This window comes from Sorex fumeus, unplaced genomic scaffold (genome assembly GCF_029834395.1).
Source record: "Sorex fumeus unplaced genomic scaffold, SorFum_2.1 ptg000043l, whole genome shotgun sequence".
Classification (NCBI taxonomy): Eukaryota; Metazoa; Chordata; class Mammalia; order Eulipotyphla; family Soricidae; genus Sorex; species Sorex fumeus.
The window spans coordinates 6,542,385-6,612,706 of NW_026606100.1; the positions used below are offsets into that span (position 1 = coordinate 6,542,385).

Below are 70,322 nucleotides of genomic sequence, written 5' to 3' on the forward strand. Positions count from 1 at the left end.
AACACCTTAGTCCTTTATCCTCTCTCCAACCCCTTGGCTACATTTTAAACAGTAACTAGAAAGAAATGCGCCACAAAACAAGATAAGTCAATATCTCCAAGAAAATCTACTTTTTAAAAAATAACTATTACTTCTCCAAACAGCTATCATGATAAATTTCCTTTGATATTTTAATTCTTGTACCAAAATGTCCAAATCAGAAACCTGATGTGTCCAACTAAAAAGTTCAAAAAGAGAAAAGGAGTTTACACATTTTATGATTAATAATTTTATTTACATCACTGGAATTATTTTCTTAGTCACCTTGATTACAAAAGCAACTGAACATGGGACATTTAATAACCTCTCATAAATTGATTTTACAAAATTAATAACGGACAGATTATTACTTAATACTCAGTAATACTTAATACTTAGTCACTTCTGCATATATGCATAGGAAAATTCTGTCTGATAGGACTAGTAAGTATGAGAATGTTCTTTACTTGGGACCAGACAATGAGATTATTAGTCAAGGGTTAATTCCCCCATCACTGGGTCAGTCAGCTAGCGCCAATAATTCATTCACTGCCAAGAACAAACCAGCTGTAGCAACTCATACTTAGGGAGTTGGCATTTTCAATGTTTTGAGAGTCACATCCTTCTTTCTGCCTTTAATAAGGCCATCACTAAGCACATCTGGAAACCAAAAGCTTAGATATTTATAACAGAACGTATCACAGTATATCAGAAAATAGCTCAAACAAAAGTCACGTTTCTCTCTCCAGTAAGTGTTTTTCTAGTACTCTCTCTCTCTCTCTCTCTCTCTCTCTCTCTCTCTCTCTCTCTCTCTCTCTCTCAAGGTTTATGTCAATATGTACACATACCCCACTTTCCCCCAAAGGGTTCTGACAAAAACCCAGCCTGGCTGTCTTGCCCCCACAAAATGCTGTCATTAGACTGCTTCTTTTGTGACCTTGCTGGCAGAACGAGACCACTGTTAAGTGCTTTCACAGTGCTTGAAGTCTGAACACCAGGCCGTGTTTGGGTAACCAACCTTCTTCTACAGAGACAGAAAAGCTGCCAGACCTTCCCCAGTGCCACCCCCTCGGGACAGGAGGTGGGCCCAGAGTGGGTGACCACAAACAAGCAGCGGAGAATGACAAGCAGCTTATGAGTCACTCAGAATCGCAGGAAAGCTCTTGCTTTAGCAGCTTTAAGTTACAAACACAAGAGTTGATACACGTACCTTCTTCACGGAAGCTCTATAAGAGCCAAAACATGGTCTTTGCCACATTAGAACTGTCATCAGAGGTACGGCTGTGCTGGGTCACTGTCAATCCGAATGCCAACGGAACTAGCTGGACTGTCTGTCCCCCACCAAACCTCGAAGGCCCCACCCAGTCCTGACGTGTGAGATGAGTCACTGACTCCTTGGCCCTAGATGTGGGGTGCAGGAGCACAGCATTGTCAGGAGCCAATTCCATGCTGTGAGCACTCTTGGGAGGGGCGATCACACACTAGGACACCCCTCATTTTCCCACTGTTCTCGTCAGGGGGCAGTGATGAGGACAAAGGTGTCTTGTGAATCAACTCCACTCCACTGCCCATGTACACAGCAAGTAAGATATCAGATCTCTTCATTGTGCTAGATCTAAGAAACAATCATGATAAAAATCAAATATTGCCCTAGGAAAAGGCCTCATTACTTAGTTAAAAAAGAAAAACAAAACAAAAAAATCAAATATTTCTAAGGATTTCAAGGCTGAGCTGAAACCCATTTCCTCGGCCCTTCTATCCCTCCAGGCCGGGCAGGGCTAGGGCACCCCTTCAGGCCTTTCCCACCTCTGCTGCACAGACCGGGGGATGGAATCCATCTGGTTCCTGCTGCCTTTGTGTGTATGTGCTTCATGTTGAAATCGTGTTGCCTTGTTGGGTGGCAACCAGAGAAATCAAACAGTTCAGGTAGGGACTTGGGTCCCCAGGCTTGTGGGCAGAGTGCACGGCAGTTACAACAAACACAGACCCACACTGGGCACGGCTGAGCGTGAAGGCAAGGGCACACTTCCACACTGGACTCAGGATGCTCATCCGGTGCACTAGGTCTGCTAGGAGGGAAAATCACCAGCCAGTGTAAAAAGCCCGCGTCTTCCCCTGGTGAGTCCATTACCTTTCACCAAGAAATGTTAACTATCAAACGAGTCCATTAACTGTGCCGCTGAGGGTGAAACCATCCAGTTAGCATAAACACTATCATTTGCATAGCGTGGACACCCACTGTTAGTGCCATCGGCTCTCGTGTGTGGTACAGGACTCTCTTCAGGCCAGTTCGGGTCTGACATGCCTAAAAATGAAAACAGATCATTTGTTCTGCACTGAAGAACCACAACTTCATGTGCAGACAGTAAGGCCTTGGCAAAACTCCCTTTGAGGTTCAAACCAAACTTGTGTTTTCTGTGCCAATTACACAAATGGTTTCAGGCTCCAGGTTTCCAAATCAACTGTTCGATTTAGGGAATTAGTATGTGCAACTGTCACTTAGAGGAAACGACTGTGTTTGACTTATCTGATGAGTTTCAAACTCTCAAATCTGATTGTTATTCGTTGACCCATTTTAACTTTTGGTTAAGGCAGCAGAGTGCTCAGCACAGATGCTGTACAAAGAGGTTTACTGCAGCAGAGAGCATCTACAAAAAGTTCTCTAACAGAAAGAAGCCTATTCTACTCATCTTCTGTCTGAGTCTAACTGGGCGGAGAGGATCTTCCCAAACGAGGGCGCACGCAGGCAAGCCCTACAGCGCAGACAGGACAAATGGCGTGCAGTACTTAGACCCAAAGCCAGCCAGGAATAGCGACTCAGGAGGCATGCAAAAGGAACCAGGTCGGCTGAAAATTGCTTGCAATTCCAAGATTTCCAAATCACCAAGGAAGTTAGGAAACAGGAATAAATTTTCTTTTTCATGTATTTAATTGAAGACGAAGGAGTTTTGGCAAGAACCGTATTTACTGTCCATTGTGAACTGACAGCACCATGAACTATGTTTTTTCAAAAGCACTTGTTCCAGCTTATAGCACTGACTTCGTAAGTGACAACCATCCTGAAACACCATAATGAAAAGGATGCGAAAACAGCAGTTTGCTAGGACCAGGGGTGGGGTGGGGGGGTGGGGGGGACCATGGTGGGGAGGCACTCCTTGACAATGAACACATGACTGAGGCCAAGGCCGGGCTCTCTGGCAGCGGGGGGCCTCCAGGGGTCACTGCCTCTCTGGACAGCATCTGGTGGGCGATCCACTGGCTATGCCCTCTGTGTAGGCAGGATGTAGCTGGTTTCTCCTTTTATATTAAATGCCTCCTCAGACTGTGTAGATTTGTCCCCAGAATTAAGCTGAAAGGCCCATGACTGGAAACCCACCCCAGCAATGGCTTCTTCATCATTTTCTCACTATCCCCTGAGAGTTCTGCCCTGCTCTCTTTCTTCTGTTTACATCTTAAACAGCTGGGCAGTGAAGTGATTACACTTATTTTCACATCCTTTAAAAAACAAACACAAACACATACTTGTAAAAATGCCTGCATGTAAATGGATGCAAAGTCAGACATTTACAAATAGAAAGGTTCAGAGCAGACTTTGGTTTCATTCGGACCAGAAACATTCTTAGGAAGCTTTACAGAGAGTAAGGAGAGTGCAGAGAGAGGAACAACATGGCTAGAATCTAGTAAATGCATGTGAAATTCTACCATAGAGTTTGTTTTCAATCCACGTGGAAGGGAGGGCTCGAGGGAGGGGAGCATTATTACAGTCCACCAGGGGTGTCTCCTCCTCCGAGAGACCATCGTCATAAAGCAGGGAATCAGAAGGTGTGGATGCAGCCAGGTCCAAATAGTCCTGAAAGAGAAAGAAAGCTGGTCACCCCCTGACTGGGCCGCCCATGGACATGCCCTTGACCATCCATCTCAAAGCCGCCCTGGTTCCAGACCCCACTAAGCTGACCCCCTCTATACAAGCCCTTAGTGTCCCTTGTCCAAACCCAGCACTGAACCTCTACTTTGCATGGACCTACTCCAAGACCTTTCTTATTGCCTCCAGTAAATCGCTATCTTGGGAGCAGCAATTACATTACATTCTAGAGCTTTATGTTCTAGAGATTTCTCTGCAGCTCTGGGGACCAGCCTTTTTACTCACCCTTGGGGAAGCCTGACTCATGGGAGAATCAGGAGCCATCCCCACCTGCTGACACCTCTGCTCTTTTCTAAGGAGCTGTGCGCACAGACCCACCACTGCAGACCAACCACTGCGCTGGAACTTAGCATCTGGAACTGGGCTGTGTAACCAAATGTGCGGTTGCCAAGAAATGGGCACCCAACAAACCAACCGGACAAGGTTTCTGAGGGCCCGGTGGCCAAAAATAAACCTTAAACCAATCATGTCAAGAATCCCAGGTGTGAGGCCAGAAGGATAATACAGTGGGTAGGGCGTCTGCTTACATGAGGCTGACCCGGGTTCAATCCCTGGCATCCCATTTTGTCCCTTAAGCCTTCAAGGAGAGATCCCTGAGTGCAGAGTAAGGAGTCAGCCCTGAGTACCCCTTGCCCCTAGAAAAAGAAGTGTCCCAGGTAACCCCAGGTATTCACCTGTGGGGTGTGCTTTTTTGGGTTAAATGGGGTTATGTGTGGAAAAAAAATTAAGCAGTTCTCCTCTAGAACAGGAAATGAACAATTAGATGAACAATTAGAGCTTGTGGGTGTGGGTTTTTCACAGGATGCTTCTGCTTGTTCAGCTCCCAAACACAGTGAGTCCCGAGTGACTGCTACTTCTTACTGCCTGAGAGAATCATGTGAAGAGCAGTTACAGCGTTTTATGGCCAAGTCTCAGTACTGTTCTAGAAGGTTCTCTGGATTACTTTTGTTCAGGGCCATCAGCATTTACAGGACTCAGAAGCTTTTCCCAAATGCTACAGTGATGCTGGGTTTTATTACAAGTATCCTAGACCATGCATCTTGGTGTATGTGTGTGTGTGTGTGTGTGTGTGTGTGTGTGTGTGTGTGTAAGAAAGACTGTTCAGGAAAGGAAAGGCGCCCAATGTTAGGAGAAGCCAAAAGGAGTTGGACTGTGGTTCTGTGGTTGTCTTGTTGACTCACCTCCCCAGCATGAGACAGAATACGGAAAGGACCGCTGATGATAAATGTCAGTGGAAACTTGGTTGGCGTTCTCATTTACCTACAGAAGTGTAAGCAGGAGACTCCAGGCTGAAACTAACCTCCCCGACATGTTCTGTCTGGCCCACACTGGGCAATTTTTTAAGGGGAAGCCACCCCTGGCTGTACTCAAGGCTTACTCTTGGTTCTGTGCTCAGAGATCACTCCTGGTGGGGTTTGGGGAACCATATGAAGTGCTGGGGATCCCAGGTCAGCTGCATGTAAGGCAAGCTCCCTAGCTGCTGTACTATCGCTCTGGCCCCACACACTGCACTGGTGTTTTGAAATTTAAATAGAGTTGTAGCATAAAATTTGGGAAACTTGGCATCAGTGTCTTTTAAAATTCCCAAGGTCTGGCAAGCTGGTGCTTCTATCCCAGCTGCTTTTGGGCTGCAGCGAGGGGTCTTATTGTGGTGACAGCTCCCATAGGCCACACAGTCCACCACTTCCTGGTCCTTTCCTTTGCCCCACTGGGCTCCTCATAGATGTGAATTCAGGACACCCCCTCTACCCTGCTTTCTCCTGTTCCATGACTGACAGTGCAGTTGTGGTGGTCTTTGGACTATCTCCCTCCTGCACCTGTCTGTGATGAGTGCTTTCTAATGTCAAGCTGAGAATCCTCATGATTTGGAAAATACCAGGGGATTGGGATCAATAAGGGTGGGTTGCTGCTGGCCCGGAAAAATGCGGGCCCGTCTTTCCCTACACAGTCTCACTCTACCCCTGTGGGACTGGGGACTTCTCAGACCTGAGCTGAGATGGGAATCCCCCTGCCACCAGGTTCAGTGGTCGTGGGTGAGCAGCCCTGCCAGAGCTCAGGGTACTCACTCGGCTCTTCACCATCATCTTCTCTAGGTCTTTGCTAATGTCAGCAAACACAGGTCTCTTGTCTGGTTCCTGCTTCCAACACTGCAACATGAGACCGTACCTGGGGACGAAGCAGAGATGGGAGTGATAATGCCCCAGGGACCAACATGCCACCTCCATGCCAGTGCTGTGTCCAGAGTAACAGAGGGGCATCTGTTCCCAAATTCTAACACTATTTCTGGGGCTGACATCCTGCTCTGAGCTGAGTCACAGTCTGAGGGTTCACTTGGGGCCCAGGGCACCAGGGGCTGTGTTCCAGCAGGCTGTACACCTCCCTTCTTTGGAGACATTTATTCTCACTTCTCTTTCAGAGACAGTGGGAAACAGCCCACAGGATGCTGTGCCCACAACAACAGCAGCTGAACAGGAAATGCAGGTGCTTTAAGGCTTGATGGAAGATGAATGGGGCATGGAGACCAATGCACTTGTGCCGATTATGCCTGTCTGCCACTAGTAAATCATATACATGAGGACCAGTAGAAATTACTTGGTGGGGGGTGGAGGTGGGGGAGGTTAGAGAACCAAATACCTTTTGTGTGTGTGTGTGGGGGGGAGGATTTGTGTCACACCCAGCAGTACCTGGGGCTTACTCCTGGTTCTGTGCTCAGGGGTAACTTCTGGCAGTATGTGCAGTGCCGGGGATCCAAATAGGATGGCCACATTCCAGATAGGTGCCTTACCCGCTAATAAAAGCCCAGGCTCCCCTAGCCCCTGTCTTGGCACTCCCTGATCTACATAAACTGTGATTCAATCCGAATGACCTGCCTTTCCCCTCAGGATCCTTCCGGGGACAGATCACTGTGCACACCAGCTGCTTCCTCAATATGAAGCGGCTCTTGTTTTTTGTTGTTGTTATTGCTTTTTGGCCCCACACGGTGGGGCTTGGGGCTTGCTCTGACTGTGCTCAGGGATCACTCCTGCTGGGTTCAGGGGGCAGCGTGTGTTGTCAGAGATCAAACCCAGTTAGCCATGTGTGAGGTGAGTGGCCTCCCTGCTGTATTGTCTCTCTGGCCCCCTTTTCACATTGTTACCCCCTATCCCTGAACCCTGGATCCCACTGCCCTTTGACCCTGTAAGTGCCCTAGGGAGCAGAGTCCTCCCCACCCCAGATGGGATTCCCAGTATCCTCTGACTTCTGCCTTACTCCTGACCCACCTCCCAGCTCCCCTTGCACCGACCCTCAGGTTGTGCAGGGCCAGAAGGGCTGAGCAGGGCCACCACCCCCTTCGCACCCAGCCTTCCTAGGTCCCCGGGCTTGCTCACATCTCCTCGCTGCAGTTGTCAGGTCGCTCCATCCGGTAGCCCGTCTTCAGAAGGTTGAAGAGCCTCTCCGGAGGGATCCCAGGGTATGGGTTGCCCCCCAGGGTCACAATCTCCCACAGCAGAACCCCGAAGGACCACCTGCGGGAGAAAGAACACCTGTGAGGTGCTGTGCCCGGTCTGCGGTGCCCACCCTACAGCAGCCACTGACCCGGCAGGCCCCAGCGCCAAAGGAGGGCCCAGGGTCTCACTGACAGCCAAGAGGTGTGGAATGGAGGAGGTGTCAGCATCCGGCCAGCCTGTCCCCACCTAATTGAGCCCAGAGTTGGGGCCTGAGCTCACCCTCCACAGTTACAAGAGTCTGGCCCTGAGGTGAGGTGTGGAAGCCTCACAGCTAAGCGCAGCGACATGGCCAGGGGACCCTAGACGAGGGCATGGGGCTCCTTGCACAACTCCCTCACTCCTCCTGTGCACTTGGGACATTTCATAAAATCTCCAGAGAGATAGCAGGTAAGGTGCTTGCCTTGCATATGGCTGATCTGCGTTCAAAGCCTGAGCACAGTAAAGCCAGGAGTAAGCTCTGACTAGCACTGGGTGTGGCTCCAAACCAAACCAAACCAAACCAAACCAAACCAAATCAAAATAAAATAAAATCTCCTAAGAAAATAAACACTGCCTTGGTAAAAATACCTGGCTGTAAGGGGAAAATTTATAGAGAAGTGGAAATAACTATTACAAACTAGCATGATTGTAGGAATCCACTTAATAAAAAGAATGATACCTTCAAACCACTAAAAACACTAGTAAATCATATACATGAGGACCAGTAATAATTACTTGATGGAGGGTGGGGGAGGTTAGAGAATCAAGTACCTTTTTTTTTGGGGGGGGGGGGAAGGATTTGTGTCACACCCAGAAGTACCCGGGGCTTACTCCTGGCTTTGTGCTCAGGGATAACTTCTGGCAGTACGTGCAGTGCTGGGGATCCAACTAGGAAGGCCACGTTCCAGATAGGTGCCTTACCTGCTAATAAAAGTCACTAAAAAGACTAATAAGTGAGATCCAGCCCCATAGTGACTTTTATTAGTTTCTTCATTACACTTTTCTCTGCATTTTCCAATCGTCCTACCGTGAACTTTGGTAACCAGAAAATAGGTGATGAAAACAGTTTCAGAATTAACTTTTCACGGCCCACTTGATTCAAGAGACGCATGTCTGCAGGCACTTAAAAACAAGTCGGCAGCAGTCCTGGGAGTGATCGCGTCTTACTCATGTTGTCTCCCATCTCTGAGAAGTTTGGGGCTCAATCAAGGTCACCCCTGCCAGGTACGGAGGGACCAGTGCAGGGGAACCTGCTCACAGATGGGACTGTCTGAGGGAGCCTGTGTGCCACAAGAGCCCAGAGAGGAGAGGGCAATGGAGAGCATGAGAAGGAGAGAGAGGAGGTAAGGTGGGCAGGGAGGGGGCGTTGCAGTTACCCCTCACAGTGCCATAAACTCCATGCCTGACTCGAGCCATTCTCGAATGAAGAACTTATACCCTCTCAGCTTGGGTGCCTTGAGGATGGCTGGCATGCTCCAGAAGGCATGTGGAGCGCCAATGTTCTCTAGTCAAGATGCCCTGTCAGCCCCACCACACACCCTCCAGCCTAGAAACCAGCAGTGCCCACACTTACACATCACTCTGGGTGGTGTAGATATGATCGAAGAGGGACTCGATCGCCATCCATTTAACTGGAATCCGGCCCTAGAGAGGGAATGCAAGGAGGCTGTGTAGGTCACCCTGACACTCTGGGAACAGGGGTGGGGGTGGTTGCAGGGTGTGGAGGGTGTGGAGGAAGGCAGGGTCTGGGGGGATGCTGGGTGATGTCACCCAGGGTGCTCTGGATCACAGAACCGCAGCCTGCTCAGAGAAGCTGCTTCACTCTCCAACCTGGCGCTGGCCTGGCCTCCTCTGCCCAAGATGCCCTGTCGAGGAGGATAGCAGGCCGAGCCCCGACAGGACACCTACAGGAAGCCCACAGGATGACAGAGAAGAAACTCCGGGACTGATACACGTTCTAGGTCATAGGAGCACCCTGAAATGCGCTACCCAACAGTGGGGCCACACACGCACCATCGAGCAAGATGGGCCCTGGTTTCTGAGGATGAACGGATTCAGGGGAAGGGATTCGAGGGACACAATGTCCAGCCTTTTCATATTGGGGATTTCTGTCAAACTAACACATTATAGGCTCTTCGGAGCAACCTGTGTCACTGTTCGGTGGGCTGCGCATGGTTTACTCCTTTCTTTTCATGCCCAGGCCTGTGGTTCAGCTTCCATGAGCCAGACCCCATCAGCAAGGCTGGGGTCAGACCTCACACCTGCTTTCCCAGGCGCCAGGAGAAACCCCTAGGTCAATAACTAAGTTTTCCAGCACAAGTCAATTTTGAAAGACTGGGCATACTGGTTTCCAATGCAAGCTGCATGCCAATTCCTTTTTCTTAAAAATCCTCCCTTAGCATTTGTGTCCTGAGCAGCATGACTTGGGCACGGCCGACCCTGCAGACTGCACTCACGGGGCAGGACCTAGGCTCGGGTGTCTGTGCTTCGCCTGTCCATGGACCCTGAACACAGGGTGATTTTGGAGGAATGGTGCATGCAGGGAAAGGCTCTGCCCATCCCCCCTTTCGGGCAGGGAATGGCCCCCTCCATGTTCTTTCAGCAATTCTCAGATGTGCCACGAGCACAGAAGCGGGGAAAAAATGAAAGATCCCCTCCACACAATGGGCATCCTCTGCCTCTCTGAGCAAAACTGAAGTGGATATAACTGCACTCTCTCTCCTCTTTTGAGCTGGTCTGCTCTGAATGCCAGGCAGAGAACACCCCAGGGGCTGGCCCTGCCTGCTCTGTGTGGGTCCTCTGCAGGACAGGGCTGAGAACAACCAAACCCAGAGGGTCAAACCCCACGGCAGGGAGCCAGGGCTTTCCAGATCTGGGGTCTCACCCCCCACTTGCTTCAGAGACCTGGAGAAAGTTTTCAAGACCCCTATCTGCACCCCATCTAAAGGGTCTCCCCCTGTGCTTTCTATACACTCCCAGAAAACCCTCAGGGGCAAAGTGGTTCATTCCTTTTTATAAAGAACGCCCGCCAAGCTCAGGTTATTTCTCTACTCTTCTTTAAATAGAGAGCTTACATCACACAGAGAGGGAGCAGTGACCTTTCCTGCAGTAGAAGCAAGAGGAACTAAGTGCAGAGAAGAGAAATGGCATTTCCAAGGGACTGGGTGACCTTCAGCAGGGATGTGGATTCAAAGCCAGAGAAGCTCCAGGGCCCCAGGGACCCAGTGGGAGTCTTTCTGAAAGGGGTGGATGTGGCATTTAGGGACAAGGGCTGAGTCTTAAACCAGGACGGGGTATCTCTGCGGGTCGAGAATGAGGAAGAGTTTGGAGGTGAGGGTTAAAAGTAGGTTAGAGCCTAACACTCTGCTTTACCTTCTCCAGATGTTCTAAGGGCCCTGTAGGATCCCTGACTCCTGTCAACCCCGCTCCCTACCACCCCAGTTGAGAATCTCTGGACCAGCACCCCAAAACCTGGTACCTTGCTCCTCTTGACATAGGAGTCCTCTTCATAGACGTCTCGGGACAGGCCAAAATCTGAAATCTTCATCTTCCGGCCCTCAGCGACCAGGACGTTCCTGGCCGCCAGGTCCCGATGAACGAGCTGTGAGGAAGACAGCGTCGGGAGCTCACAAACCTGGGACCCCATGGCAGGTGGCAGAGGGAGGAGGGGTGACCCGGGAATGGGGTGGGGGCTAGGCTGGGCCACTGCTCACCTTCATCTCGGCCAGGTACTGCATGCCCCGAGAGATCTGCCAGGCAAAAGAGATGAGGTCGCCCATGGTCAGCGCCCGCTCATCCGGGTTGTCCAGGTAGCTGGAGTTGCGGCTGCCCCGGCTGCCCCCGCTGCTGCTGCCGCCCACGTAGCCTGGCCCCGCTTTGCGGCTCTCCCGGAGGAAGCCCCGCAGGGAGCCGTACTTAGCGTACTCCACGATGAGGAGGAGCGGCCCTGCGGGTGGACATGGGCCCAGAGATCAGGCCAGCTCTGAGCCATAGACAGACACTGGCTGGCTTCCATGCCCCCTACTGGCAGCCGCGCAGACAGACAGAGCCTGCTTCTCCGCCCGCCCCGGCTGCAGAAGTAGCTGCTTTGTGGGGCAGCTGTGCATGACTGTTTCCCGGAGGGGGAGGAAGGCGAGGGGGTGGTCCAAGGCAAGAGACCTCAGCACTCTGCTGCTCTGGGAGGCACCCCTGGCCGCTAGGACATAGCGCCTTATTTGGGCGCAGTGCTGGGGATGGTTGGGGGTCACTGGCAGCAACACTCGGCCAATGGGCTTGAGGCTCAATGCTAGAGCCCAAGGCTGCAGTGCCACTTGTGGAGCTGGAGCTGGAGCTGGAGACCATCTGGGTTGCTGAGGGCTTCTAGGTCTACACCCAGAAATGCTCAGGAGACCAAGTGGTACCAGGCATCAGGTGCACGCAAGGCACGATGCTGCACTTTCCCATCATGCCTTGCTACTCCTCAGTCTGGCTGCAGGCAGAGGTTCTGGGTCTGCACTCAGCTGCCTGCCTGCTGCTGTCTGCCTTAGGTATAGTCCCGAGTCCTGCAGGGGCTGACCGTCATCTCTGCTGTCCTCTCTGTGGCCTCCTAGTATCTCAGCCACACACAGACACACACGCAGAGGAGCAGTGGATTTGGAAGTCACCAGCCCAGGCTGAGTCCTCACAGAAGGAATGATGGCAATGCCTTGGCCTTGCAGGGCTGAGACCAGGGTCACCTGGGTGCCTTGGCATACCTAATTCATTTCTGGGGTTTCTTGTCTTGGGGACTCTCTGCCTGGAGTGCGTGCTGACAACTGGGTGCTACAGAGCAGCCCCAGCAGGCTCAGGGACACTACTCACTGTGAAGGGAGGGCCCTACAGCCCCTCACTATCCCCCCACCCCTGGCCCCCCACACAGCAGGATGCATTCTCTAGGCCAGAGAGCCCACACGTCCAGAAGGATGGAATACAGACTGGGAGAGAGGACAGGCCAAGAGACCACCAGGGCCAAAGCCAGGATTGCTAGGGGACTTCTAGGTTTACACCCAGAAAAGCTCAGGAGGCCAAGTGGTACCAGATATCAGGTGCATGCAAGGCATGACCCCGCACACTGCCATCATGCCTTGCTATTCCCTCGGACCGGCTGCAGGCAGAGGGCCTGGCTCTGCACACACCAGCCACCTGTCCACTGCTGTTGTCTGCCCAAGGTATAGTCCTGAATCTGTATTCTGTCTGGGAAGTAGGAGAAATGGCAGCCTGGAGTCCCCTGTGCCCTGTGGCTTCTTGTTCCAACGGGCCTCACCGTCCTGGCTGCAGGCCCCGTAGAGCTTGATGACCTGGGGGTGGTTGACCTGCTTCAGGAGGTTGAATTCGGACAGCAGATCCCGCAGCTCGCTTGGGGAGGCGTTTTCTGAAATGCAGAGAGACAGCAGGATGTAGATGGGGCCTCCTCCCCCGAAACACCTTCAGGAGCCCTGTGGGGTCACAGGAGCCAGAACAGGGGCATGCACTGACCCTGTTACCTCTTTTCACAGATGCCCAAACCCAGCTTCATAAAAGGACCAATGGACACCCCCCCTCCCCGCCCCCTGCAATGCTCAGGCCTTCCCTTCTGTGGGGGTTTGATGGTGGTCTCTGCTGCCCCTGGGGAGAAAAAGCTCCAGGAGCAAACATTCACATGGGCGGGATTTTCCCGAGAGTGGCCTCCGTGGTATTCATTTCCTGCTACTACCCTCCTTCAAGACTGTGCTGAAATGGCCCCATGAATCCTCCTGGGAAGGTGAGGGGCTTCCCCAAGGACCATGCACCCCACAGTACAGGGGTGAAGGGAAGGAGAAGGGAGGCCCAGTGGACTTCACGGGAGGTAAGTGTCCAGTGTCCCGGGCAGGTAGCACCATGGCTCTGGCCAGTGGCTGGGTATGGAGCTGCTGCCTCTTCTGGGTCAGCTGTTCCACACTTGTCCCTGGCTGTGCCACATCATCTTCCCTGGCCACACACATGCCCCAGAGTACAAGAACATCTGGGAGCCGGGTGGGCTAGGACCTCAAAGCCCACACACAGATGACAGGGGCCAGGGTCATATGGTGTCATGGTCCTGGAGAGACCCATTTTGGGCCTGGGGAAGCACCCAGAGCACCCCTTTCCCCAATCGCTACACTGGGGCCTGTGAATCCTGGCTCTCTGGTCACCAGCACTGTAACTGGGCTTGGTCCCTTGGGTCCCAAACACAGGGTCCCTGGGAGAGGGTCACCTGCCAAGACTGCAGAGAACTGCGCTGTGTGTGCGGTCCCCTCAGGACCAAACTCGGGTACGACCACTCCACAGCATGTGGCAGGCTCTCTGCAGGCTGCTGGGGAGTGGGCAGGATGGGGGCCACCCTGATGGGGGTGGGGGTGGGTGGGGGCTGGGTAGGGACTTTCTCCTACCAGGCCCCTGGCAGAAGCTGCTCAAGAGGAAAGTATGGCCAGACTGGGGTGGGGAAAGCTGTCAGCTGAAATTCAAAGACCTTCACATTTTAAAAAACCCTCAGATCTTTACCCATCCTTGGTGCAGGAGCAGCACCATTCTAGAACCTTCCAATGGAAGAAAGTCTTTACCCTTTTTCTCTAGGGACCACCCAGTCCAGGACATCCATGCTGGGGACAATGGTTCCCAAGAAGGACAATGGTCCCCAAGATTCACAAGGGGAGAGGGGCCACTTAGGAGGCCACAGGCCGACCAGTACCTTGGGGAGGGGGGCCAAGAGGGCTTACTCCACCCCTCCCCCGGGGAACCTGCAGGCATGTCAGTACCCCTGGGGCACATCCCTGAAGGTACCTTTCAGCATCTTCACGGCCACTGTGGTGTAGCCCGCTTTGCCTTTCAGCCGGAAGGCCGTTGCCTGGACCACTTTCCCAAATTCGCCTTCTCCCAGTGTTTTCCCAAGAATTAAGTTCTTCCGGGGGAATTCCCACTTTGGATCCTCCTACATTGGGGAGTGAGAAGTGAGGGGGAAAAAATTCTAAGGGTGAGAGGGAAGGCAGACAGGAAGAGTCTCCCTGGAGAGGCTCTGGTAGACAGACCTGAGCTTACTAGGGGTATGGGGAGTCTGGAGCGATGGCAGACAAGCAATGGCACTGGACTACCTTTTCACGCCTGCAACCCAATGATAAGAGGGAGGAAATGTAGATGGGGAAAGGGGGTTAGAGAGGAAGGAACAACGTCTTCATGGATGAGACACCAGGAACCCACAGAGAGGGGAAGAAGAGCTACATAAGGTGACAGAAGGTGACCCTGGGGCCCTGGGGACGGTGTGATGCAGGCTGTGATTCGGAGCTGTGTGTCAATGGGGAGCTGTGCTGGTCCAGGGAGCAGCTCAGCTGGGCCAGGCCAGGGCGGCTTCCTGCTGGAGAGCTGTGGCATGTGGACACGTCTGTGGGCACGGCTGCAGAGCTGTGTGGCTGCGTGTCTCGGCCCAGCACCAGCTTCCCACCTGACAGCCAGCAGACAGCCAAGGGACGGGGTAAAAGGGCAGAGAGTCCCAATGCTGGGGGACTTGAGGCCAGCAAATGAGGCCTGTGGCTACTGGTCTGGCCCTCTCTCTCGGGAGGAGACGGACAGCATGGGCCCAAGCGAGACACCTGCTCGGGAGTCACAGTTCAGCCTTGGGGAGTCTCGCAACTGTGGTGCTTACTGGAACTGGACCGAGGAGCCAGGTGCCTCGCCACAGCTAGCCTGCTGCTTCCCTGGGTCCTAGCCACAGGGTGGAAGAGACAATACAATGGGCAGAAAGTGCCTGCCTTGCATGTGACCAACCCTAGTTTGATCCCTGGCACCACTTCTGGTCCCCTGAGTCCTGCCAGGTGTGGCCCAAAGTGAAGAAAAAAAGAGTTCAATTATTAGGGCCAGAGAGAATACAATGGGCAGGTGTTTGCCTTGCACACGGCCATCCAGGTTCAATCCCTGGCACCCCAGGTGGCTCCCTGAGTGATTTCTGAGTGTAGAGCTCTGAGCACCGTTGAGTGTGGCCATCCCCTCTCCCCTCCCACACACAAAAAACAACCAAAAAACTGTGTTCTAGCCATGCTCAGGGACTATATTCAATTATGATGCTTCCTGCCTCCAGTGAGAGCTGACAACCCCCAGTGCAAAAGCATGTAGGGGACATAATTTTTACTGACAGCACCTGTAGGATGAACTTCTTCTACCTCCCGGCATCCACCTGTGACTATGGTGGAAACTGGCCCTGACCGAAGTCCAAAACAGAGTTTCCCTTTGCTCTCCTCTGCTCTATACTCCTGGGAAATATCTGGGGAGGGATCAGAGGGATAATTGATGGAGCAGCAAAACATGGAGCAGCTGGGAAAGTGGGGACTGTGGAATCGCCCTCCAGAAGAGAAAGAGCAGATCCTGCCCGCCTCCACTCAGATCCCAGCAGCCCCTTGGTACTGACCTTCCAACAGGAACCCCACTGCTCCCCACTGCCCTGGCTTCTACCTGTGTTGGCACCACACCTCCAACCAATTTTAGCAGGCACAAAAGCGTCAGAGAGTATATAAAGCAGCAGGCACCATAGTAACCGGGCTCCACATCCAAACATTTTCATAAGAAAAATGTAAGAAACTAGTGAAGGAACTCAAGCACAAAAAGGGATGATTTTTAAAATATGAGAGGAATCATAAAAAAAGAATGACAAATCAAGAGAACACCATAAAAAAACCAATTAAGATGGCAACAAATATTTAACTTTCAAAAATTACAATGTCAATGGTCTTCATTTTCTAATTAAGAGGGTAGTTGAGATGAGCAGATTTTAAAAAATCCAACTTTTTGCTATGCAGAAAAAAATATGTCTTGGAGTCTAAGAGAAACAGAGGCTCAAATTTAAAGGTTGGATAACAATCCCACTAGGGAATGACAGTTTTAAAAAGACAGGTTCAGCTGTTCTGACAAAACATAGGAATTCCAGGTTAAAAAAGTACTAAGAGATAAGGGTTGACAGTATATAATGTCAGTTTTATCATAAATTAAAAGTTTATAAAATAAAAAGGATAAACAGCTATAAATATAAGCAGCTATTGCACTTATTGACATACATGTACCAAAAGAGCATCCAAATATATTAAGCAATTATTAACACAATGAAAGAATGATATTGACAGTAATACAAATAGCAGGAAGCTAAGAGAGTAACTAAACGGAGAAAAAATAAAGAAAGAATAGCCTTAAATGATGAACTAGAACAGATGGGCTTAATAGACATTTATATAGAGCATTTCACCCCCAAACAGCTGAATTTACTTTTTTCAAGGAAAGGCCATATGCTGGTACAAAACAAGTATCAATCAATTTATGAAGACTGAAATTCTACAAAGCACTTGTCCTGATCTCAAGGCCAAAACATCTAAAAAAACAGAAAAACTTCAAATATATAGAGAATAAGCAATATGTTTCTCAACAATCATAGAGTTAATCAGGAAACTGAAGCCAAAATTTAAAAGATACCGGAGGAAAGTGAAAATACAAGTAATCAAACCTATAGGAACAGCAAAAGTGATACAAGGTAAGCTAATAATACAGACCATTATAAAGAATAAAAAAAACATAAGTATACACTTTAACCTGATAGCCAAGTCACTGTAAAAAGCACAATAAAGCCAAACATTAGTAGAAGTAAAGAAGCAGCAAAAATAAGGGTGAAAATTAATGAAGCAGGAACTGAAAACCAAGGGCTGGACAGCATGTAAAGTAAAAGGAACTCTCATGCACTATGGTGGGAATATAAATTGATTCAACCATTTTGGAAAACTTAGCGGTAGGGCGTTTGCCTTGCACGCAGCCAACATGGCCGACCCGAGTTTGATTCCTCCGCCCCTCTCAGAGAGCCCGGCAAGCTACCGAGAGTATCTCGCCCACACGGCAGAGCCTGGCAAGCCCCTCGTGACGTATTCGATATGCCAAACACAGTAACAACAAAGTCTCCAATGGAGACGTTACTGGGCCCGCTCGAGCAAATCGATGAACAACGGGAGGACAGTGTTCACAGTGTTCATGGAACCTTCTCAAGAAAAGATAGGGTCTGGAGTGGTAGTTCAGTGGGTAGAGTGTTTGCCTTGCATGTGGCTGTCCAGGTTTTGATTCCCGGCACCCTATATGGTCTCTGAACCCATCAGAATGATCCCTGGGCACAGAGTCAAGAGTAAGATCTGATCACTGCTGAAATGTGACCTCTTTGCCGCCCCCCCCTCAAAAAAAAGATGCTAAATATAGAACTGCCCTACGATCCAGCAATTCCATTTCTGGGTATCTATTCAAAGAAAGTGAAAACAGACATCTCCTGATCCTTTGCTCGCTCCCCCCACTCTATCAGGTGAGATTAATATCCCAGCTGACATCTTCAAGGCTTTTTTAGAACCGGAGGTAGACTCCTCTGCCTTCCGGCCAGTTTCCTGCATACCCCCTGTCTGGCCTCCGCCATATCAACAGGCCCAGTTCCACCTCTACAGAACTGCACATGAAGCTGGGCATCAGCTTCCCCGATGGCAAAGACTCACAGAAGCCCACCATGTTCAACGGGTGAAAACAGTAACACGGAAGTCTCAACTAGCTCAGTAAATCCTCAGAGAATGACTTCAGTGACACCTTGGTGAAGACGCTTAATGAGCTCTCAGAAAAGACTGCAGTCAGCCATCAGCAGAGTGCAACAAAGTATAAGAGCCAATATGACAAAATTACAATTTTAGAAATGAAGACTGTGGTATAAAAACCTCAATAAAAGGTCTGAGCTGAAGAAGTAGTTAAGAAAAAGATCAAGAAGTTCCAAGATAAGATGGAGGAAACTTATAGAAAATAACAGAAGATGGAGAGAAGTCTGAAGATGAATGAACAGCACACCAGACGAGTATGGGATGAATCCATGAAAATCATCAGAGCCCCTGAAGAACAGAGAGGTGCAATTGATGAAGATCCAAAACTTAAAGCAACCACAGATAAGAATTTCCCCAAGTTGAGGAATATAGGCAAACCAGATCCAAGATGCCCAAAGGCTCCCAGCAAAAACAGACTCAAACAGAAAAATAGCAAGACACTTTGTAGTCAGAAAGAAAAGAGCGAAAGACAGAGATGAATATTGAAAGCACAGATATTTTTTAAAAAAAAAGGAAATTACATTCAGAGGGCTTCTTTAAGATTCACAGTAGATATAGCAAATGAGACTCAAGGAATCAGAAAAGAATGGAGGAATGTAGTATAAAAATTGAATGACACGAATGCTTCACCAAGAATACGCTATCCAGTTGAAACCATTCAGATTTGAAGGAAGGATACCGAGCTTCAGAGACAGATAACAGTTTATGGAATTCATAGCCAAGAAACTAGTTTTGCAAGAAACGTTCAAGAAGCTTCTCTGAAGACAAGACAAACTTCTCAGCACTTGGTATGGAGTATGGTATTCATTCATGGAGTTTACCGTTGCCCTCTACTAGATTAAGAAAGTTTATTTATGCCTAGCTTGATGAGTAATTTTATACATTTTCAATAATGAATTGGATTTCATTTATATTGGGTGTTCTATGTCTGATCAGGTGTTTACTTTTTATGTCCATTGATATTTTTACTACAATCTTTTGCTTACTAATACAAATGATTAAGCAGCATGAGTATTATATTTTTCTAACATAAAACCAATATTCCCTTCCTGAGGATAAAACACACTTATATACTCACACTTATACACTTTCATAGGCCTATTTAGATTTCCTCTTACATTTTTCTTAATTCTTCTCAATCTTACTAAATTTTACATTTGTAGGACTTAGCTATCTCATGTAAATTTTAAAATGTATTATCATAAGAATTATTCATAATATTAAATTAAAAATTTATATACCTACACAAACATGCAGTTTTGAGAAATATTTTATCAGCTGATTTATTTTATCACTGATTTACAATGGTGTGGAATTTTAGTAGTTCAGTTCTATTCATCTGTATGTGTGTACAACACGTCACCACCTCATACACACATACATTTAAATTTTTTTAAAAATTAATTTAAAAACTCCCATACATGGGATAAAAAAAGACATAATAAGGGAATGACACATGGCTAAAGACATTGGAACTGAAGATTTTGTCTACAGAACTGAGCTTATAAGGGAAGGGAATGGGAGGGTCCCAGGGACCCTGATGGAGGAAGGAGACTCTGGTGATAGATGTGGTTGGAGTGATGTAGACATGAAAAGAATAATAACAGTATTGTAAATCCTCAAGAAAATGATATGTATTTTTGGGGTGGGTTGGGGTAGGAGGACTCTTGGCAGTGCTTAGGGTTTATTCCTGACTCTGAGTTCAGGGATCACTCCTGGAGGACTGAGGGACCATATGGGTACTGTAGATTGAACTCAGTTGCAAGGCAAGTTTATCTAGTCTATTTCTCCAGCCCCCAAATGTTTTCTTTATAAAAGAAATAATGTGAAAAGGTTAACACTACAAGTTCGATCCACACTGATGTTCATTGCAGCATTATTTATAATAGCTCAAATATGAGAGCAACCAAAGTTTCTGTTGGCGGATGACTGGATAAAGCTGCAGCACATTTATACAATGAAATACTACTCAGCTCTCTAAAAAATGTAAGCTGAAATGTTGTCCTTTGCAGCAAAATAAAGGGCGTTCAAGGAATATTGTGAGAAGTGAAGTAGGTGAAGAGGATAAAAGGCAAGTTCTGGATGACCTCGCCCAACGGTATGATGTAAGGCAGAAAACAAGAAATAAAATAATAAATCATAAACCTTAACAACAGAGCTAAGGTTACCTGGGGGAGGAGGGAGACGAAAGTAAAGGTATAAAGAAGGTGTCAGGTTTTACTTGTGAAAAAAGAAAACAAAACCAGCAGGAAGAAATTCTAAGAAAAAAAAAAACAACAGCAACATTAAAAATCAATCCCTCCCAGGGGCCAACAGAGAGTAAAGCAGGTGAGGTGTTCGCTTTGCATGTGGCTGACTCAGATTGGATGCCCGGCACCCCACAGGGTCTCCTGAGTTCTGTCAGGAGTACACAGTCAGGAGTAAACCCTGAGCACAGCTAGCCCAAACAACCAACCAACAAATAATCGCCCCCTGCCCCCATTTTATATAAGAGAAAACTGAAGTCGTGGCCCCCAGCTGGTCAGCACTGGGTAGATGGTGGGGACGGGGGTGGAGGGGCTGGGTGCTTGGGCTCACTTCTCCTGGGCACTTCCCAGCCAGCTCAGAGATGGGGGATGGCGCAGGGCTCAATCTCTGGCAACTGATTGATGAGAGTAGGAAATTGTCAAGTGAGGCTGCAGAGGCACCCACCTCCGAGAAGTGCTCTCGGGACCAGACCCTCAGCAAGGGAAGTGCCCGGTGGAAATGCTGATCCAGGCCCAGGACCACCATGGAGAGGAGGTTTGGGCTGGTTCCTTCACCAGCCTGAGATTCCACAGTCTCCAGCTTCGCTCCACTACGGCTGCCCCCATGGGCCCCGTGTTCCCCCTCAGCACTCCCTCACCACTGGACTCTCTCCTGCCACCACCTCTCAGCCTGTGTCTTGTCCAGTGCCTTGTTCTGGTGCTTCCACTTTCTACCCAGATCCCTCGACTAGAAAGTGGCCGCTGATGGAATTTGTGTTCCTCTGCACAAGCCCTGTCCACAGGGAACACAATCTCCATCTTCCTCAGGGGGTCCGCAAAGCACCAGTTCCTGGCCCGGGAAGCTCAGAGTGTGCTCCCCGCCGTCTCTCTCGGAGCACCCACTCTTTCCACCCCGTGCTGAGTGCTCACAGCCTGTGGCCTGGCCACCAGCACAGGTGGATGGAATGTTCTGGGCCTCCTCAAGGACATGAGGTGTCACAGGCCCCTGAGGGTGTGGGATTCCTGGAAGACAAGACTCCTGCCCTCCTGCTCCCTAAGACAGAGCTGAGAAGCCTTTGCCGGGGCCTCCCTAGGGGCCCCCGCGTGGAACCTCACCGGGATCTTGAAGGCATCCACAGAGACCTGGTTCTCCATGGAGTCGAGCGAGGGCCGGCGGGCGCCGGACGAGGAGTAGCTGACAGGGAAGGCCTGGGTGGGCCGGCGGAAGGTCATCTCGGCCGAGGCGATGGGCGGCTTGGGGGCGTTCTTGTGGAAGCGATGGATGCAGAAGATGGCCAGCAGCACCGACGCGATCAGGGAGCAGAGCACGGCCGCCACGACCACCATGCGGCAAAGCTCGTCACACAGCAGCTCTGTGGGCAGGGGTGGCCGTGAGGGGAGGGACATTCCTCCACCTGGTGCGGTGGCCCACAGGGCAGCCCGGTGTGAAGGTGCGAGGATCAGTCCCACCCCAACAGTGCCCCACACTGCAGGCCTGGAGACCCTCAGCACCTTCTCGTGATGCCACACGAGGCACCGCAAGGTCAAGTAGCCACCTGAGGTCCCACGGCAGAGGCTGTGCACCTGTGGCACCAGCCAGAGAAATGTCCCGGTTAAGGAGAGGAAGGTCTCCCTGCTTCAAATGTCTTTCGTACCTTTTTTATGGAAAAAGGGGACAGAAGTGCTACAGGGAGTGTGGCCCCTGGAGGCCCCCAGCATCACACCCTCAGGGTCTTGCACTGAACTTTTTGGCCAAGAATTGTAGGAGGGACTGTACTCCATCCCTTCTACCCCCAATCCCATTCCCTGAGGACTCTGGTTTCTTTTTTTTGGCTTTTTGGGTCACACCAATGCACAGGGGTTACTCCTAGCTGTGCACTCAGGAATTACTGCTAGCGGTGCTCAGGGGACCATGAGATGCTGGGAATTGAATCGGGTAGGCCGCATGCAAGGCAAACTCCCTACCCGCTCTGCTATCGTTCCAGCCCCTTCCTGAGGACTCTGGAGCAGTGCCCCAGATCTAGGGCTGTGTGGGAAGAACTCAGCTCTCTGGAGTATCCGCTCAAACTTGGGAAGGAAAGCTCCCAGGCGCCACCCCCAACTGCCCCAAGAAGAGGACTGGGGGGCTCTGGCTGGGATGGAAGGATCTAGCCAGATGGCCAGTGCTGTGGGATCACCACAGTCCCTCATGGGAGCAGTGTGTGTGTGTGTGTGTGTGTGTGTGTGTGTGTGTGTGTGTGTGCAGGAGTTGCTGGCTGGAAGATCTCAAATTCCAACCCAGAAGGAACCCCATCCCTGCTTGCTCAGATGGGGAAACTGAGGACCACAGGGAAGGAGGACGTGGGTGTCCCGGGTTTGCCAAGCTGTCCTGCCACTGCCTCCCTTGCTGGCTGGGGGTGGGGGCTGGGGAGTGGCCCCGGCAGACAGCGCCGGCCTCCACTCACCCTGGCTGTCCTCCGGCTCGCAGAAGCACTTCTTGTCGTCTGGGAAGCAGTTGCAGATGCCAAAGCCGGCTTTGATGCCACGACGCTCCCCTGGCTCATGCCCACCAACGATGTTGCCGCCCCCTGGAGACAAAAGCAGAAGCAGCCACTGGAACAGTCTGCTGAGCCTCGGGGTCTCCTGCCAGTCTGGCCCTCCCCACGCATGACAGAGTGTGAATGCCCTGAGTTCTCGAGTCCTGGGGCCATGACCACCCCTGCTTCAGGCCAGCTCCCTGGCCACGGGCCGAAGAGGGTAAGGGGAGAGCAGGGACTGGTGGGGGAGGGGTGGGCAGAAGAACCCAACTTCCAGGGTGGAGAAATAGTACAGCGGGTAGGGCCTTGCTTTGCATGTAGCTGACCTCGGTTTGGTCACCTGAGCCCACCAGAAGTGATTTCTGAGCAGAGTCAGGAGTAACCCTTGAATATAATTCGGGGTGCCTTCCCCCCCAAAAAAACTTCAGCTTTCCAGGATGTTTGGGGTGGTTCACACAAGATTACTCTAAAGAGATGCATCAGAGGCAGCAAAAGTGGGCGTGTATCAAACTGCACCCATCCGAGGTGGCCAGAGAGACCCTGTGGATGTTAGGCCACCAGGTGGCACAGTCGGGGTGTGTGTGTGTGTGTGTGTGTGTGCAGAGTTCTTCACTGCCATGAAATGTTCAAATGCTCTCAGCGCATAAACCCAGGCACGCAGCCACTCGGGGGCGTGGGGGAGGCTCACCCACTCCCACACTGGGCCTGTGCCAGCTCATGAGGACGGCGCAGGCGCCCCCTAGCTGCTTACGGAGGCAGTCCTGGGGGCAGATGTTGAGGTCTCTGTTCTCCACGGCATCGCAGCGGCCATCGGGACACGTCTTGATGCTGGGGGAGCAGGTAGAGAAGTTCCGGGTGATCCCTACGACACAGAGGGCGGTCACTTCCAGGTGGAGATGACTGGAGCCAGGAGTGGGGGCACCCCGGGGCTCCTGAGGCCACAGTGCCCCTTCCAGGACTCATGCAGTGTCCGGAAAGATAGTACAGTGGGTAGGGCATGCAACCAGCCCTGGTTCCACCCCCAGCAACATATATGGGCCCCTGAGCAGTGCCAGGGGTCATCCCTGAGCACAGAGCCAGGAATAGATCCTGAGCACAGGTGGGTACGACCCAAACCTCCCATTCTGCTCCCCCCAAAAAAAACAATTTGTTAAAAACCCCAAAGAGATTCAAGCAACGACAAAGAGCCTCCAGCCGAGCAAGCAGGGCTATTCTGGGGAGCATGCGGGTCCAGGGAAGTCCCGAGGGGAGGAAGGGGACTGGGTCATCCCAGAACCATCAACGAAGGGGCTAGAGGGGCCAGGACCCTTTGCCTGCCGCCCTAGGGAGTGTTTTTCTTGGGGCTATGTGAGGGGCTGGTGCTGGCCATGTGGGCTCAGGACACTGACCAAGGACTCCCCGGAACGGCCTGTCTCCAGCACATCCTAGCTTTGATGGACCCTCCCCAGCCTGGTCCTGCCGTAGGAGGTCAGTGGCCTCTGTACCTGCAGCTGCACTCCTGTGCCCCGTTTCCAGGCTTCACACTGGAGGACAGGGTCACCCCCACAGCGGCCTGTCCAGGGGCCTACCTCTGCCGTCTCCCTGCCTCCACTCGCACCGGCCACTCGGAGCACCCAGCCCGCCGCACTCCTCACACTCCAGCCGCCGCTTGCTCACTGCACACGACCTGGGGCAGTCCAGCTCCTCAGGCACATCTGGAGGCGGCAGGAGAGAGGTCAGGGGGCGGGCATCCTCGGTACTGGTAAGGGAATGGGCCCCCTGGGAATGGGGAGGGGGCAAGAGAGTCATAACACGGGGGCAGCTACTGGACTGGGACAAGTGTGAAGAGAGATGTCATGGCCAGGCTGGGTCAAGGACACACAGTGACACCCGAATGTCAAACAAGGGGCACATGGGTGTGCTCCTTCCGGAAGCTGCTCACATTCTGAAGAACCTCTCAGCGATTCTGCACGGGGGCACAGTCGTGCCCCTAGAATTCTTCCCCATGGACTGAATCACAAGGTCACCGTGTCCTGTATTCCTGTGGGCAGTGCTAAGGCAGGGCCCACGGTAGGGGGCTCGGGGAGCTGGACAGCTACTGGTCCAGTCAGCCTGCATTGTCCACCCAGCCTGGCTGAGCCCCATGTAAATCACTCTCATCACGGAGAAGGAGTCTGGGGTCCTGGGGTGGGGTATGGGTGAGAGGGAACAGGACCAGGCCTTTCCAGGGCTTTGCTCTGCCACCACCCCATCCGGGGAGCCGTCACTCACACGTCCCCTCCACGGTGGCCGTGAGCGTGGCCTGGGTCTGCCTGCGGGTGGCGCGGTCGGCGGCCACCACCGTGTACTGTAGCTGGGCACACTCGGGTCGCCGCAGAGCCTCAGTGTCGTTCACGAACAGGAGCCCTGAGGAGTCCTCGGCGGAGGTGAGCACGCCCAGGGCACTGCAGTTGGCGCTGGCCGCCTGGAGCTTGTACAGCACGTGGATGCCGCTGAACTCCCCGCAGTTTTCCACACATACTTTTCCAACCTGGGTGTGGGCACAGGGTGGGGGCTTGGCTGGAGGGTTGCCCACTGGGCACCACAGGTCCCACGCCACCACCCACCGGGCTCTGGGCTTTCACTCCCCGCGGTCCCTGCACGGGACCCTTCACTGTCTGTGCTGTGGGAATCACATGTCTGTACCTTCCCTGTCCAGCCCATCAACCTCCCACCCTAGCACGCGCTGCTCCTGGAGAGCACAAGAACCCCGTGTCTGGGCTGGGGGACTCCTCTGGAAAGAGGCGGACTCGCCCAGTTCATCCCCACTCACTGGACCATTCTGCACAAATTCTGACCCTCACTCTTGACCCCTGGATGCTTTCGGCCAGGCCAGTTGCCATCCTTAGTACAAGGGTTGGGGAGGTCACCCGGGTCCAGCGCATCACCAGCCATACCATGTCTGCAGCAGGGTCCTTGGTCCTATAGGGCTTTGGGGGCATTCCTGGGACACTGACCGGAACCCCTTGGAAACAGGGTGCTAGATATCTGCAGGCACGGAGAACTGGCCTTGGGAAGCTGGACTGACTCTCTTTTATCCCTTGGCTACTCAAGCTAAGAATGAGGGTTGCTGGGCCAGAGGAACAGTCAGGGGGATAAAACATTTGCCGTGTATGTAACAGACCCCAGTATGACCCCTGGACCCCATACGGCTTCCCACCCCAGCACTGCCAGAGTGATCCTTGAGCACAGAGCCAGGAGTAAGTCCTCCTAAGCAGTGCCCGGTGTGGCCCCCAAAGCCAAAAATGACAAAACCACAAAAACACAGTATGAGTTTTACAGCTCCTGCTGGAGCACTAGCTAGTCAAGATGGGTTCAAAGGTGTGGGGAAGCATGGGGTGGGGCCCTATCCACCTCCACACAGGTCCTTGGAGGCTCTGCTGGGGACAGGGAAGGACCAGGCTAAGCCCTCGTCTCACCCTGCAACCAAACCAGCCTTCTAGGTCTCTGGTTGCATCCTGTACAAGGCGATTCCCATCCTCTCCGGGGGGAGCTTCCATGGGGCCATGGTCACTCTCCTCTGATGACAAGAATGGAAACTGGGCAGAATAAGTCAAAGCTGGGCTGTGGGACTCTGGGCACCGGAGGTCTCGTGAGTCCTCTAGAAAACAGGTGACCTGACTTCAGCCACCCAGCTTAGCTTAACTCCCCTGGGAAGTCCCTCAGGGCCCCCAGTCTACTTTTTTCTTTTTAGGTCACACCCGGCAATGTTCAGGGGTTACTCCAGGCTCCTGCACTCAGGAATTACTCCTGTCGGTGCTTGGGGGACCATATGGGATGCTGGGAATCAAACCCAGGTGGGCCACGTGCAAGGCAAACGCTCTACCCGCGGTTCTATCGCTCCAGCCCCAGGGCCCCCAGTCTTGTTCTCCAAACTGTCCCTGACTTCCACATCCATGAAAGGCTGGGAGTTAGGGGTGCTGCTAGGTCAGGCAGCTTGGATATGTTCAAAGGAGAGTCCCATATCCATTGGAGTAGGAGGAAGTAACGTGGCAAAGCTGGGGTACAGTGGGCAGGGCCCTTGCCTTGAGTGCAGCTGACCCAGGTTCGATGCTATATTGTCCCCTCAATCCTCCAGGAGACTGATTCCTGAGTGTAGAGTCATGAGTAACCCCTGGGCACAGCCGGTGTGGCCTCCACAATGAGAAAAACAAATAAAAAAGGACAATGCCAATGCCACAGGAATCAGAGAAGATAGCTCTCTGTAAATTCTGGAGAACATGTATTTGCAGCTGCTCCACTTGGGAAAAATCACGTGCTCAATAAAAGCACCATGACCGCAAGTAAACTTTCCCGAGTGCTCCCAAGTGCCCCAGAGCAACATTCTGATGGCTGGGGAGATAGCCTTCAAAGGGCCGGAGCACAGGCTTCACTCGCTGGAGTCCGGTATTCCAGCTCTGCCCCTGCCCAGTCCCTGAGCACTGTCAGCAGCGACCCCCAAGAGCTAGGAGTAGCCCCTGAACACCAGCAGGGTGTGGTAAAAAAACAAAAAAGAGAAACTTTCTAAACAGTGGGCTTCAAGAACTGTCCGCAGACCACAGCTGTCCTGTGATTCAGTGCTGCCCCGTGGTTGTGCAAGGTTAAAGATCGTTGTTCTGGAGAAAGCACAACAACTGCTAAACACTGGCAAGAGGTAAGGGGTCACACCCCTTTCTCCACATCTTTGATACCGCATACTATTTTCATTTTTCTCACTTCCTGTCTTATTTTCCAAAGACAAACACAAGAAACATTCTCGAGGGACTTGCAGAAGTGCTTCCTAGTTTCCTGCAGAGGGCGCAGTTAATACAACTCTCAAATTCCCATCCGCAGACTTCGTTTCAGAGCAAAAGGAGTCAACTCGAAACCAGAATTTCTGCAAACATTTCTTTTGTTTTATTTTGCCTTGTTTGGGGCCATACCCGGTGTTACTCATGGATCACTCCTGAGTGACTTTATATGGTGCCGGGGATGAAGCCAGGGTTGGTCATTTGTAAGGAAACTGCTATTAACTCCTGTACTAATCTCCAGTCCCTGCAAACCATTTTTTTGACCGAATAATCCTCCAGAAATTCCTTTCCAAGTCGTTGTATGTAGATTTACCGGAAGCTGCTCTTTAAAACGTGTACAGAACATGCTTTTAAAGATACCAAGATGGTAGGCTCAAAACACAGCCCACTGAACTCTCCTGGGGCTCCCCTGGGGCCCACAGACTTACCTGCAATCCCCGAGGGGCTGGCAGGGAGCTCACCTGGGCAAAGCGGCTGGCCCTCCTGCTGACAGTGAAGGCGTAGGGGCTGGGAAGGCGCAGGCTGATGGGCAGCACGGACACGTTGAAGTGGAGCAGGAGGATGCCCTCCCCTGGGCCCTGGAAGTCCGAGTCATTGACCAGCACAGTGAGCTGTAGGGTGTGGCTCTCCGAGATGGGGACACTGCGGTTGAGAACCAGCCCTGTGGGAGGGACGCCCCTGTGACTGCAGGTCCAGGAACCCCAAGTGGCCATCTACCCAGTACCTTGCCAGCAGATGCAGACCCTGAACACACACACACACACACACACACACACACACACACACACACACACACGCACACACGCATGCACATGCACACACAAGTACGCACACACACAAGTACCACGCATGCACACACACAAGTACACACACGCACACACACCCTACACGTGTGCATGCAGACCAGCACGTCCCACACAGGACAGCTCACACCCCAGAGCCCACGCAGAGCTAGACCTGCTTTGGCCTAAATGGAGCCGGAAGTCTGGAGGACTCTCAGCTGCAGGCAACCTGGGTGTGTGAGGGGCGAGGGGGGAAGCAGTGCATGTTGGGAGAGCATGAGGGGTGGGGTTTGTGAGGTGGAGCATGTGGGGGCTGGGGCATGGGGGTGAGCATGCCTATGGGGGGTCTGAAGGACTTATGCTGCCGTGTGGGGTGGGCACATGTATGTACGTGCGCTGAGCGTGTGGGTGTCTGTGGGTGCCCGTGTGAGGGGAGACTATACCATACCAAGGCTACTCCATATGGTTCCCTTAGGGAACGCTCCACAGCAGCAAGTCCCAGAGGACCTGACTCCCCCAAACCCCACCCCCCGGGACCTGACACACCTGCCTGCACCTGCTATAAGCTGCGGTAAGGATTCTGGTTTTGGGGACAGAGGCTGCCAAAGTCAAGGTCACCCACACATACAGTGACAGGCGAGGGTGCCGCCCTCCCACAGGGAGGGATCTTCCAAAGTTTTGGGGTCAGGACCAGTGAGACAGGGTCAGGCTAGCAGAAAGCGGTTCTAAGGACAGCAGGGATTCCGGGATCTTCCACCGGTAAGGACCAAAACAAGGGTTGAGCGTGAGTGGGGTATTTGGAAGGCGAGTCGGAGAACAGACCAGGGGAGCCAGCAGGAGGCTGGGAGGTAGAGGCTTTCTCCCTTCCCGCAGGGGGCCCGCGGGTGCCTGGCAGAGTGTAAGCAAGAGCAGAGCAGAAGGAGCACCTCTGCTGCCCACGCCCATCCCTGGCCGCAGAGCAGAGTGGCCACTGCACACAGACTCTGACAGGCAGAGGGGACCGGGGAACGGGCTGGGTCTGGGCACCTGGAGGGTGGGACAGCAGGTGCCTGTCAAGAATCCTGAAGTGGGGAGTGTGGGGTTATGTGAGAGCTGAGGAAAGCCACCAAGGACCCCCAGAGGGCCATGAGGGTCCCCAGAGGCAAGGAAGGGCTGGCAGGGGACACAGGCCTGGGGCTCAGCAGACCAGGCCAGGCATCCCTATAAGCATGGTCCTACCCAGCCCGAGTGGGCTGAGGTTCTCTTGGACACAGAGAGGCCACACCTGGTCCCTCCAAATGCATTTTTTGGGGGGACCACATTTGGTAGTGCTCAGGGCTTATTCCTGGCTCTGAGGTTACAGATTACTTCTGGCAGGGACAGGATGCTAGGGATTAGAAGCGGGTTGGCTGTGTGCAAGGCAAGTGCCCTGCCCGCTGTACTGTGTCTCGGCCCCGCTTACTCTATTTTCACAGGGAGCCAGGGGCCTGCTCCTAGGGATTTCCAGCCAAGTGGCCCAGACTGGCTGCACTCAGGCCTGAAGATGAGAGCCTGCAGGCCCGCTGTGGTGATGCTCAGGGCTCCCCCGGTGGCGCTGGGGCCCCTCTTACTGTAATCGTGCAGGGTCTCCCGCACCGAGCTGCCGTTGACCTGCACTGAGGTCTCGTTGGGCAGGTGCTCCACGCGGAAGGTCTGTAGGACCCAGGGGTCGCTGGACAGCAGCGTGGCCGTGTAGCGCCTCAGCAGCTCCCCAGATGCCGGCACCACATCAGCATCGGAAACGCGGAGTGTAGTCAGCACGGTGCCCTGCAGAGAGCACGGGTCCTGGTCAGGGCCAGTGAGCGGGACACCCCTGTGCTTCCGGCAGCTGAGACCAGAGGCACACACCCCGCCAGGGGGAAGGGCCAGGGGTGCCTCATCACTGGTTCTTGACACAGCCTGACTTCAGGAGACTGCGCAGATCAACCGCCCCTTGCCAGTCTGGTCCGGTCCCCTCCCTGGGCCACTGCACTCACTTCTGCAAGGTGCGTGATATGCCTGCACACCTGCAAGGATGGATGAGGGCAGACATCCTGGGTGCTGCTGGGCATCCTCCTCAGGGGTCCAAAGAGCAGTGAGAATACCCCCCTACCCACAAATCGAGGAACATGGGCCCCACCGTGTGGAGAGGGCTCTGTGTCACAGTGACAGATGGCAGAGCCTAGGTCCATGCCCAGGGCAACCCTAGAATGTTATTCTTTGTATTTTTTTTCTCTTTGGGTCACACCCAGCAATGCACAGGGGTTACTCCTGGCTCTGCACTCAGGGATTACTCCTGGCAGTGCTCAGGGGACCATATGGGATGCTGGGAATCAAACCAGGGTCAGCTGGTGCAAAGCAAACACCCTACTCGCTGTGCTATCACTCCAGCCCCTAGAATGTTATTCTTCAAGCATCTTCCATACTCCCAGCTGCAAGAGGTCGTGATGAGTCCTTGGTGTAGAAACCTATGCTTTCCTGGTTACCTAGACTCCCTGTGGTCACCTGCAAGCGACCAACCAGTCTCCCGGAACTGTTTCCCGACCCCCGCTCTGCACCGCGCGATAGCACAGTGGTAGGGTGTTCCGGCCCAGGTGTTCTGGCCCTCCTGAGCCGGGTTCTCTCCGAGAGCCCGGCAAGCTATCCGAGTCGTATTCAGTATGCCAAACACAGTAACAAGTCTCACGATGGAGACGTTACTGGGCCTGCTTCAGCAAATCGATGAACAACAGGAGGACAGTGCTACAGTGCTCTGCACCGCCCCCCCCCTTTTCCCTTCGCCCCCGCCCCCTCCCCCCCCCCCCCCCCCGCACCCGGGCTTTGCTGCGGGTCCCCTGCAGGATCCTGAGAAGCCCAGTAGGTGGCAGTCACGCTCCACCCGCGGGGACCAGCGAGGGGCGGGTCCGCCCGCTGGACTTGGGCTCCTCGCAGACGAGCGTCCCAGAGCGGCGGCGGCTCTCCCGGCAGCGGCACCCGGCCTCTCCCCTGCCTCCCTCCGGGCAGCACCTGCACCTCACCTCCTTCCGCTTGAACTCCACCACGGCACTGGCGGTGTCCACGCCCCCGAGGAAGGCCGGCGCCGAGTCGTCCTCGTCGTACACGACCACGGGGCAGGGCACCATTAACTTCTTCTCCAGCGAGCCCAGGCGCACGGTGCACTCGGCCACCAGCTGGTACTTCTCCTGCTGCTCGCGGTCCAGCGCCCAGCGCGTGCTCACCTCCAGACTGTCGGGCGCGCAGCGGAAGGGTCTGCTGTCTGCGCACCAAGCACACGGAGATGCCCGCGTGACCCGGGGGCAGGCGGTGGGAACCGGGAGAGGGGGCTTGGCTGGGGTCCTGTGCTGGGGAGGGGGTGCTTGGCTTCCCAAGGCGCACAGAGTTGATGTATGCTAATGTTTCCGTGGCCTGCTCAGACCCTCTGCCACCACGTGGGAAAGCTGTGTGCACCCCTTTACACCCCCTGCCAGCGCTCTGCAGTGGACTAATGAGGAGAGGGGAGGAGGATATGGCGGCAGCAGCTCTGCCAGGCTACAGACCCAGGGATCTAGCTCCCTGCGTTTACTTGTTTTTGGGAAAAACATGTTTCTACTTGTTTCTTTAAAGAAGTGGTAGGTGCTCATTTTAGGAAATGTGAGAAATAAGGTCACAGCCCCATCATTTGTAAACAAGTGCGGTGGACATCCTGTGTGCAATGTGATGTGAACATGCAAGTACTGAGAAATACTGTCTGGTCCAATCTCTGCTCTAGGCCTCCTGGCTGTGTGGCCCCAGGCTGGGTGATCTATTTCCCTGTACCTCAGTTTCCTCACCAGAGGGTGAAGGCTAAAGGGCTGATCCTTATCTTTCATCAAGTCTGTCCTGGAATTTGTCTATCAGAAATAAAGCAGAAAGGCGGAAGCGCTGAAGGCCTGAAGGTCAAAACTAGTCACACCCCACAGCCAAGCACAGAGTGGGTACTGGGGAGTGGGTGTGGGGTGTGTGCATGTGTGTCCAGGGCCCGTGCGAGCTCCAGTGGGGCAGTCCCCCAGCTCCAGAATCCATCACCCACTATATGTGAATTAGGTGTGAAAAATACCCCTGCATTTCCCTTTGTTTATGGTTATAAAATACCATGCTCAACAAAATTCAATTCTTGAGAGACCGAGAAGAGGGCAGCAGTATCAACCTTATGCTTTGCTGCCAATCTCGTACAAACACATCCATCTGGCCCCAGGGCAGATGGAAGAACAGGGGGGCGTGATGACTTCTCTCCCTCTACCAACATCTCCTTCACCTTCATTATCGTGTGTATGATGTAGCACTCACAACAAACCCCTATGAATCCTGGTTCCACTTCCCGTGTCCCTTATGAGACTGAGTCACTCCATGTTCAGTGGCTTCGTGGCACCTCTGTGACTGCTCAGCTGCCTGCTCTCATCCCAAGAGTCAGCCCCTTCCCCATTCCACCCAGGCAGGGGACTGTCCTGTGGCAGGCAGGGTCATCTGGTGGCACCATCAGCTGTCCTTGCAGCTGCTCAGGCAGAATCTGGAACCACCCTCAGTTCTCTCTGAGCCTTCATATTCCACACCAAGTCCTCAGGAACCCCCGCACAATCTTCCTTTGATACCTGCCCAGCGGTGCTTGTTTATCTTTTCAGGCTGGTTAAGCGACTTCTGCCCCCATCCTGGCCTTTATTCCCCCCCTGCAGGCTCCTGTCTCCCTGCCCAGGCAGGGTTTGGGCCTGCTTTGCTCAGGCTCGCATCCTTAGTCCTTGGACCAGAGCCTGGCTGAGTATTTCTGGAATATTCAACCAACAGCTGGTGGGGGTGTGGAAGAGTATAAATGAGTCGGTGCCTGGCACCCAGCAGGAACTGAGAATGGTCCTCACCTTCCAGGAGCTGGTAAGTCACACTGATGTTCGGGCACAGGGAGTGCACGGGCAGCTGGCGAAACTGATAGAAGGTTCCCGGGGGCCTGTTCTCCCGGATGCGGAAGGAGAGATCTGACGGGGGGAAGCAGAGATCCTTGACTTCAAAGCCATCGCACGTGGGGAAGGAGGTGTTCATGAAGCAGAAGTACACTCGGGCGCACCCCGGCCACTGGCATTCGCTTTCCCGCTGGGATGTGGGTGACAGGTAGACGTGAAGGTAGACAGTGAGTTGGGGGAAGCCTCCATCTGCAGAGAGAAGACACAGTCTATGCCGGGTGGGACCCTGCTGCGCCAGAGAGGCAGAAGGGTACGGAACTCGAGGACGCCTCTGGGGTTTGCAAAGTCCATGCCTCATGGGGCTCTCTGTCCGGGGTGCCACTTTTCCCTGATTGTCCTGTGTCCTTCAGAGTCTCCTGCCTTGCTCCCCATCACTCAGGCCTCAGTTCAGGGGGTGCCCTGAGGAGCACACCCCACCGACAGACTGCCTAGAGGAGCAGATTTCTAGCAAATTCCATTATGGAAATACAACAGAGCCCCCCCCCCCCCGCCTCCCCCCATGAGATCTGGGCTTCCTTTGGGGTGGGGCTCCCGCCCCTCCCGCATCCTCGAGTGCTATACAGTCACTAATTCTCCAACTTCCTGTCAGGGCCTGTGGTTTCCCTTAGGTCAGCACAGTAGACCCTGGCCAGGTCCACTTTGGTCTACACCCTAGGGAGCGGCTTCTTCAGAATCCCCACTAGAGGCACAAGATGGACAGGCAAGGGGGATGCGGGGGGGGGGGGGCAGGACCCAAGGCAGACACCCATGGGGGAGGGGCTTCCTGGCCTGGTGACCTGGGTCACTTGGACGGCAAGTGTGATCACCAGGACCTCGGGGTCAGAGCAACCTGCTCCCCTCTGCCTGCTACCACTTTCTCCCTGCACTGGGGGTCTGGTATGAATGGGGGTCTTGTGAGCTCCCCATAGCTCTGGAGGTGCTGGGGGGCTTCTAAGGGTGTGGTTGCTGCTTCAAGGCACAGGCAGACTCTGGGGCCCTTCCCCCCAATCTCCCTCTCTCCTCCCCGAGTAGCTGCTGAGGACTTCCTTTAACCCCCGCCCCCTCTCGCTCTTCCCTGGCCCCTCCAGGCACTAGGGGCAGTTTCCTTCCCTGGCAAATGCCAAACCATTTGCTAAACCCAAATCCTGGGGGTTCGCCAGCTCCTCTTCAAACCCCTCTTTCATAGTCCTAAATCCTGGTTACCCTAACTGAAAAAGACATCTGGGCCTGGAGGGAGACCCCACCCCCCGGTCCTTCACCGGGCTCTCCCACATCCCTGGAGCCTCAGGAGCCCTTGGGGGATCGCTGGCAGTCCCAGACTCGCCCTCACTGGCTGACACAGAGGCAGCAGCCGGCACCACGGGGCTCCCGGTCAGACCCAGCCGCGGGCGGGGCTGCTGTGACAGGGGCTAGGGACGCGAAGACGGGTGGGCGCTCCTCACTGCGGATGCTGAGCTTCTCCCAGGTGCTGTGGTCCAGGCTCTGGTTCAGGTAGATGAGGCCCGTGTCCTCCTGGATGCGGATCCAGAGGTTCTCGTGCAGCCGCGTGCGGTAGGCACCGTAGAGGTGCTGGCCCAGCCGGAAGCTGGGCACCTCCTCGGGGAGGTCACGCAGGGCATGCACGTAGAGCAGGGGCATGCCCGCCTTCTGGTCCACGTACAGCTTCTCCCAGTAAGTGTCCCTGGAGAAGTAGAGTCCCAGAGCGGCTGTGGGAGGTGGGGAGGGAAGCGAGTGAGGAAGGGCTTCGCCACGGAGGTGGAGGCTGTTTCTACAAGCCCAGAGTCCCTCCTTTAAGATGAAACTTAGTAATGTGCCTGCAGGGGGTGGGGTGGGGAGGGAAGATGGAAACACTGGTGGAGGGAACTTGACACTGAGAGAGGGGCTGGTGCTGAAATATTATTATTGTTGTATTTTTTTTTTTTCGCTTTTTGGGTCACACCTTGGCGATACACAGGGGTTACTCCTGGCTCTGCACCCAGGAATTACTCCTGGCAGTGCTCAGGGGACCACATGGGATGCTGGGAATCAAACCCGGGTCTGCCATGTACAAAGCAAATGCCCTGCCCGCTGTGCTTTCGTTTCAGCCCCTGGTGTTGAAATATTATATGCCTAAAACGCAATTATCAATAACCTTGTAAATCACAGTTCTTTAATTAAAAAAAAAATAGAAAAAAATGAGGAGGAAGAAGAGGCAAAATTCTCGATCACCTGTGTCTGAGCCATGAAACTAGAGCTGGGGGAGGGGGGCTCACATCTGCTTCGGGACAAACCCTTGAGTATTCAAGCTTTGGGACAGAAACTCCCAACAGAGGGTGCAGGCCACAGCCAAGAAAGTAACAAACCTTTATGGAAGCCGAACATGGGACTGGTGAGCCACGTGCTTCTCCCGTTTGTCCAAAATAAGTGAGAGCAAATCCCCAGGTGACTGACCCCAGCCACCTCCTCTGCCGAGAAGTGGATGGCCACGCCCTCAGCAGGAGGACGGGGCAGCAGGGCTCACTGGTCACCGCACCAGGGAGTCAGAGAGACGAGCTTAGATCCACACAACGTGGCACAGCTCCTGTGGACCACGTGACAGAGGGACCAGCAGAAAAGGACACGTGTCTCCTCTCCGGGCTTCTTTTCTTTGCTGGAGAAGGAGAGTTGCTTCTCCCATGAGGTGTTGATGAGGCTCTGGGGACCCTCCCAGCAATTCTGAGCCCTCAAGGTGAGCAGTTCAATGGAGGGTCTGAGGATTTGGTGCTGCTCAGGCATGGTGGGTGGGGATAATGCTGACAATGCTAATGTGGGGTCACGTTGTGAGGCATAGTTGGGGGCAGGAGCCCCTGAGACTTGATCTGAACATGACGAATGGTAGGCGGCCCCTCCCCAGAAGCTCCCCCTTTAGCTTCCCGGCAACGGTCCATCTCCCCTCCAGTAAATATGAGCTCAGTAAAACAATGCCAAGGGAGGTTGCACAAACGGGACCCCAGCCAAAAGGAACCAACATCCTGTCTTACCCTTTTCTTTGTGCAAGTACATTCTGGAAATCCCCCTAAGATGTTTGTTTCTTGCCCTTTTAGTATATAAGGTTGACCCTGCTTGAATGAATGAGCTGTCTCTCTGAAGCACTACCGGAGTGCATGTCTTTCTTGCGCCTCCGTGTACTGACCCTTCCTCAAAAGGGCTGCTTGCCTCCTCAGCGACTGTGCACAACAAGCAGAGCAAAGACAGCTGCCACGGCTGGCCTCTCAGTCAGCCGGTGTCTCCTGCATGTCAAGACTGACACTTAGAGCCACAGCTGGCCATGCGAAGGGGTCCATATTGGTGCCGGGGACTAAGCCAGGGCTGGCTACCTGCAAGGCAAATGCCTTAACCCCTGCATGATTTCTCTCAGGCCCCACGATTCTGGGTGTTGGATGAAGAACCCCAGACTGGCTATGCGTTGAGGGGAGGGAGTGAGAGTCTTGTCATCCGACAGGTACGGGTATCCTGGGCACATCCACCGGCTCATGGTGTCTAGCACCAAGATTTTATGATTATAAACTATGTAATGGGATGGAGCGACAGCACAGTGGGTAGGGCGTTTGCCTTGCATGCAGCCTACCCGGGTTCGATTTCTCCATCCCTCTTGGAGAGTCTGGCAAGCTACCGAGAGTATCCCGCCCGCACGGCAGAGCCTGGCAAGCTCCCTGTGGTGTAGTCGATACGCCAAAAACAGTAACAACAAGTCTCACAATGGAGACGTTACTGGTGCCCGCTTGAGCAAATCGATGAACAACGGGAGGACAGTGCTACAGTGCTAAACTGTGCAATATTTGTCACAGGGGCCCAAGGGCCATCATGCCCTGCAGAGCTTTCCCAGTGCCCTCCCTTGGGCCCCAGACCCCGGGCTCTGGAGAGGGGGTGACCCAGAGGCAGGAACAGCCCTGCTGCTCTGTCCCAGGGTGTGGATCATGGGCCACAGGCAAATTTCCTCTTCCACAGCATTCTCTGGGGGCTCAGAGTCAGAAGGGCCAGTGGGAGCCAGGCGGGGCAGGGTCAGAAAGATGCCCCTAGACAGGAGAGGGCTTCTCTGCAGAAGAGCCGGTGCTGCTGCAGCCCCCACCCCTCTCAATAGAGGGTGCAGGGTGAGCTGAGACAGACTGGGGGTTGTGGGAGACTTCCCTCTCCATCACAGCACCAGAACAACCCATGCCACGCCCCCCATTCACACGTGAGCCCTCCACCCTCTCCCTCACCCCATGAGTCACCAGAAGGTCCGTCCAACTTTCGAACACTGGCCCTGAGGCAGGAAGCGAGAGCCGTTAGCACGAGGGCACAGAGTCAGCCAGAGAAAGGGAATTTATCCAAAAAAGAAGTCTTCCCAGAGGCACCCCTCAGCCGAGTCCCACTGCCACCAGGCCTAGACCTCACCCCCCGGCAGGGTTCGGGTCCCCACGTGCCAGGCAAGAAGCTGCACCCAGCCTGCAGTGGGGAGGCCAGCATCATCGGAGTACGGTCACCGCCCAGGCCTGCCGTCACAGGGAAAGGATGTGGGTTCAGTGGCCCCCAAAGTAGGTGGCCCAGGACAGCAGGGCTTATGGTATTGCATCGGGGAGTGAGGGCTAAGCAAGGGTGCCCCCAATCTCCTCCTCACCCAATAGGAGGGATCTGAGATGCTGTCCAGGGTGCAAGCATCATGCAGAGCCTCCCCGAGTACCCAGGTCCCAACTCCCCCGCAAGTGCCCCAGTCCTACATGGAGAGGTGGGGGGTCTGCATTACGCCCCCCACTGCAGCCCTCCAAGTATCAGCCAAGGGCCATGGGACATGAAGCAGCCCAGCTTCTGCCACCTGCTCTCTGGGGACCCATCCCAGGACCTGGCTGGCAACAGCAGGCCAGACTGGATGCCTCTGCATGGAACGGTCTGGGAAGGGGGTTGGGGCTGGAAAGGAGGCGGGGGGGGGGGGGCAGGAACTGGCCAGAGAGGCATTTTCCTTGGAGTGTGTCCATCTCCACAGGCTCTGTCCAGGCACCTGGGACTTCCCTGCGCAGTCCCAGGCACCCTGCCACAGGGTGGGGAGGAGGGTCCTGCCTGCTCAGCCGTCCAGCCCCGGGATCACAGAGGCCTCGTCTGTGGCTGCCAAAAGAGATTTGTAGCCCCGGCACTGACGGTGAGCAGAAACGGTCTCAAATGCACTTAAAATGCCTCCCAGGTGGTCCCACAGCTCAGCCGCGCTGCCTTAATGCACCTCCTCGTCACAGACACCTCCCAGGGGAGAAACATAGGGTGCAAAGGGGGGACAGGGGAGCTGGCTGTGGGGGCAGGGCCGACCTAGACAGTCATAGAAGGCCCCACACTTGGTTTAATGTGATGCAACTGATGCTTCATCCCAGGTCAAAGGAGCTACACTGGGGTGGGCAGGAGCCTGCGTGGCCCCTGGGGTCCAGACTCGGGCAAGGCTGTGCAGTCTCCACTGACCACTGGCCGCACCTGGGTCCCATTTCTCCCGAGCTGAAAGAAGGGGGTCTGTGGGGTGCTGCTGGGGACAGCACCAGGGCAGGCAGGCATCTCACTGGCCATTTGCAGGTCCCCGCTGGGGCCAGGGGATGAAGCGCCTCACCACGGTCGAATGCAGGCAGCTCCGCATCTCACATGTCAGCAAAGGCTAGCAATGGGCAGGCAGGAAAGGGAGGCCAGGGCATGGGCCAACAGCCCCCACAGAGCCTCCTGCCTGCCAGGACGGGCTACTCTACCAGTGGGCTCAGACTGTCCCTCACTCTAGGGGCAGATCAGTCCAGGCCTGGTAATGCCCCCAGCATCCACCTGTGACTGACACAGCGTGAGAGTAGAGAATAGGCCCCCCCCCCACCCCGCCACTGCCCCCTCTCCACCCTACCACCCCCCATCTCGCCTCTATAACGCTGGGGCAGACTTGGCCAATGACACCCCCAGCGTCGCAGCTCCTTAGGGATTCCCTTGCTGCACTCAGAGGAGCAGGACTTGGCCAGCCAAGGCAGAGCAGGTCCTGTGTGGCTTATGGTCCATTTGCAAAGGTCCACGTTATGATTCCCATTCGGGTGGACACAGACGCATCCCAGCCTGTGAGTGCATGCACATGTGTCTGTGCACGCACATGACTGTGTGTACACGTGCATGAGTGCATACGTGTACACGGGCATGTGTGTATGTGCGTGCATGTGTGCGTGTGCAGGAGTCAGAGAGTTGCACCAATCAAGACGTCACTGTCCCATCGCCCAGGCAGGAACAAAATGAGCCAAGCAGGCAGGTGAGGGACAGTGCCCTCCTCTGTCCCTCACTGGCTGGTGACCCCACCAGTGCCTGCCAGCTTGTCCGCTACAGTCTCAGCTTTTAGCAGGTGGCCTGCTCCCTCCCCTCTCCCCCACACCCTGAAGTGGCAAGGCAATTCCCACTGCCCCACCCCTGGGGATTAATGCACATCTGGGTGTGGTGCAGCTGGGCCCACACAGTGCTCCTGCCCCTTGTAATGAGCCTTTCTCAGGACTCTGGGCGCATGTGCTGTTACTCGAGTACCAGCTTGACGAACTCGAGTTACTCATGCCCACAGCTGGATCGAGCACCCACTAAAAGGTGAGTGGTCATTGGAGGCACTGCCCAGGGATTTGCTGCTGCCACTCATTACCTTCTGCTCATCCTGACAGGGGTGGTGGCACCAGGCTCTGTCCCACCCACACCCCAAAGTATACCAATCCCTCACGCCTCACAGTCCACCCCAAGGCCACCACTTTCCCCACCTGCGTGCCTATCTGTGGCCTGAGCCCTGACGGTCACCTCCTGCTGGCCAAAGCCATGTACTCGGGGTATAACCTAGCTCCTTAGCCAGTCACAGTTCTCTCCTGGGTGCACCCCAAAACCTTTGGAGCTCTTCCAGACCTCACCATGGTCTTCTCATCATAGGTAAAGAATTCTCTCTCAGGTCTGGGAGACAGCGCAAAGGGCTGGAACATGCCAGAACCCAGGGTTGAATCCTGGACTGCACACTCATTCTGCATCATGGGGAATGACCCTAAGCACCATGCTAAGAGTATGGAGTATGGTGCTTACAAGCACCTCAGCACTACAAGTGTGGTCCCCTCAAAACCAAAACAGACATATTCTCTCTCTCTCTCTCTCTCTCTCTCTCTCTCTCTCTGTCTCTCTCTCTCTCTCACACACACACACATAATTCACTCACACTGTTCCTCAACATGTCCAGTGTTCTGTCTGTTACATACTCACTGTCCCTCCGCCCCCACAGACACACTCTGGGCCATTCCCACACTCAGTGTGGATGCACCGTACCCGGCCCAGCCCGATTGTGGTTCACCTGGGGTCTGGTCACCAAGGGCCACCCCAGATCCACTAAAGTGTCTATAATCTCCTGGCCATCCTCAAGAGGTGTGTGGCCAGGTGGTCATGCCAGCCTAGATGCGGGCAGCTCTCCTGGCTGACCGTTCCTATTCTGCCCTCCTGGATTAGCAGTTACACTCACTGTGGGGTGTGTCACTCTGACATGGAGAAGCAGAAACCCACAACCACCACTGCCCTTCCTGCACCGTGAAAGCCGGAATCTGGGACACAGGAGAGACTGTGCCGAGATGAGCGTGCAGACAGCCCGGGTGCAGGGCAGGCAGGCGTCTGTGGAGCCGCCGCGGGCGCCCAGCTCTGGCCCTGATGAGCACCAGTCCCAGCCGATGACAGTTTTATGAGGGTGCAGCACAATCTCCTTAACAGACACTTCCTAATGCCATCATCTGCGCAGGGAACGGGAAACAGGCCCCTCGGCGCCCCCAGGGACAGGGGCCCTTGCAGGCCAGCTTTCCCTGAGCCCGTATGGGCGGGGAAGAGGGGTCTCCTCCAGCAGCGGGGAGGGAGGAGGAGGGGCAGTGTGCCAGGGAAAGAACGTGTGTGAGTGTGTAACAGTGTGAGGAAACTCTGCCGCCTGGAAACCCCAGAGTCCACGCACCCTCCTCACCCCCACTCCCAGCCGCGTTTCTTCAACTCTCACTGAATAGCCAAGACCTACAAAGAAGATGCAGTTCTATTTTGTTTCAGTTTATTTCGGGGGCTCCCAAACAGTGCTCAGGAGTCTCGAGGGGACTTCCCGGCAATTCTGAGCCATGCTGGCAGTGTTAGGGGACCTCCAGGACTATACCCATCATGGTGGTCCTTAGGCCTGTGATGGCAGGGATTACATCAGAGTTGGTCACATGTGACTCAGGTGCCTTAACCCCTGAGCTGTTATATGACATGGACACTTCAACCCCCTGCCAGCCCTCAGCTAGCTTGACTGACCCACCGCAGGGCTCTACGGCTTTGCACCCCCATTTCCCACATCGCCCCACAGACTGTAAACACAGACCGGGTCTGGGTTTCTCATGCAAGTTTTGATTTTTTTTTGCTTGTTTCCTGTTTTTGTTTATGTTTTTGGAGGGGGCACAGCTGGCTGTGCTCAAGACTCACTCCTAGTGGGGCTCAGGGGACCGTACGTGATGCAGCAACTGAACTCCGGCCGACTGTTAGGCAAGTGCCTTATCCGCTATGCTCTCTCTCCAGCTGTGGGTGTTTGTTTTTGTTTATTAAAACTTTCCCCTCATGGGGCTGGAGCGATAGCACAGCGAGTAGGGCGTTTGCCTTGCAAGCGGCCAACACGGGTTCAATTCCCAGCATCCCATATGGTCCCCTGAGCACTGCCAGGAGTAACTCCTGAGTGCAGAGCCAGGAGTAATCCCTGTGCATTGCCAGGTATGACCCAAAAAGGAAAAAAAAACCCACAAAAACAAAAAACCAACCCCAAAACAAAAAGCTTTCCCCTCATTCTTCAAAGAGACTTTTTCTGCAGACTGGTTATTTTCTCTCTATTCTTGAAGGCCCGGCCCACAGTGTCTTTGCTTCTCTGGCTGCTGCTTCTCCTCATCACCCCCCCTATATTCTTCTCTCTGGCTTCCTTTTGAGCCTCCTATCTTTGGGGTTCCCCAGTTTCATAGGGATTAGCAGTCTGTTGGTCCCCTAGTTTTCCCGCCCTCCACCGAGCCCTCAGATATGGGTGCACCCTGTTCTTCCTCAGCCTCCCCAGGGCCAGTGACCACCAGACTCACAGATTTATTCCTGCCTCCAAGCCAACACCACAACAGTCCTCAGCGCTGTTCTCATTCCTGATCACTAAACACGTGTCCCTGCAGTGCTCCACCCGCCCCTCCTGCTCTGGCTTAGTAAAAGTGCTCCCTGGAGTCTCCCCCAGACTACTCCTTGCATCCACCCCCCAATCAAAGCATCCCCAGAACCCCAACCTCACTCACCTTGAACCTTCTCTCTTCTGCGGCAACCAGCCCTTGGCTGCCTCTGACACCCAGTGCCCTGCCTTTCTGCTGTCCTGCCCATTTTCCCACCCAGACGACACCCTATCGCTCACCCATCTTCCCAGCTCACCCCAACCACACAGGCCACCAGCCACAGAGGGGTTGATCCAGCCAGACCATGCTCCTTCTGCCACCGAAGCCTGCCTCATGCCCGCTGCCTGCAGAGTGGCAGAGCCGCTCCTCTCCAGGGCCCAGGGCCCCCCTGCGCCCCCACCTCCTGTCCCCTCCGCAGCAACATGGGTCGACTTGCTGTTTGGGAACTGGAAGAACAAAGGCAGGAGGGCACCCTTCAAACGTGCAGGGAAGGAGCAATGAGTAAATAAATGTTCTCCGAGAGGGTGGGAAACAGCTGGGGGACGGCTGGGCAGTCAGCATGGGGGCCGGAGACAGGCGGGGTGGCTGCGGGGGGGGGGGTGTGGGGGGAGCAGGAGGAGAGCTCATGCCCCAGGCAGATGTTCTGAAGTGTGTGGAGGGAGGACAGTGGAGTAGGGTGGCTGGGCAGAGCAGCGTGCCCGCTCCTCCTGGGCTCCCACTGCTCATGTGGGCCACGCAGGGCCAAGTGAGGGGGCAGCTGCCCGAGGGCGGCAGGGGCAGGTGCTGAGACAAGAGCCTGAAGGATGAGAACAAAACTGCCAACCCCAAGGCAAGACCGGAAACCTGGGTGCCCAAGGAACACTGTCTACGGGTGAGGTAAGTTGGAAGGTGTCCCGGCCCCAAGAGTCCCCCAACCCTCATGTCCAACACCTGCCCTCTCCAGGCTCCCTCCTCCTAGCTGGACACAACTCAGCTCTTACAGAAAACAGCCCAGATCAGGGAGGGCACCACAGCAAACACTGCAATTGGGGAAGGGATCTAGAAAAGGAGAGACCTGTTTGTGAAAGAGCATCTACACCCTTGCTAATTAAATAGCTCAGTGGCGCCGGACATATTCACGTTGTCTGGCTTCCATCACCACCATCCTCCACCCGCACTCCTTCACACCAGACAACTGAAATGCTAAACCCGGTCAACACCAACTGCCCCTTCCTCCCTCAGCCATCACTCAGCAACCTCCCTGCATCCGGCTACTTTAGGAACTGTGTATGAAGGCACTTTTTCCTTACTTCATTTCACTTAACACTGTATGCTCGGCTGTCTTCTTTCTGTTGGGCTGAGTAACCTGGCATTATCGGCGGCATAGCGTGCTGTTTCGCTAGACAAACCCATCCTTCCCTGGGCCTGACTCACAATCTCCTCCTGGCTACTGTCAGTAAGGCTCTCTGAATGGGTGAGTGTGAGCATCTCTCGGAAACCCTGAAGTCCAATTCATTACACCACCTACTCAGCAGAAGAACTATGGGATTACCAAGTAATTCTAACATGGAGCCATCCTTGGGCTCCTGAGAAGGTTGAATTCTGATGTACTTCATGTGATCTATTTTTATTGTTGGTGTCTGTGTTTTAGTGGTCATAGAGTGGGACCCACGTTTCAAAGTCGAGCCGTAAGATCTATATGTCACCCGTACTGGGGTCAAACAGAGCCAGTTAGTTCTTTGGCCCCACCCAGCATCATGCCCCCACCTTGCTGGCTGCCTGCCACATCAGTGCTGTTGCTGCCTCGGGTCTGTCCTTGGCTGCCACCCACTCATGCAGCATCGTGGCACAGGAGACCCGGGGATGGGTCACACAGTAAGGGCACCCATGGGCCCTCAGTGCTGGGGCCTCTGCGCCTGACAAACCCCTGCGCTGCCTCTATATACCACTTGTGATGTCCACCACCTCGGCAAATTAAAAAAAAAAGAAGATTTCATTTATTTTAAAATAGCGAGAAATAAATATGACAAATGCAAGTAGTAAAACATGATTTCATGTTTTGAGTTTGGGCGGTGCTCTCACATGACTCAGCCCCGGGGCCTCACAAGAGGCAGCACTCAACCCTGGTCCCTTTGTTTGCCTTTCTGTGATGAGAGGAGTTCGTGGAGGCCTCAGGACCCGAATCATAGTGGCCACTATGTCCCCCGGTTCCAGCCCCACAGAGAAGGCGGAGTCCAGCCACAGGCCTGGCCAGTTCTGCCTGGAACCCTCCCCTCAGCCACCCCACGATCCCGCAATCACTCCCCAAACCTGCCATCATTCCCCAGTTCTGCCTTCCCCAGGGCCCAGGGTCTCCTGGCCACACACCTGGTCACACTCTGAGCCCCAGCCAGGACTCTGCACCTGGTCAGCTCCCATCGGAAGCGCCCAGCTCTGGGGCTGGCAGTCACTCGGCCCGGATTTACCATCCTCCTACCTCTCTGCAGCGGGAACCCCTGTGCAGCTCTCCGCCCACTGCTCCTCGGTCCCCCCGATGCTCCGCACAAGTACCTGATGCAGCAGAAACAGAGACTGTGATCCCCAGTTCCGCCTCCTGCACCACCAGCTCCCTCCAAGTCTCTGCCCTCTCTGCCCTCTTCGCAGGAGAGGAGGCTGGGACCCGAGTGAGTGACCTGATGCCCGGCCAGGCCTGGGGTGGGAGAGGCGAGGCAGGCTCTGCTTAGCCAGGAGGGGCCACTCCTCACTGCCCATGAGCACAGGTGAGGGTCCCACAGGAGCTGATGAGTCCCCCATATGTGTATCTGAGAAATGGGAACAGTCCGCGGGGGCCCCAGCACACAGTGTGAGCACCTCTGCTTGTCTCAAAGCACCCCTGAACACCCTACATCAAGAATGGACGCCCATTCTGCCACACACACACACACACACACACACACACACACACACACACACACGCCTCCTTGTGCAGGGAAGCAAATGTGCAATGTGTCCCCAGCGCCCAAGACACACCCAGGCTGCACTGGTAGCCACCCCCACTTCCTGGCCAAAGGCTACGTGCCCCTTCCCTGTCCCCACACGGAACTTGGTCATCGGGAGAGCTGCTTTTGAGGCTGGCGACAGAGCAGCCATCCTTCTGCAGGAATGTCACTTCTAATTAAGGGACCAAGTGGCAGCCTGGCCAGTTCCGGGCCCAGAAGGAGGCACCTGAGCTCTCAGAGCCCTCTCTATGCCCACCCCTCCCCCGCCCCAGTCCTAAGCCTGACCCAGCCTGCAGCCGCAGCCACAGTGCACGCATGAGCTCACCCCCACCCGCACGCTGCAGTGGCCTCAGAGAGCTTGGCCACTCCTGCCCAAATGTGATTTCCCAGCTGCTGCTGACTTAATCACCAGCCTCACGGGTAGCTCCTTCCGCTGCTGAGCAAAGGAAACTGCCAATTAGGTTACAATGCATTTCTTAACCCAGGGCAAGGCCAGGCTGAAAAAGAAGGGCCACCCAAGTGGTGCGCTGGGCACCACGTGTGGGTCACCAGCCCCCAGCGCTGTACCCCCAGGCGACAACTGACTGGGAGCCAGCCCCGGGCCTGGGAGTAACGAACACAGGCATCATCTCCTGTAGACCTGGTGCCATCCTGGGTCACTGTCCCCTCCCATTGGCAGGCATCACCCCCTCGGAGTTTGGGCATCTCAGGGTAGGTGTCTTACCTACTTCTGACCTGCCAGTCCAGCACCCTTCAAATCACCCTATTCAACATGGACCCGAGGGGCCTCTAGAATCATTCCCACAGAAGCACATCAGGTCCTTTCAGTTTTTTAAACTTTGCTATACTCTGTTTTGGGGCCACACCGGGCAGTGCTCAGAGAGCCCTCCTGGTGCTGCTTAGGGACCAGACAGGGGATCAAGCTTGGATCGGTCACATGTAGGGCCAGTGCCTTATCCCTTTACTATCTCCTCAGCCCCCGAGAACTTCACCCAGCTTAATCAGAATTTGTAGCACTTGCTAAGGGCATTTAGCATGACTGGGTAGTCGTGGAAGCCCTTGGAAACCCCGACCCCCTCATCAAGTCGGCTCCGTGGGTCCCAGAGCCCCAAGCTCTTCACCTTAGCCCCCATGTCCTTCAAAGGGAGGTCCTAGATTTTGGCATCTCACATGTCAGGAATGACTAGAACACTTCTCACTCTGGAGTTCAGTGTGGCTTGTAGGGTCCAGATCTCTGGAGAATGTTCTCAGAGTCCCAGTGGGTTCAGTTCCTGCAAAGGACCAGGATGGATTCACAGCTCCTCAAAAGGAGCTGTCTGACAGAATTTTCCTTTTAGCAACAGTTGGAGGAGGCTTGATAAAACAAAGTAAACTCAATGACAAAAAGACAAGGCCAGTCCTGTTAACACACGGACAAAGGATCCAAAACGCCCATGGTATAAGCACATGAACGAGATTTCCCAGAGGGAAAGACAGAAACTCAAAACTGAAAGGGGACACTACTATTTCCCAGGAGGGCTACAATTGTAACAAGGGCCAACAAAATCCAAAATGACAAGTTTGGAGAGAATGTGGTGGCAGCGGGAAGGAAAAATGGCTCGTCACTATGAAAAAAAGTTGGTCAAGTCCTCAAAAGAAAACCGAGGATGACAGTGGACATGGCCATGGCCCTCTGTCTGCATACTGGGACTGCCCTTGGGAATCACAGATGTGTGCATGTGAATGTTTGTAGCCGCTGGACAAGCTACAAGAGCCAAAAGGTGGGAAACATTCCAGACAAAGGATAAGTGTGTTTTACACATCACCCCCAAAGCAGCCAAGTACTGATCAAAGACGAAAGAAGCCAGACAACAACCCTTTTATGACTCATCTGGAATGGATGAATCCTGACAGAGTAGGGTTGCCAGGGATGGGGGGTCCAGGGGTCCATGCCTAATCTATGGGGCTTCCTTTGGGATTGTGAATATATTCAGGAACTACATCAAGGTGATGTGTAGTGTAGACCACACTGAATGTTCTAAATGCCAAAGGATTGCTGACTTTTTTTTCGAATTGTCAAGCTAACATATTTACGATAGCATTAACATTTATGGTTTGAATGCATAGTTACTGCACCCAGCTCCACCAAGATCCTTCAGTGATGTCCTTTTATTACTTCTAGTCCATCTCTTCGTTCTCTCTCACCTTGGTAATCTGAGTTTTGCAATCCAAGGGCAAAGGCATGGCATCAATTATGTCTATTTGCTTGTTTTGTTTCTCTATACACAGATCTTACAGATGAGTAAGATCACCTAGCATTTGTCCTTCTCTCTCTGACTTATTTCTATTAACATTATGATTCCCAGTTTCATCCAAGTTGCAGTAACCTGCTTGATTTCACCTTCCCTTACATCTGTATAATATTCCACAGTGACTATAAACCACAACTTCTTTATCCATTCACTTTCTTTTTTTGGGGGGGAAAGAACTTTTTCTCCCAGTCAACATCTGATGTTTTGGTGCCAACTAGTCACTGTCACTGTCACTGTCCTCCCGTTGTTCATCGATTTGCTCGAGCAGGCCCAGTAATGTCTCCATTGTGAGACTTGTTGTTACTGTGTTTGGCATATCGAATGCATCATGGGTAGCTTGCCAGGCTTTACCATGTGGGTGAGATACTCTCGGTAGCTTGTCGGGCTCTCCGAGAGGGGCAGAGGAATCGAACCCAGCTCGGCTGGGCTGGCTGCGCGCAAGGCAAATGCTCTACTGCTGTGCTATCACTCCAGCCCTCCATTCGCTTTTCATTGGACATTTGGGTTGTTTTCGTATCCTGGCCATAAGCACTGCAATGACACAGGTGTGTATACATATCTTCCAAATGTTTTGGTGTTTGGAGGGTAGATGCCAAGAAGTGGAATCACTGGGTCATACAGAAGCTCTATTCTTGGTTTTTTGGGAAGTTTTGGTACTATTTCCAAGAGAGACTGGCCCACGCACATTCCCACCTACAGTGATGAGGATTCTTTTTCCCCCACATCCCCACCAATACTTGTTTCCAGTCTTTGATTTTGATCTATGCCATCACACAGGACCATCACTGGTGTAGACAGTACTCACTGTCATGAATTGCATTTCCTCAATAATATGTAAAGATGAGAACTTTTCCTTGTGCTTAATTTGCCATCCTGGGGAAGTGTCTGTTCATCTCTTCTCCCCATTTCTGTACTAAGTTATTTTGGGATTTTTTTGGTTGTTGTGCTTTATGAATGTTGCATGGATTTTGGGTACTCGCTGGCCCTTTATGTATGGTGTATGGTGGATTGTTCACTTTAAACAGCTGATTTCATGTTACATGAATTTTACCTTAAAAAAAAAAAAGAATCCTGAAAACCAGAAGTAAATTGTAATTCTTTGCATTAGACATTTCCCTGACTTCTAGCTACTGTGGCCACAGGTCCTTGCCTTGCTGAGCCAGAGAGGCTGATGTGAAAGAATGGGTGAGCAGGAGCACACATCTGGGGGGAGTTCCCCTGGGAATGTGGGTACCCTTGTGCCCTGTTCATCTCTGCACTGGTTTTAGTTTGGGGGACTGGAAAGGTTCATTAGAATTTGGTGTCCACCAGACCACATGGGGAACAGGGGGCAGACAGAGCTGTGAGATACACAGATGGTGATATCCTGAGAGTGGGTGGTGGCAGTGGTCATTGGTGCCAAGTCCCTCTGGCCACCCCCTGCAGAGAAAGTGGGGGGGCACAGGGAGAATAGGCCAGAACATGGGGTTCTGGCCGAGGCTTTTCAGGACTCCACGGGACCAAGTTTGTGGTTTTTCTGAGCAAAGGCCAACTGCATCGTCCACACCCCAATCTGTTAAAATTGAGTTGTTTGCCCAGGTGAGCACCAGGGGTGTAAGCCCGGAAGCCCCCACAGCTAAGCAGATGCAGGTGAGGGAGCCTCAACTCCTGCCCTTTCTCCTTCCAGGGAAGGTGGGAGAGCACAGACACCCCAAGGCCAATCTGGGGAGGCCAGCAGGGCTGGGGGCAGGTGGGAGAGAGCTGTGCGGGCCTGGCCCTCTCCTCAGCCCACCCTGGCCACACCTTTCATTGTCTCTCTGTCTCTGGCTCTGTCACAGGGTGGCCCGGTTTGAGGAAGGTTCCAGTGAACCCTCTCTGCACACAGCAGCCCAGCGTATAGCTCTGGGCACCCCACGCCCACCTTCCCAGCACTCAGGCACACGTCTCCTCAGCCATGGACTACGTGTCAGCAACTACGTGCTTTTCTTCACTCTTTCGAGGAGCATATACGGTAGAATTGTCCAGAATCAGAGGCAGTGAAGGGGCACTCAGGACCAGTTTTATGAACACTGTCTTGGAAGGAGCTGTCTACTGTCCAAGCAGCACAGCCACGGGCAGAGCAGGTCGGGGTTCCAGCCAGTTTCTGCAGAGCCCCAGCACCACACGCCAGGGCACAGGAGGGCAAGGGGCCAGGCTGCCACACAGGGAGTGCCACGCTTCCCGATCTGGGAGGGGCCAAGCCCCCCTGCCCCGCCCCCAGGAGCTTCAGAACTGGGGCCTGCCTGTTGCAGAGCCCAGCCTTGGGCCCCAAGCATCACTGAGGTAACAGAGTACTGCCACAGCTGCCCACCAGGTGGGCACACACCTGTCCAGGTGCACCAGAGACCGTTCAGTGGGGTGCCTGGGCTGCGGGACCTCCAGAACCACCCACAAGGCAAAAGCAAACAGAGCTGTTTGCCCAGGGCCTGCCACCTGCGCTGCTCGAGGTCCCAGCCCTGCCCTGAGCCTGCATAGGGTGTCAGGGAACCCCGGGGGGGCACTCACGCCACAGCCTCCGGCCTCAGGGATTGGGGCTTCTCAGAATGCCCACAATCACGTGGTTGTGAGCCCAGAGTGCCACGGCAGCCAGAGCGGGGTAGGGTGGGAGTGGGGTGGGGGTGGTGCAGGGTGGGTGCAGGTGGGATTCCTTCGTGCAGGGCCGCCTGCGTGTCCTGGAGCCTAAAAGGGCTCCAAGAGGGGAGAGGATGCTGAATCCCCTAAAGCCTGGGCAAGAGGTGAGGGCAAGAGGTGAGAGGAGGCTCTGGAGGTGAGCCTGCCGCCACCTTCCCAGTCACCGCCAGCGGGGCACCTGCTGCCACGTCTCTGAGCACATCCCCGGGCCAGAGTGTGGGAGAACAACCAGCCCTCAGGCCAGGGGAGGGAGCCAGGGAGTGACCCCACCTGCCACCTGGGCCCCGAGGCGCCTCCCTGCCAAGCTGCCCCCTACCCTCCTCCAGCCTGATGCTTGGCTCTGCAGCATCCTGGAAGGGAGGTATTGAGTCTTCCCTGTTTCCCCACCCACACAGGTCACGGGGCCCTCTGCAGACTATAAGCGGAGGCACAGCGCACACGCTACCCGGCCATGGGCAGAGCACAGATCCTGGGACAAGAGTGACAGTGCCATGCCTGGGGGCTCATCCACGAATACAGGTGCCTCCTGAGAAGTCCCTGGAGCTCCTGTCTCTGCATTAGACCCACACACGCCACTGGCCAGGTGGCAGGTCTGCGAGCTGGCTCAGAGCCGCCATCATCAAAACCTAGGACCCCTTCTTGGCCTCACCCAGGATGCCGCCCCCCGTCCCCCGTCACACCCAGAACCCCCCCGATGGACAAGAGAAGGCACTTGCTGAAAGCCAGAGGACTGGGGCTGGGCAGTCACCAACTCACCCCCAAAGGTGCTGGGGGTCTCCGTTTCTCATCTGTGAAATGGGCAAACCGTCCCGTTCCTCAAGGGGTGAGGACAGCAGTGGGGCAGGGGATGGCCGCTGCTAGTGTCCACCGTATTCAGGCAACACCCGAGGTCTTTCCAGTAATGAGCTGGTCCAGGCCTCTGGGGAGGTGGCAACTTCCGGGCTTGTCCCTCCCCCCTTTGGCACCCCAGGCTCCATTTTAACGGGTATAATTTTTAATTCGTTTTCTCCTCCCCTGGCTAAAAGGCCATTAGCTCCCCATTAGGTGGACACATCCCATTTTCTTCACACCACCAAGGAAACAGCGATTTACTTAGCCATCCCTGAAGCAATTTTGCAGAATAAAGGCAATTTAGCAAAGGGCTGGATAAACTTCCCCATTTGTTCTTCGCTCACCTGCAAGCTCCACCCTTAGGAGCCCATCAGCAGGCACAGCCCCTCTGTTTCTGGGTAGTCTGGACCCTGCAGGGATAGGGGGTAGGGGGGGTGGCGTGGAGTGGGCAGCCAATGAAGGAAACGGAGGGCATCCAGAGGCCAAGGCTGGCTGAAGGGAAAGCAGGTGGGCCCAGGTGGCCTGTGATCCTGAACCATTGTTACTGGCGGGGCCCTAAGGAGTAGGAAAGAGGTGGGCAGAGTTGCTGTACACCCTCGAGCCTCACCTACAGTGCCCACTACTGCCCAGAGCAGTCTGTCAGACCAGAGCAAGTTTCCCTTCTTTGGTGCCCAGGGAGAAGTTCCTGGCATTTGTGGGCAGAGGGCAAGACTTTCCGTCAGGCCAGGGAAGCTGAGCAAAACGGGACCTAAGAAACCAGGTTAGTCTCAGTATCTGTATTACAAACCATAATGTCCCAAAGTAGACAAAGTGTGGGGGAAATTGTCTGCCATAGAGGTGGGGGAGGGCTGGAATGGGGAGATACTAGGGACATTGGTGGTGGAAAATGTGCCCTGGTGGAGGGATGGGTGTTCGATCATTGTATGACTGAAACTCAAACATAAAAGCTTTGTAACTGTATCTCATGGTGATCCATGAAAAAAATAAAAGAAAAAAAGAAACCAGGCTAGGAAGATGAGAGCAATGGTGGGGGTGGGGGTGTGTGTGGGAGCTGTAGGTGGCTGGGATGATCGTGCCGAAGGAGGGGCTGGCCTGGCATAGCGGGAGGAGCCCCAGAAGCAGGGACTCTCTTCTTCCCTGCCACGGCTGGAACCTGCACTGGCCAGCGAACTGCCGGATTCTCTCCCCGGAGGAGCAGCTTCTAGGGACTCCTAGGGCTCAGGGCTCTTGGTCCAGCCCCCTCTTCACCCCAGGGGTAGGAGGTTACCTTGAGGGTAGGGAGTGAGGGTAGGCACCACGCGCGCGCGTATGTGTGTGTGTGTGTGTGTGTGTGTGTACGTGGGGCTCCTGTGTGTCAAGAGGGGCTGGCTTTGGATATAGGTGGCATGCGAGAGGCCACACCAGGTGGAGGGAATGTGTCCCCAATTCATGAATGTGAACCCTTGAGCAAGGGCACTAGCTGGTGTGTGTGTGTGTGTGTGTGCCCACAAATGGTAGGGTGTGGGTGAAAGCTTCCTGCTGTGTGCAGGGGATCTGGGTGTGGGCTGACACCTCTTGTGAAGGCATACACATGGCACACAATGACTGCATGGACATGTACAGGGCACAGGCTGGGGGGATCTGCTTCTCCCCATAGCCTTGCTGGGATGTGTGTGACAGGTGGGAGTGTTTGTGTGTGAGTGTGTGTGAGTGTGTGTGGGGGGGCGGGGGCGGGGAGGGGAGAGGGCGGGTATCCTGGACCTGAGTGCTCTGGGAGATGCACAGTGCCTGTGCCTTCACTCAGTTCCAGCCTCTGTCTCTTCGTGGGGGGCGCCTCCTCACACCCCTTCAGAGACCCAACACGGAAAAGAGTGCCCTGCCCAGGGGAGGTGCGGGGCTGGGCAAAAGATCACCAACCTCTAGAGACCAAGCCCCACCCCCCTCCAAAAAAAAAGCCCACCCATGCAGTCCACTGGAATCCAGCACCCAGCAGAGGGCGCCCCGAGGCCAGGCCGCGCCCCTCTCAGGCGGTGGGGAGAGGCGGTGGGCGACGGCTCAAGGATGGGAACTCGCCAGAGGAAGACTGAGCAGCTCCGGGATGGCTGCTCCTGCTTTCACAGGGCCATTCCTCCACAACCAGTGCCAGTCGGCATGGGCATCCAGGGCAGGGGCCTGCAGGCTGGGGGCTCCCTTTCCCGGGATTGGTTGTCTTTTCCCTCTTGGCCAAAGACCTCTTTGGCCCCCCCCCAACTCCATGGGGCTGGGGTGTAGAAAAGCCAGCGGCGCCCATGCTGATTGTGAAGGCTGGCTCCCGAAGCCCAGTCCCCATGGGCGCCCCAGCCAAGCAAGGGCACAGGGAAACAAAAATCCTCTGCAGGACGGCTGCCACGGAGGAGGGGAGCCAGCACACACCACCTACCCCAGGTCTCCTGCTCACACCTGATTCCATACCCCTAGCCACAAAGTTGCAACCCCGAGTTATTAGCAGCTTCAGAACATCTTGTTTGTTTTGACTTCCGCCTGCCGCCTTCACCTCCTGCCCGGCTTCCCAGCCTTTGTTAATCCAGAATCTCTCCACTCGGGAGGAAAGAGGCTTCTCCGCCCTGCCTGGTCTGGGACTGGGTGTGTTTGTGTGGGGGGAGGGGCATTACGGCTTTCGACCCCAGGTCCAAATACACAAAGCCTTGGGCAGGCCTGCAAACCCGGAGTTCTGTGCAGGACCCCCGTATAGAGGCAGGAGACCCGCGACTACCGCTCTCTGGGTTCCCAAGGCCAGCGGGAAAGGCCGGCCTTTGTAAGCCGTGGGGGAAGGGGGCCGGGCTCCTATCTAGGAGGGAAACAGAACGGGCATCGGTCCTGGCCAGCGGGACCAGTCGGGGCGGGCAAGAACCGGCCATCAAAAGCATCGTGGCCATGAGGGTTCAAGATCCCAGTCCCCGGGTCACCCTGGTAGGGTTTTGGGCGCTGGGCCGTGACCCGCCTGTGCAAAAAGCCACATCCAATGCACAGCCACATCCGATGCCAAGCCACATCCAATGCGGGCTGCACCAGCTGGGCGGCTTCCAGCAGCCCCAACCGACGGCGGAGGCGCACCGCTTTACTCCACTCCAAGTGCTCATAACGGGGGGGGGCGGCTAGCGTGTCCTGGGGTCCCAATGGCCGCGCTTTCAGTGCCCGTGACCGACAGGCGAGCCTGCAGCGCTCCTGGACGGGCGCGGATCCCCGGGCCCTCAGCCGGCCGCGCTGGGCTGGAGCGAGCGGCGGTCTTCGGGGAAACCGCTCCAGCAGCCAGTCCTGCGATCCGGTATTTTAAAGACCAGGGCGGCAACCGCAGCGCAGAGGAGAACCCCGCCTGGTTCTAAAGGAGCGGCGCCCCCTCCGCACCCAGCGACCCGGCAGGCGAGCAACCGGCCGGAGAATAGCTCCGACGTGGAGCACCGGGAGACACCGCAAACGAGCGATCCGGTCAGCCACAGAAGTCCCCGCAAGTCACAGGCTTGGTTGGGCGACCTCGCCCGGCCTCCCCACCTGTGCCGAAACGGCCACCACCGGGTCCCCCGCGGCTCGCTCCCAGATGCGGGGCGCGACCGGGTGGATGCGCTCTCCGGACCGGGCACCGACGCCGGGGCGGGCGCCAAGGCCGACCGCTCGGCGTCCCGCTCCAGCCCGAGACCCACCTACCCACCCACCCACCCACCCACCTGCCCGGACCCCGGGGCTCCCTGCCCGCCGCGCCACGCCACCTCGTTCGCCCCTGGTCGAACACGCGCGCCTGGCCCCTCTGCAGCCCGCCGGCCGCCTCCGGCAAGAGGATGTTCCCGAAGGCGTCCGCTGGGCCGCGGGGTGCGCGGTGCCAACTTCGCCGCCGGCAGGACTCACCTTCCCCAAGCAGCTGCAGCAGCAGCAGCAGGAACCGCAGCCCCGCGGCGCCGGCCGTCGCCTTCGCCATCGCCGTGCGTGCCGGGGCCGCAGCCGGAGGGACGGTGGCTCGGGCGCTCGGGTCTCGGCGGCGGGGTTGGGCGCTCAGCCGGGCACCCCCATGTCTTCCCGGGACGCGGCGGGCACTGCGTGCGCAGAGCGTCGGGGCTCCGACTCCGGGACACTCCCAGCCGCTGCGCGCCGGGCGCCGGTCGCGGGACTGAGGCGGGGCGCGCGCGGGCGGCGCGGGAGGTGCAGGGGCGGGGCGTGCCGGGGGCGTGCCGGGGGCGTGGCGGGCGGGGCCGGGGTGCGGGCGGGTGCGGGGTGCGGGGTGCGGGGTCGGGCTGGGGGATAACGGCTCCGAAGGTGTGTGGGAGCACCGGGTAGAATTCCGCGGCGGGACCGCGCGGGCGGGTGACCCGCAGGCAGCGAGGTGCGGGCGCAGGGTGCGGGATGCCACCCGCAGCCCCAGGGCGCGCACCGCGGCGCCTCCCGCCACTCTTCCACGGCCCGCTCGTCCCGCGCGTGTCTCCGCACTTCACTCTTCCCCGATGTCCCGAGTGAGCGAGAAACCGGCGCGGAGGTGCCGTGCGGGGTCCGGCAGCGGGTGCGCCCGAGCGGACGTGGAGACCCGGCGGGCGCCCCGCCTCCAGGCTCCGGGCACCGAGCGCATCCTCCGCCATGTCTCGGCGGAGGCGGGGGAGGCGCGCTGGGAGCGTAGCCAAGGGGGTCGCGAGCGCTTCGTGCGCACACCTTAGGCGAGCCTGGGTAGTGGCTCACCACGTCCGCGGTCTCGCTCGGGGAGAGGGCAGGGGTCGCTTTGGAATAGTTTGTCATCTCTCCTCTATTCAAAAGGATGAGAGCTGGGAAACTGCCTCAGGAACCACCTTTTGAGCCTCCACAGGGTGCTTGTAGGTGGGACCGAGTGGGAGAGCAGCGAACAGCAGGGAGGAGCTGGAGCTGGAAAGAGCGTAAATCTTGTCCCTAAACAGGTGCCCTCCTGAAAGCGGGAAGCCTCTGGACCCCTAATATAGCAGGCGGGGTGCTGGGCTTGTGCAAGGAACGGGACCATTCTTCTTCCACCCAGCACTGCGGCTGAAGGGCTGGCCCTCAGCTAGCGGCAGGGAATGGAGCCCCGGAGCCCGCTCGCCAGCACCCGCTTGTCCTGTGCAGAGCCCCGCCCTCGTTGGGGCTGAGCATGGGCTGGATAAGCGATGGGCACATCGTTCTGCAGATATGAAGTCAAAGTGAAGTCACCCTCCCGGACAGGAGGAGGAGCTGCCAAGACAGAGGCAGGCTGGGGCCTGTGCCAGCCAGGATGGCCAGAGCCGGCCTGCTGGCAGGAGGCCAGAGCTGAGCCTGCCAGCTCAGGAGAGCCACCCTGCGGTCATCAGACCTTGTGCCTTGCCTGCACACCCCAGGGCCCAGAGACTCGACTCCAGCTTTAGGAGGCTGGAGTTGGGGAGGGGTTCTCCCTAGGAACTGGCAGGGCAGCCTGAGATTGTGCTTTAGGCTATGTTCAGGGAGAGGTGAGTAGGAAGGTGGGGGTGGGCTTTATTGCCAATGTATCCTGGTGCATTCATTACTAAGAGACCTTGTGGCTACCACCCCAGAGTATGCAGAAAGACGGGGGAGTGACCTGGTCCACTCTTCCAGCCTTCCCACCAGATTTTCGGGGAACCCCATGGTCTTGTTGCCACTGATGTGGGGCCGGCTTGATGTGTGTTGGAACTCTGCTCCCTGCCTTGCCCCTCTAGCCTCTCCCACTTTCCCTCTTTCAATCTTCCTTGAGCAGATACTCCAAGGTTTTGGGGCCACTACCCTCTTACAAAGAGGTCTGGGGGAGCAGTAAGGCTGATGGGCTCACATGTGTGCCTGTACTCATGTGCATACTTAAATGTTCCCTGCTAGGCAGGTATAATCCCCATGTGTGCCCCAGCGACATCCAGTTGGGGGCAGAAGAGAGCTCCTGGCCTTGGGAGCAGAGAGAGGGAGTGGGTCTGCATGGGATGTGGGATGAGATGGGATGCAGAATATGGGATGTGGGATGCAGGATGCGATGCAGGATGTAGAATGTGGGGTGGGATGGGACACAGGATGGGATGGGATGCAGGATGGGATATAATGCGGGATGGGGTGGGATGCAGAATGGAGGATGTGGGGTGGGATGGGATGCAGGATGGGATGGGATGCAGGGTAGGATGGGATAGGGACCATCAGAGCAGGATGGCAGAAAGGAGCTTCCCCCATTAGAGAGGACAGAGTCAGCCTCTCTGAGGCCCATGCAGGGAGAACAAAGGACCAACTGAGTCAAATCCCAGGGTTCCTGTCTTTGGGTTGCCAGAAAGCCTCTCACCTGGCTTCTCCTGGTCTCAAGCCCTGGGGCCCTCAAAGGGTAGAGTCTGCAGGAGATTCCAAGTCTCTCTGAGCCTCAGTTTTCCCCATTGCAAACCTCTCTATCTCAGGAACGAGGGGTAGAGCTCAGTGCTTGGCAAGTCAGTGCCCAGCAAACGTTGCCATGGTCTTGCCCAGCTGCAAGTCTTGGCTCTTGCGTCCCTTTGGGCCCTCGTGTGTCAGAGGATTCCCAGCTCCCACAGGCATCATATGTGAGCAGGTGTGGGGTGGAGAGTACAACACAGGGCACCCCTCCATGCAATTCTGTCAGAGCGGCTAGCAATTCTCCAGGGTAGCTTTTATAGATACAGAGATTCCTGAGTCTCAGCTCATAAAAATCCACATAAAAAATTAAGTTTCCCAAGAGGCACTGTCTCCAGATCCTGCTGTGGAATGAGTCAGAACTGAGCCTGAATTTTGCTCTTTCGAGTGGCGTGACATTGCAGCCACATTGGCCTTTCTGGATCTCAGTTTTGTCATCCGTGAAATGGGACTGGAAAGAGAGTCCTGTTCTTTAGGTGTGTCTGAAGCGAAGAGCTAAGTCTCTCTGCATGAGTCTGAGTACAGCTCGGCATAAAGAGGTCAGTGCACAGGCGCCTCATGGCCCACTGCGGCATTTGCTGCTTCTAGCGGGGCAGGGATGCAGGGACTGGAGTTCCAGCCCCCAAACTACATAGGCCCCTGAACAACATCCAGTGTGGCCCTGTGGCCCCACCATGTCTGGGCTGGAGCAGCTTCTCATTGCTGGGCTCCTGCACTCAACTTCCAGGTTAAACAGTTACTGCCGGGAGTGGCCCCTGTGTCCTCTGAGTGCTGCTTGGGATCCCCTCCCCCCAAAAGAGAAAAATAGGAGCCAGAGAGAACAGAACAGGAATTAAGGTGTGCCCTCCCCCCTCCATGAATTCCTGGCACCACAGATGATCTCTCAAGTACCACCAGGAGTGAGCCTGAGCACAGTCAGTAGTAAGCCCGAGCACAGTTGGATGTGGTCCCCAAGCTGAAAGGAAGGAGGGAATGGAAGGAGGAAAATAAAGGTCTGGAGGGAAAGAGGAGGTAGAGGGAAAAAGAAGGAAGGGAAGGGAAGGGGAGGGGAGGGAAGGGAAGGGAAGGGGAAAGGGTGGGAGGTGAGAGGAGGGAAGGGAGAGGGGAGGAGAAAGGAGAGAAGAAGGAGGAGAGGGCAGGAGAGAGGAGGAAAAAGGGAGGAGAAAGGAGGGAAGGAGATGGAAGGAGGGAGGGGGAGGAAAGGAGGGAAGGGAGGGGAGGAGAGAGGGAAGGGAGAAGGGAAGGGGGGAGAAGAGAGGTGGGAGGGGAGAGGGGAGGAGAGGAAGGGAAACAGGAGGGGAGAAATGAGAGGGGAGGAGAAAGGGAGGGGAGAAGGGAAGAGAGAGGAGGGAGGGGTGGAGACAGGAGGAAGAGAAGAGAGAGTGGGTAGTGGAGGGGTGGAGAGAAGAGGGCCGGGAGGAAAGAAGAGGGGAGGGGGCTGGGCCCCTCTGGCTGTCTTGTCCAGTGGGAGGGAACAGTAGGCATAGAAGGCTGCGGAATGCTCCTAATCATTAGTGCAGTGAGTGTGGGGACTCAGGCAGGTGCGGGAGAGCTGAGGAGGCCAGTGCGCAGGAGTGGAAGTGGGTGCAGATACCGGAATCCCTGGGCCAGGAGGCACTGCAGGGAGGGGGAGCTCAGCCCCATGGTGGCCGGGGCAACCAGGAAGGCTGCAGAGCTCCTGGCCTGCTGTGTCCATGCCTGATGTGGACGGAGCCCGCCAGGCTCTGCATCCTCTCTGCCTGCTGCCTTCCACAGGCTGACCCTTCTCTGCCTCAGTTTCTCTTGTGCAAACAGGGCCCAAGAAAGTCCCTGGCTTCCAGGGCTGGTGAGTGGGGTGTTGTGGTACAGAGAGGTTCATTGATTCACCCTCCTCCAGGAGCAGCTGCCAGTAGACCAGTTGGCTGGGAGGGCTCGGCTCCCAAAGGGGTCCCTGAGTGCCCACCACGGTTCAAATATGCTGTCCCCATAACACACACAGCGTTGGGCTGGGGCTTGTGGGAACGGCTCAGGGCCACTTGTCACTCCCCATGACGCAGCACTGGCCTCACACACGTGCTGATGTGCAGACAGCGTTTCTGCTCCCCTGGGCCTCACACAGGATCCTGCTAATGGTCAGGGGCCCCAGCCCTTCAGAGCTCAGACAAAGCCCACCTCTCCTCGGATCCCCTACCTCTGGACCCCGACTCACCCTTCCCCGCATCTCTCAAACGGACTTGTCTTTCTCTTCAGAATCTCCTGCCTCCAGATTTCCCCTTTTCCCCATCCTCCTCTTCCTTTCCCTCCTCTGCGCTCTCCTACCCTTCCCTCCTCTCGCCCTCTCCCACCTCCCTGCTCTGGGCAGGAATGGCATCTCAGAGAAGTGACAGACTTCCTACATCCCTGGGACCGGGGACCATCCTCTGTAACGGGGAAAAAGAATTGGAGAATGTCCTTGCCATGTGGTGAGGCGGTTGCCCCTGTGGCGCTCACCCCCTTCCTGTCAGGCAGGTGAAACGTCAGGGCAGTCAGGGCGGTGCCATGTGAGGGTTGTGGGCTCAGGGCTGTCTTGGTATGTCCCTGTTCCTGGTGTGTGGGGAGTGACCTCTCAGCATGCTACCAGCTTCTGGGGCTGCAGCAGAAAGCAGAGGCCCTTCCATCAGCGCGAGGACAATGGAGTCTTCACAGTATGAGCTGTCAATATGTTTGTGTGTGTATTTTTCTCAGCTGCAGCATCTCAGGCCATGAGGCCAAAGAGGTTAGCGGACATTGCAGAGGTGGCATCTTCAGATACCCCCACATCACGGTCACATGATTCTCTCAGGTTTGGCCCCACCGCAAAGGTAACAACTCACCCTGTGGGGATGGAGCTGACCTGGACCGGCGTTCAGGAGGCAACTCCTGTCCCAGGTAGCTGCATCCTTGCAGGGGAGCCCTAGAAACCCTGTCCTACCCAGCCCATGTGCACTGCAGCCTTTTCAGAACACACACTACATGCACACACACATGCACATACACACGCGCGCACGCGCGCATGCACACACACACACACACACACACAGAGTCCTAGAACCCTAGAGCCCTCTTTGCCTAAGCAGCACTTATCTGACTGTAATTACACAGTCAGTCTCAGTGGGTTGATTAATGCCTGCACCCCATGTGGATTGGGGGTGGGGGGTTTTGTTCACATAGAATTTCCATCCTAAGGGCAGCGCTGGCTCATGGCCCATGACAGCTGATGGGGCCCCAGGCCCGCTGAGCGTCACTCGCTTCTTGCATCCTTTGGACTCAGAGGAGCAGGCTGGTCCTAACTCACCAGCCAGCCCTGCAGATGTCAGGGCGCCCGGATGGGTAAGTCCAGCAGATATGGCCTGAATGCTTTTTAGAAAAACACATCTCCCAAGGCAGTTTCATAATCTGCCTTGTAATGCAGATTTAGACAACTTTTTACGAATGCACTTTTTAAAATAGGTCTTAATGGATCCTTTGCAGTAGTTACCGTCCATTGTGTAAATGCAAACAGAAGGCTTTTTGAAAACATGTATTATTGATCAGAAAGGCAGCAGCAATTAGAAGGCAGTGTGTCATATTATTCGATACACACTTCCTATACAGACCTGCTTGCGCTCACTCATAACTTTCTGACAAATTATCCTGTCACTGGGCAGCCTTTCCTTTTCTCTTTTGCTTCTAGAAGTGAATGAGGACCTCCCCATCAGTTATTAGCTGGAGGCACATGAAAAATTAAGTTTACTTTTACCGTCACAGAACTATTTGCAACTTCTTCTCCAGCCTCAAGATGAAAACCTTCAGGTGAGATGGATGATGTATCTGGGTTTGGTTGGTCCAAGGCCCGCAGTGACAGCACAACAGATACACAGAGCAGAGGGCAGGCGGCTTGGAGCCAGACCATGCTGTGGAGGAACCTTTTTGGTGGAAAAGATGTTGGGACAAAGGGGAGAAGCCATCCCATGAGGGTTCACAGAGAAGCTGAAACCCGGTTCCTAAAAGCCACAGATGTTTTTGGAGTTGTAGAACTTAACCCACCGGCTGAACATCGTCTGAGACTTGTTTGGGCTCCAAGATACCTGCGTGACTCTGCTACCCTCCTGCCATTTCCCAATCACTTATAGAACAGACACTGACTTGGAGGGTGGTGTGGCCCTCCCTGGATTCCATGTGCTGGGTTAGCCCTGGATACAGGATCTTCCGAAGAACAAAGATTCCCCCCACCCCCCACCTCCATGGTGCTTCTCAGAGACAATGGCCCATGTGGGGGGTAAAGATGAAAGAGACCAGAGGGACAGATGGGAGAGGCTGGGGCATCAGGGTAGGTGCTCCTGAAGCTGACTCTGGGTGGCAAGGTGGCATTTAGGGGCCCCTGCTCTCCATCCTGGAGAGGTGGGAGGCTGCAAGGTCAGAATGGACCTTTGGGTTTCCCATGAGGCTTCAGTGGGGACAGGATGGAGTCCCTGTCCTGCCCCCCATCTCAGGGCAGCAAGCCCTTCCCCCCCAGCAGCCACCACCCACACATGTTGTCTGGAAGCGGCCGCTCTTCAGAAGAGCGGTTCCACCCAAGGGGATCTGCAGGGCCCAGCCACTGCCCGGCTCCTGCCCAGCTCTGTGAGAGCCAGCAAGGCCTGCTGTGTTGCTGGAATGCTGACAAATAGGAAGTCCATTGACTTAATGCCCCTAATGGCTTCCAAAGGCTCCTGGCATGGCCGGGCCAGCAGATCCCTCTCAGGCCCATGCCTAGCTGCTGTGTTGCAGTTTGGAAAGGTGGGGCGGGGGGAGGGGGAGGAGGGCCTCACCACCTGCCTACTGTGAGTGCGGAGTGGGGGGATCTCTGTGGGTACAGTTCCCCTTGTGTTTGCAGACAGGGAGCAGGTGCACAGCGCTTGTTTAGCTCCCACTAAACAAGCTGATGAAAACCTTCTACTCCGGGCCGTGCCAGGGTGGCTCGCGAACACTTGGGATCTGGCTGGGATGAGAGAAGTGCTACATTTTTTCATTTGCATGTAGAATAATGTAAAACCCAATCTTCACATGTGGCGAGTATACTTATCGGACCACCCAGTTCCAAGAAACAGCTCCCCAACCTCCACCTGGGGCTCCTGGGGGCAGGGCAAACTCCTGGCACACACACCTCCCCCACTGGGCCTGAGTGGAGAAACCAGAGCCTGCAAGCTCACCCAGCACTGGGTCCCCTTGGGTCCTGCGGGCTCCCCTGAGCTCTTGCCTCCTGCAGCTTTGACTGCAGCACCTGACTCCCTAGTGGCTGACGACAGAGCATGCTCCCAGAAGGAGGTACTGCTGGGCTTACATCTGGACACCCTCCAGCCCTGGGGAGTCTTCTGTCCCTCGAGGGCCAACGCAGGCCTGTCCAGAGCTCTGAAATCCTGCCCTCCGCCTCAGCTTACCAGCCCTGCAGGGCCTGCCCTCGGGGCCTCTTTGAAAAGGGGTTGATGAGCTCGTGCATATTAAGATGCCCTGATGAAGGGCTGTCAGGGGACTCGGAGCAGCCTGAGACCCTGGGGCCTGCTCACTGGCGTCTCTGCACCTGGGTCCTCTCCAGGGCCTCCCGTCCCCAGCCCCTGAGCCCTAACCCCATCTAGGCTGTCCCCCACCCCCATTCCCCCAGGCACCAGGACTTCCTGCCTGTGCCCTGGACACTGGCACCCTGATAGTTCTTTCTGTCTGTGTTGCTCCTCTGTCCTCCTGTTCCTCAGCCGGAAGTCTCACCTCCAGAGACCCTGGTCTACCCCATTCTGTTTCTCGCCCCCACCCTCACACAGCCTGTGCCCCCTCCCGGGCTTCTGGGGGAACATGAAGGAGGCCATCTATACCAACTCAAGACAGAACAAGGAGCCCCAAATAAATCATCTGAGTCCTGACATTTGAAGCATTTCAGTTTGAGACCAAACACAGATGCCCTTTAGATAAATACATCTTTGAGAAGTGTTCTGCAGGAGAAGGTTTGATGGCTTTAATAGGTTTTTAGTGTCCGAGAAGCATGAAGAAGTGTTTGGGCGAGAGAGACTTTCTCTTAAAATCCCAGGATCCTTCATTCCCCTCTGGCCCTTTAAACTTAAGGATGTGGCGCTTCTCTGCAAGGGGAGCATTCTTCTCCAAGTTCCCTGGGGATTTGCCCTGGGCTGGGATTGCTCAAGTGTGGAATGTTCTGGAAGGTTCTGAAGCTCTGGTGCTCAGGGCTAACAGGGGTGGGGATGGAGGGTGTGTGTGTGTGTGTGTGTGTGTGTGTGTGTGTGTGTGTGTCTGTGTGTTGGGGGGGCCGTGTCTCTGATATAGAAGCTAGAAGCATCCCCTTCCATGAGACCAGCTCCTCATTCCCCCTGACCCTTGATTACTGGTCCTCATGGAGAAAGGTGCCTGGAGTGGTGGGGGGGGAGGGACACAGATCCTCAAGAAACAATTTTTAAAAACTTGAAAAAGTGCTTCATGCTGAAGCTCAGGAGTTTGAGGGAGCTGAGCTCACCTCGGGCCCGATGCCAGAGAGAGGAGGCAGGAGGAGAAGGTCAGATGCAATCACTTCTGGAAACTTCTCCCCTGTGGCCGAGGCAGGAGGGCCCCCCTGCTCACTCTGGGTCTTTTGGTCATCCTGTCCATGTACAGCCCTCCTCTGCATGGAGACTTAGCACCCCAGGTGGGGACAGTTCCAGGCCTGTGTGTGTGACTCTCAGCCCCCCAATCACAGCCCCAGGGACAGAGGAGGAAGGGGAGGGAGTGGATTCCCTCCTCAGATGATCCCATCTTCCAGGGGCGCCAACAACAAAGATCGGCACCGGATCACCTGTGTGGTGGCTGTGGTACACGGGGGAGGGGGGTCCCCGAGCTATACTGGGCTGACCTCAGGCTTGTCTTTCTAACCTAGGGGTGAGGTGACTGGAATCCAGGTGGGAGCTGTGCCCTCCACATCCCAGGGTCTGATCACAGAAAACACTCGATGGGAAGAAGAGGGGGCGTCTGTGTGGCTGTTGGAGTGGGAAATCCCAGGGTTTCTAGAGGCCAGAGGTCAGGGGACCTTGTGCCCTTAGTTGGGGGCTCCCAGATGCCCCGGAGAGCAGGCATGGGGCAGAGGGCCGGGCAGTGGGTAATGTGGCCTCTGACTGGCTTTTACATTGTCATTCCAAAGACTGAGGCTTCAGAGAAAAGGTATTTTCATTTTTTAATGAAAACTTTGCAGCTAGAAGAAGCACCCCACTAAATAACTGATACTCAACGAGATATGCACTGCTCAGAAATGTCTTCTAGTCAATGAAGAAGAGATAACGGTCAGTGGAATAAAAATTAATCTGGTCACTATAGGAATTAATATAAAATCATCAGATACAGGCCGTCTAAAGTAAAGCCACCTCACCTCGCCCTCCTGGGTCAAATACCCCCTGGATGTGATTTACTTTCCTGCTCCAGGCTTCTGCGCATAATCGATAGAGATGAAGAATGGGACCACCAAGTGCCTGCCCCTGGGGAGGGCGCAGGGAGGGCTCAGAGTGGGGGTGGGGTGCAGAGAAAAGTCCAGGGACTCTGGCACAGGCTGCTCTGGAGGATGTGGGGGGCAGAAGGTCCTTATAGATTCACCGCCCCCTTCCTCCACCAACCTACTGACCTCTAGGACTGTGATATATAGTTTCTGGAGGCCTGGGGCAGGGCATGCCTTCACTTGACCTCACCCCTGACCCCCTCCCACCCCTTCAGCAGCAGCAGAAGGCAGATAGGGGAGAAGAGGACCTGGAGGGCTAGGCCAGATGCGAAGCCCCTTACCCCCAAGGGAGCCGGGCTGGGTGATCCTCCTGGTAACCATCAATCTCAGATGCCCGGTTTGGCTCTGGGGCTCAGAATTCCTCAGAGGGATGTTCTGGGACTTTCTGGAGCTGCCCTTCCCTTCCAGGAGAGGGGACTGGGTTCAGGTTGGGGCTCGGAGCCTCCCCTTCCCACTGTTCAGGGTGAGCCGGAAGTTCACCCCAGTGTTGGTGGTGGGGGGCGGTGGGAGGCATTGGGGGCTTTGCTGGCTCCAAGCCTCCGCCCGGGCACCTGTGCACCTGGGGAGCCAGGGTGAGGGCCAGCCGGCTCCCAGGCCCAGCTAGCTGCCTGCTCCCCACCCTACTGGAAACTGTTTTTGGTGGCGGTGTGATGGTGGAAGGGGTAGGGATGGGGGTGGTTCACCTTGTCATCTGTCCCTGGATATGGAGACACTGGAGGAGATCAGAGGAGGACATTAGTCCAGAGAATGGCTGGCACTGAGTCCCTCCTCAGTGCCAGTGTCTGCTCCCCTGCCCGTGATAGCTGCTTGTCAGAGGCTGCTGAAAGCAAACTTCTGACTGGCGGGAGTGCAGCTTGCTGTGAGTCTGCAGGAGGGGCTCACAGCCAGAAGCTGGGAGTCACACCTCAGTGATCCTTCACACAAAGCACGTCCCCTTCCATTCAGCAAGTCCTCGCTTGGCTTGGCCATTGGGCTCTTTGGAAACTGGGAGGGCAGAGAGGCTCTGAGGTGAGGATGTGCTGTGCTAGAGTGTGGTTTTCAACCTGAACTCAGAGGAAGAGGGTGTTGCACAGTTATTCATTTTAACAGTGCCCAGGGTGTGGGGAGCTGGGGTAGCCAGGGCATGACTAGAGGTGTGAAGTCCTGGAATTACTTTCATTTTTCATTAGTTGTTGTGGGGGATCATGTTCAGTGGTGCTTGGGTCCAAAGTCACTGCAAGAGATGCAGGGGTGGAGGTCGGGGGTACAGGGCTAATCCTGATGGTGCCTTGGCTTGGTAGGGGCATATGGTGCCAGGAGCAAACCAGGACCTCGCTCACGGAGGTACATAGATGGGTTTTCCCACTTCAGGCCGTATCTATAATCCTTGATTTTACTTGAAAGGTGACCACTGGCTGGGCCATGGGTGAGTGGGCTCATCTCACAGAGAGAATGTGGTGGCGGAAAGTTGGGGAGCTCTGGAGTTTGGGATTAAGCCCTAGTCTACTGTCTGAACTGGAAGCGAGGGCCAAGGAAGAGGTTGGCCGGGTAGCAGGGTCATGAGGGATGCAAGACACGAGTGAGTGTAGAGAGAGGCTGGAGCGGCTGAAGGGGACCAGCCAGGGAGCCTGGGCTGAGGGAACAGGCGCTGTGGCTCCACGTCACCCCTGATGGGGTCGGCTTCTGCAAGGAGAGTCGGGGCTCTCATTGGGCTGGTGAGAGCTCAAGCCCAGGGGTTGGGGGCAGAGAAGGTGCTGCAAATCTTTGCATCGGGCTGGAGAGGGCATGTGAGGGATGAACGGGGCTCAGGGACACAATTCAATTCAAGACAGTTTTACTCTCAAGAGAAGCAGAGAAAGACAAAGGACAGCAGCTGAAACACAAGGAGTCCAGTGGAGGGATTTCTTACCAAGGGAAAGAGCAGTATATTCCCAGCCAATGGAACAGTTTGCCTGGAGGGGAAACCCTAGGCAGCTGGGAGAGCTTCTGGAACCATCCCAGAAGACAGGGAAATATCCCTGGGAACTGGCAGGGAAATGACAGTTTGGCCCCCAGGGTGTTCTAGAGGCTGCAGGTGCCCCTACAGCACACACTGGTCCCCCATATCCTACCATGACGGCAGACAAGTGACCCTGGGAGCTGGAGCAGAGCTGGGAGGCTGCACTCGGCATTTCCTGACCCACAGTGGAGTCGGTCTTTAATCTCCTGTTGTTTCATGTGGCTGGAGATGCTGGGGAACAGAAGGCCTGATAAGCTTCAAAGAGGGGAGGCAAGACCAACCCAAAGACACCCTTGACTGACCCTCTGAGGGACAAGTGGGCGAGGCTGAAAGTGTGGGGGCATGACCGGCTGCCTCTGCTGAAGGTGAATTCAGGTGACCCAGTGGCTGGGCTCCGGGTCTAGCTGCATTTTCAGGCAATGAATAACCTTCCCCAGACTTAGTTTCTTCATCTGGAAAATGGGAAGAACCAAAGCACAATTGCACAGGCTTGGAGGAGGAATCATTGGAAGTGCAAAGCAGGGTGCTGATTTATGCAGATGAGGAATGAAGGAACTTTCCATCAGGAGATAGATCACAGTGGCACCAACCAAACTCTGTGGGGGGCCAAAATCACAAAGTATAGACTTGCTGTGGAATTGAGGAAAACCCTTGCGTTTGCTTCCCGTTCTCTCCCACTGGGCCCAGGAGAATTTGCTCCCTCTCAGTGGCCAAGAAATGTAGGTAGTAAGAGCATGACCCCAGTCCTGGATGCCTTGGCAAATTGAATTTTCCTTTTCTTCTGGCCTCTTGGGAGAGATATGATTTCCTCCGCTGATGTAAATGTGTTCAAAGTGCACTTTCCACAAATTCAGAAATAGTGAATTGCTACTCACTTGAGGCTGGGAACCATGGACTGGCTTCTCCTGCAAAGGGTGACCTGGTTAGCTAGGCTGGCTCAGAGTCTTGGACTGGGGTGAGAAGGGGAAACCCCACACCCCACATTTGCAGAGGAGAGCAACCCCAGGAAGTATCTGGCCTACCCCCTTTATTTTACAATGAAGACTTGGGGCCCAGGAAAGGTCTGGCAGATACTTTTTGGCTTCAAGATGGTATGAAAGTGATACATACCCAGGAGTTCTTTGGATTCTCAGAGCCATCTTTTCCTGGGCTGGCCACATGCAGTGCTATTCTCTATGGTGATGCCGGCAGGGGACAGGTCCACCAAACACCCAGAAGGCCATGCCACTGTACTCAGGAGTGAGTGATAGGATATAGTTAGGCATTCTCAGAGCAGTACTCAACAAATTAGGTGAGATATTCACTGGTGTGTTATATAGACTTTGTGTTGGATAATTTTGCCCAACTAAAGGCCAACATAAGTGCTCTAAGCACATACATTTGGGTCAGGCAAAACTATAATAATAGGTGGTGAGTGTGTGTGTGTGTGTGTGTGTTTAAAATTACGGTAACATCACGCCCTACCGAGGTCACCAGTTGCCCCCCACGAGCGGCTCTCCAGCACGGCCACAGCCCCAGAAGCACAAGGGCTTAATGCAGAACCCAGCAGCTTGGAGCAGAAAAGTGAAAGGACTATGCGTTAATCCAGGCAATCATTTCTGCCCAGAGGGGAAAGGGTGTTGCTCCCTTCCGCCCTCCTCCCTCTGGAAAGAAAGATGGCGGCCACATGGGAGCCTTATGGACAGCAGGTATGAGCCGGGGGTGTGGGGGCGACTAAAACCTCATGGGAAGGGGGGCGTTCCGGTCCGTCCTTCACGCCCTACCGAGGTCACCAGTCACCCCCCACGAGCGGCTCTCCAGCACAGCCACGGCCCCAGAAGCACAAGGACTTAATGCAGAACCCAGCAGCTTGGAGCAGAAAAGTGAACGGACTATGCGTTGACCCAGGCCATCAAGTCTGCCGGAGGGGAAAGGGTGTTGCCCCATTCACCCTCTCCTCTCTGGAAAGAAAGATGGAGGCCACATGGGAGCCTTGTGGACAGCAGGTATGAGCCGGGGGGGTGGGGGTGACTAAAACCTCATGGGTCGGGGGGCGTTCCGGTCCGTCCTTCACGCCCTACCGAGGTCACAAGTCGCCCCCCGCGAGCGGCTCTCCAGCACGGCCATGGCCCCAGAAGCACAAGGACTTAATGCAGAACCCAGCAGCTTGGAGCAGAAAAGTGAACGGACTATGCGTTGATCCAGCCCATCAAGTCTGCCGGAGGGGAAAGGGTGTTGCCCCATTCGCCCTCTCCTCTCTGGAAAGAAAGATGGTGGCCACATGGGAGCCTTGTGGACAGCAGGTATGAGCCGGGAGTGTGGGGGCGACTAAAACCTCATGGGAAGGGGGGCGTTTCGCTCCGCCCTTCACGCCCTACCAAGGCCACCGGTTGCCCCCCGCGAGCGGCTCTCCAGCACGGCCACGACTCCAGAACACAGAAACCAGTTTCTTAACTATCTGACTTTCAGTAGAAATACTTCCAGGGTCAATAGGTAAAATAGCAGAAATCCAAAACCAACATTTAATTCTTGAACCCAGCTGTAGAAAGCAAATCACTTCACAATGCTTTTTCAGCATGTCTGATTTGGGGGGGGGGGTAAACTCTAAATAATAGTGGTGAATCTTTTATTGAAACAATGAATCTAATCAAAGCAGATAGAGTGTTAACTAGAATTCATCTGCCTCACAGGGACGGGGAGGGGTGGGGGGTGGGGTTTTATTGGGGTTCTTCATGGTAAAAAATAAGTATTGGTAAAGGGAAATGTGTTTGATATTTGCATTACTGAGACATAAACCTGAAAGCTTTGTAACCTTTCCCACAGTGATTCAATAAATAAATAAAAAAAATAAAATTACGGTAACAAGGGTTATAGAGGTACTCTATCACAACATCACAGGAGTGCCCCAAACCTCTCTAGGTCATTTCTGGAATACCCCATCCTTCCCCCACCCCCACCCCTGCTTGGTAACCTCAGTTCTTGTATTCTGCCAGAGTCCAAGGGCTTGTATTCATTAGCCATTGTCTTTTCCCTTGCTCTGTTTCTTTATATACCACAGATGAGTGAGGTCATCCTACATTTGTCCTTGCCCTGCTGATTCATTTTACTTAACAAGACAACCTCCAGTTCCATCCAAGTTGTAGCCAAAAAGCAATATTTTGTTTATTTATTTATTTTTAAATGTTTAATTAATTTTGTTTTTTGCCTTTTGGGTCACACCCTGCATTGTTCAGTACTTACTCCTGGCTCTTCGCTCAGAGATCATTCCTGGCAGGGCTCAGGGGATAATATAGGGTGTTGGGGATTGAACCTGGGTCAATTGTGTGAAAGGCAAGCACCTTATTTACTGTAATATCTCTCCAATTCCAAGAATTTACTATTTTGGGGCTGGAGTGATAGCACAGTGGG

At 54.8% G+C, this 70,322-nt stretch overlaps 1 protein-coding gene across 1 annotated transcript; it reads right to left on the reverse strand.

Moving 5' to 3' along the window:
• Positions 1 to 1,722: 1,722 nt before the first annotated feature.
• RET (ret proto-oncogene) lies at positions 1,723 to 55,268 on the reverse strand. Its single transcript, XM_056120614.1, has 20 exons — positions 55,006 to 55,268; positions 34,707 to 34,970; positions 33,187 to 33,474; positions 31,336 to 31,574; positions 29,911 to 30,106; positions 28,001 to 28,200; positions 25,003 to 25,261; positions 24,321 to 24,446; positions 23,504 to 23,614; positions 22,681 to 22,803; positions 21,353 to 21,609; positions 14,203 to 14,350; positions 12,689 to 12,796; positions 11,121 to 11,353; positions 10,886 to 11,008; positions 8,981 to 9,051; positions 7,309 to 7,446; positions 6,007 to 6,106; positions 3,721 to 3,868; positions 1,723 to 2,323 (listed from the first exon to the last, which is right to left on the reverse strand). Exons 1-20 carry the CDS (start codon positions 55,073 to 55,075, stop codon positions 2,166 to 2,168), a joined length of 3,360 nt encoding a protein of 1,119 aa, XP_055976589.1. The 5' UTR covers positions 55,076 to 55,268; the 3' UTR covers positions 1,723 to 2,165.
• Between the last annotated feature and the right edge of the window lie 15,054 nt (positions 55,269 to 70,322).

Bases quoted from the DNA above. Each gene is read 5' to 3' on its own strand.
- RET (XM_056120614.1), bottom strand. From the start codon at position 55,075: ATGGCGAAGGCGACGGCCGGCGCCGCGGGGCTGCGGTTCCTGCTGCTG. The intron at 23,615-24,320 runs GTAGGCCCCTGG...TCTGTGTCGTAG, and splicing joins GAGGCAGGGAGACGGCAGAG to GGATCACCCGGAACTTCTCT. The intron at 14,351-21,352 runs GTGAGGTTCCAC...TCCCCAATGTAG, and splicing joins TGGATGCCTTCAAGATCCCG to GAGGATCCAAAGTGGGAATT.